General features: G+C 39.6%; 2 protein-coding genes across 5 annotated transcripts; both read right to left on the bottom strand.

The window, feature by feature from the left end:
* Positions 1-1977: 1977 nt before the first annotated feature.
* On the bottom strand, positions 1978-30594 carry CFLAR (CASP8 and FADD like apoptosis regulator). Of its 3 annotated transcripts, none has more exons than XM_081342299.1 (12): positions 30526-30594; positions 22473-22936; positions 21822-21921; positions 20679-20814; positions 16318-16391; positions 14747-14792; positions 14118-14158; positions 12633-12708; positions 10341-10818; positions 9536-9613; positions 5218-5286; positions 1978-5106 (listed from the first exon to the last, which is right to left on the bottom strand). In XM_081342299.1, exons 2-12 carry the CDS (start codon positions 22766-22768, stop codon positions 5028-5030), a joined length of 1473 nt encoding a protein of 490 aa, XP_081198425.1. In that variant the 5' UTR covers positions 22769-22936; positions 30526-30594; the 3' UTR covers positions 1978-5027. The 3 variants fall into 3 exon arrangements, with proteins under 3 accessions (XP_081198425.1, XP_081198426.1, XP_081198427.1); XM_081342300.1 differs by having other exon boundaries at positions 14118-14155; XM_081342301.1 differs by lacking the exons at positions 1978-5106; positions 5218-5286 and having other exon boundaries at positions 8749-9613.
* Positions 30595-35069: 4475 nt separating this feature from the next.
* Positions 35070-44782, bottom strand: NDUFB3 (NADH:ubiquinone oxidoreductase subunit B3). Of its 2 annotated transcripts, none has more exons than XM_081327610.1 (3): positions 42429-42466; positions 37593-37718; positions 35070-35325 (listed from the first exon to the last, which is right to left on the bottom strand). In XM_081327610.1, the coding sequence occupies exons 1-3, from the start codon at positions 42449-42451 to the stop codon at positions 35169-35171; spliced, it is 306 nt and encodes a 101-aa protein (XP_081183736.1). In that variant the 5' UTR covers positions 42452-42466; the 3' UTR covers positions 35070-35168. The 2 variants fall into 2 exon arrangements, with proteins under 2 accessions (XP_081183736.1, XP_081183737.1); XM_081327611.1 differs by lacking the exon at positions 42429-42466 and adding an exon at positions 44650-44782 and having other exon boundaries at positions 35072-35325.
* Positions 44783-61654: the final 16872 nt, after the last annotated feature.

Here is a 61654-nt window from a genome sequence, read left to right as displayed (position 1 = left end):
TCTTTTAGACTCATTCTAAGTGTAAGTTTATCTAACACTTACTTCTGCAAAAAGTCAGCACTTACATAGCAAAACTTTATAATTTGCTTCAGTTTAAATATTGGATTGACTGGTGGTTAAGTATAAAAGTAAAATAAACAATAGATTTGAGAAGTCAATATTATGACTTGAAACAGAACATTCTTTTATTGTTTAATTTCCTTTCTAGTCTTTCTCCATGTATATTTTTCATACTTGTAATTTATTTAATAGATGATTTATAACTGCTCACCTGCAAATAAAGGTTCTTGAATTCAAATTCAAATTATATTTATGAAACATTTGTACCATCTTTTGTATGAATCCATTACACTATTCCCAGATTTACTATTAGAAGATTTTTTTCCCATGATACAATTCAGTTTTGTCTGACCAACTTTTCTTGGTACCGCATTTGGAAAGAGACTATGGACTGCACTGTGAATATGTCGATACAGGCACGCTTTTGCTGTTCCCCCTTTCTCCCCCAGGACCATTTAAAAATGTAACGCCAGCTAAAATGTTGGGCAGCAGGATATGGACTTTCAGAGATAAAATTACATAACTGAGACACTAAAGTTGTTCCCTTTTAATATACTATTTCAAAGGTAATAAAAGAAGTCTTTTATGAAAATGCTTGGATCAGAACGTGGTGCGGTAGAGGAATGGCTATCAGAATTCAAGGTAAGAATTTTAAGTTGAATATGTTTTAATAACTTCTATGTTTGGCTGCTAGATCTGAAGAAATTTTGTGTGATGTCACTGTCAGTGACTCTCCCCCCCACTTCTTCCTTTGCGATAGCTTGCTGAGGATTTATAGATATGTTTTCTTTCCTAGCTTGCAGTGGTGGTCCAGAGTACATATAACACTAAGCCAAAATATGGATTGCTTTGTTTTTGGTTTTTGTTTAGTGTGACGTATGAATCTCATCGATGTAATTTGGGTCACTATAGCTTGCTCAATGAACCATGATAAGAAAATTCAAACCAATCTTGATATGAAACATGTTCTTCTTGCTTCTTTTTTTCCTTAGGCATTACCTGAAATGCAGATTTCCAATTATGCAGCAACGCTTCATCGGAAGAAAATATTAGTGCCAGCTCTTTATAAAGTTGTTCAAGATCCAAATAATAATAATAATTATTATTATTTAGATTTATATACTGCCCTTTCCCGAAGGACTCAGGGCGGTTTACAGGATATTTAAAAGAAAATCAATACAAAAGTTAAAACAATTAAAAAGATTAAATGAAACCCTGAGAGAAAATAAAAACCCCAGTTAAAATTAAAAATTCTCAGCCTGGGCCAGAGAGCTCGAAGAGCCAGGTCTTCAGGTCCCGGCGGAATGAACGGAGATCGGGGGCAGTCCTAAGCTCCGCGGGCAGCTGGTTCCAAAGGGCAGGCGCGCCCACTGAGAAGGCCCTACCCCTGGGTTTTACCCGCTGGCAATCTTTAACCGGCAGCACCCTGAGAAGACCCTCCCTGTGGGAGCGCACTGGACGAAGGGAGCTTGATGCTGGCAGCAGGTGTTCCCTCAGATATCCCGGACCCTCACCATTTAGGGCTTTATAGGTCATCACCAGCACCTTGTATCTCACCCGAAGGGCAACCGGAAGCCAATGCAGCTCGCGGAGTAGAGGTGTTACATGGGAGTATCGGGAGACCCCCATCACGACTCGTGCGGCCGCATTCTGCACCAGCTGAAGCCTCCGAGTGGTCCTCAAGGGCAGCCCCATGTAGAGACCGTTGCAGTAGTCTAAACGGGAGGTCACGAGCGCATGAGTGACTGTGCGTAGGGCATCTCGGTCCAGGTAGGGTCGCAACTGGTGCACCAGGCGAACCTGGGCAAAAGCCCCCCTGGTCACGGCTCCTATATGATCTTCAAAATTGAGCCGTGAATCCAGGAGGACGCCCAAGTTGCGAGCCCTATCAACGGGGGGTAATAATGAGGTATGAAACAAATCAAATCACTGTTTAAAAAGGCAACAATATGTACATTAATACAGTTCATATAGGAACTCCTTGTTTCTTTAACAAATTAGTGTGAATAACAGTTTGCTTCCATCCATTCTCTGTTGTTCTATTTCATTTGTCTTCACTAGGAGAATGTCTTCCCGTTAAACACTACATATTTGAAATATTTAGTTGCACTCAAATTTGCTGCTTGAATAAGATGGAGTAAAATATTAAACTTTGCATTGTAGAAAGTTTGTTGCAGATGGGACTATTGTGCTGGAGCTGATTATTAAATATTCTGGATCTTTGAGAGCAGAGCTGAGCAACAAATGCTGGCATGCTGATCAGCCGTTTGACAGCTAGCCGCATGACAGTTGCATGGAGCCATCAGAGTTAGTTGTTGTTAAACATTTACCAGTTTACTGCTGTCTGGAACAAAGACTTTATGTCAATGCTGCTAACACCAGATGTTTTTGCATTGACAACAGATAGAAATGTAGCCATTTTTTCCCTTTCGCTATTAGAGTTAGATGGTGCTGGGAGGGGGTGTGTGAATGAGAGTCCAGCTAGACATAACTAAACTTAGCATGAGAATCAAAGTTATTGAGCCAGAGCTGATAAAGAATTGGCGGGCTTCAAGCTAATTGGGGAATGTGATTTATGACTGTTAATTGCAGGAGGGAATTGTGCTTTGATACTATGTGCCTAGGGGAGGGGAATTCAGTTTTTGGCTTCCATTATGTAAATGCTGATATCATGCTACTTGAATAAAAGATCCTTTAAGGTAAGCAGTGCCTCGAAGTTCTTTTGAAGAGTTTCATCTGTCGGAACCACGACACTTTACTTGTATGTTCAGGATAAATAAGAATGATTATCTTTGGTTTCTTTGTTGGTTATTTGAAAGAGAGCCTATGGGGTAAAGAGTTTAGGGTGGTGAAGTAGGATCAGAAAGTTCCAGATTTCTAGTCCATGCTAAGCCACGGAAACTCACTGCATGTTTAGCTAGTTGTCTTTGTAAGTGTTAAATAGAATATGAAGCAAGAGTTTAAATATTCTTTCCAAGGGATGTTTGGAAATAAGAAAGAAAAATGATGTGATTGGATGGAAATTTGTCATTAGATTATGGAGCCTGCAAGAATATTATTTCAGAATAGCAGTGGAAAATATGCTCATGGTCTTTGGCCTGTTTTTAAGGGCAAAATGCAACTTCCCCTTCCTAAGCATATTTTTCCGATGCTTGGAAAAATGAAGTGTAATTCTCTTGATCAAGGATTCTCAAAGTCAAGCATGACCTCTTGGGTGTTGTATACAACCTGGGAAGAGGGAGGGTATCATTCCTATCCTGCCTGGATACATGTGGTCCTGACTGAGCTTCTGGCCCCGGACCAGTGCTTAAAATATTATCAGCAACATATTGTCTGGGTTTCAATGTCTAGTTTACTAATACATATTAAATTCCTTTCTCTCTACCTCGTTTTTCTAGCCAATTATAAAAAGTATCCCATGTTCTAAAATAAACTGAATCTTCTTTCTTTTTCATTTTCAATGTCAATCTATCCATTTCTGCACATTCTAAGATTTTTTTTAAATTAACACTTCCTCCGATGGTAGATTTCCATTTTTCCAATATTGAGCAAATACAATTCTTGCTGCAGTTAATATGTGTAAAATTAAATGTATATACTCTTTCTCATAATTACCTACAATTATACCTAACAAAAATAATTCTGGCTTAAAATCTATGTTTTTTCATTATTTTCTCCAACCATGTATGTATTCTTAATCAAAATCTTTTAGCTTTAGAGCATGTCCACCAAAGATGGTAATAGGTGCCTATTTTTGTTTACATTTCCAACAATTATTTGATACATCTTTAAACATTTTTTGCTAATCTCACATCTATAAAACATTTTATATAAATTTTCTTGGTACGCTACCACTTTTGTTATTTTCAAATTTCTTTCCCACAGGCTTTGCCATTTTTCTAGTTCTATGACTATGGCATTTTCCCTTTGTAATACCACAGAAGATAGAGAATTAACCCAGGAAAAACCTCTTTAATCAGAATCGCTTGAATGTTCAGTTTTCTGCACATCCCAGTATAAAAAGGATGATGATAAACTGAAGCTTGTCCAGATAAGAGCAGTCAATAGGGTGAAAGAATTGAAAATCAAGTCCTTAGAATAGTGGTTCCCAACCTTTTCTATACCCCGTATCCCTGGAACGCTTCTGATATATTCTTGCACCCCTTATAAAAATACCTGGTTTGAAGATGATGAAAGCGAATATATACTCAATTTGAGCAACAAACTTATTTAAACAAATTTTGAATGACGTGAACTGAAAAAATAAGAAAAAGTTACATAAATTCAAATACATGCAGTCAATTTGAATTTAATGACTTTTTTTGCTCCTGTTTCTTTATGATTTTGTCAAAACGTGGTACTTTGTTGCTGATGGTGATCTGCAGGTCTGCTTGTGAGTTCTGGCGATTTCTCGATTTGGTTTTGATTGACAAAAGAGAACTGAATCCTGCCTCACATAAATATGTTGTCCAAAATGGGATAAGGACACCCAGTGCCTTTTCACAAAGTCTTGAAAACCTATCTATTGCTGAACACCAATACTCCTCCAAAGTGTTGCTTTCAAATTTCATTTTAAGATATGACTTGTCCACAAATCAAGATCTTCCTTCAGGTTATCATCATCTTGACATTTTCTCCAAATTGTAGGACTATGGATCATTCTTCAGAAATCTTCGAGTCTCCAGCAGCAAAATATCCAACAAACGATTCTGACAGCATTTCCAAATGAGCCACGATTTCTTTATGCACAATTGGAGTCATAGATCCATGATCATCGACCATTTTTTCAAGTGATGGAAAATTTGAAAAATTACTTCTTTCCACCTGTTGATGGCAAAGAAGCAGCTTTTCTTTGAAATCATTCAACTTTTCGTAACATGTCAATCTAAATTCTAAATGGCACTGATTCAAGTGTGTGTGGGGCAGGATAATGGAACATCTTCTGGAACACAGTAAATCATCTGAGATTAGTCCTTCAGGAGGATTTGATACTGATGTGCTTCCAAAGCTCTATCCCACCTTCTCAAAAACAGGGCCTGGAGAGTTCTTAAGTGGGATAAATTCATCATTTTCTATATAAACATTCATCAAACATGAAGTTTGTAATTTATAATTGAAGGTAGATCATGGCAAAGGTTGGCCAACAATGTCCCTTACCCATTTCCTTTGGGGATTTCCAGACTTCCCTTTGTAACTTGTTTGGATTTTGCCTGGGCGGAGTCAAGGCTGGAAAAGGAAGGACGCAAACAGTGAGATCCAGGAAAATGGAGCCTCTTCTCTGGCTTACTAAGACACCAACTCACTTGCTACCTCAATTCTGGCTCCCGAAAAATTCACTGGAATTGCAAAGTTTAAAATGCACCAAAACTTCCGAATTCATTCATTAGAAGTAGCCACGATACTAAAACATGCAGGGAATGCTCAGAACCGATGGATCTTCTGCGATCAAGTGCTCGGAGAACTCCTGTCTGGGCACAATAGAGCAACTTTCTCTTTAAAAAGCTCACAAAATTCTGGTGCTCACTTTACATTTTGAATTTCTGGCTTGGAGCCCTCCAGGCTTGACACAGCTTTGATCCTCTCCTCACAGCGACTTGGCGGGAAATGAGCTCCTCAGTGGCCAGGAATGCACCCCTGTGAATGTTTTATCCCCGACTTGGTAACTAGGTTTAAAATAGTTATAGTGAGGCTAGACGTCGTTCCCTGCCCTTCCCTCTTTCACAGCAGGTACGTTTTTAAAGAGGGTGTAAATATAAAGGAGGAAGCTGCCTGATGTCTTTTTTTTTTCATCTTCCGGATAGTTGCATCAGATACATTAAATGGATAAAGGAGTCCACTTGTGGTCTTAAGAGGTGAGGGGCGTGGAAAAGAGATAGTTGGGTGACCCAAGGGGGGGGAGGGAGAGACCCTCATGTGGCCGAGAGCTGCTACTGCTGGGCGGGGGGAGGGCAGCAACGTCGATCCTCTCATTTTGCTTGCAAACTGGAAAAGATGGGGGGACAGGGCAGAAATCAACACGTCATAGTGTGGGGGCCCTACTCCCACTCCTGATTTCTGAGTGCTTTTTTTTTTTTTGAAAAATTCCCCAGAGAGCCGTTTTCCCTCCCCAATATACAACTGATTAAACATAAAAGTCACATGTAAAATCCATGTGACTTTTCCAAATTAAAATATTTTATACAATTTAGCCCGAGATTAGATCCTGATGCAATTTTTATGGTACTGAATTAGGAACAAATATGACCGAGGTGATAATTAGGTGCTAACCCATTAAGTGCCAAAACTAAACTTTCTTTCTGCTCTCGAATCTCTATCCCTTTTAAAAACCTTACCTTGACTCCAGGCTGAAGAGTTGAGGAATGAAGGGAGCAAAAAATTAATATCTTTCTGCAGCTTTTCCCCCTGAACTAAAGGGGGGAAAAAGTCATCTCTAAGTTGTGCAACAAAATGAAGGAACCTGAGTCTTTGCAAGCTTTAGCTCTCCTGAGCACCCTGTAGAGTCCAGCTAGAACTTAAAGGCTAGATTGTAGATTGTCCTCTACAGGCAGTCAGCCAGACAGCTAAAGCCTGCCAAGAGTGTTCTCCATTTTGCTGAACAACTTTTAGACATGCCTTTTTTTTTTAAGAGGGACGCGGTGGCTCAGTGGGTTAGGACGCTGAGCTTGTCGATCAGAAGGTTGACAGTTTGGCAGGTCAAATCCCAAGTGCCACATAGCAGAGTGAGCACCTGTTACTCGTCCCAGCTTCTGCCAACCTAGCAGTTCGAAAGCATGTAAAAATGCAAGTAGAAAAATAGGGACCACTACGGTGGGAAGGTAACAAGAGTTCCGTGTACCTTTGGTGTCATGCCGGCCACATGACCACAGAGACATCCTCAGATAAACGCTGGCTCTTCGGCTTTGAAACAGAGATGAGCACCGGCCCCTAGAGTCGGAAATGACTAGCACGCATGTGCGGGGGAACCTTTACCTTTTTTTTTTAAAGAGATGACTTTTTTTGAAGTTGTTGGCGAAACGAAGGGAAAAAAAGTCACCTGAACCAGACAAAAGATTTTGGGCCTGAGCACATGAAATCCTGGAGGATAAAAAGGGTCCCGAAGTCTGCCCACTCTTTGCAGTCATTAGATGCAGACTTGGATTGCTCTAGCTGGTACCTGGCAGCCTAGTTGAGGAGGATGTGGATAAGTGTGAATGAGTGTGTGTGTGTGGCGGGGAAAGCAGGTAGTCCTCAACTTATAACAGTTCATTTAGTGACCCTTTGACATTACAGTGGCACTGAAAAAAGTGACTTACAGCCATTTTTTACACTTATGACTGTTGTAAGATCCGCATGGTCACGTGATCAAAATGCGACTGCTTGCCAACTGGCTCATATTTATGACAGTTGCAGCGTTCCAGTGTCCCTTGATCATCTTTTGCGACTTTCTGACAAGGTGAATGGGGAAGCCAGATTCACTTAACAACTGTGTTGCTAACTTAACTGCAGTAATTCATTTACCAACTGTGGCAATAAATGTCAACAGAAAATTTAGGCTCAACTGCGGTCATAAATTGAGGACTACTTGTAGCTCCCCGAAGGAGACAGACAAGATCCCTGACCTTTGTCCAAGCTGCTTATGTGCCTGTTTCTTCTTTAGCTATAAGCTGCTTCAGCCTGGTCCTACAGTAACGTTTCCAGCAACAAATAAATCACTCCTTCTCACTAGATCCTCTCTCCATCCACCAAATTATTCCCTAGTACTTTAAAACAGATTCTGAGGTATTTAGAGTGAAACTGAAGATTGGCAAACTTATCTGAAGCAATATTAGAAATCAGTTTTGTTAGAAAAGCATGGTACAAGGTCTAAAACTAATTACTGAAATAATATCAAACAATTAACAAAATAATTTAGATTTAAAAAGAGAAGATTTCCCCAAGAATATCTATAAATATATAAGATTCTGGTAGTCTGTCCAGCTTAAACAGAGAGTGGAATAAACAGACTGGGGAAGCCAGACTCCCCTTAAGATTCTTGAACGGTCTATCTGACTGTTCTCAAAAGAATGCAGTTAGTCTGGTGAGATTCTTGTAAATAGGTAAGCAACAATAAAGTCCTTTGATCAGTTCACTTTGTCATTCTGGTTCTTTGCACCTGACAAAGACTAAAATGTTCCTGACTAGCTTCCACAGAAAGAAAAAGTATTAACCAGCACCAAAATATGCAAAATAACTTAAACAATTTTTAAAGTACAAATGTACAATACACATATCTCAAGACATAGAGACGAAATACATACCTACTTGTATTTTAGGCAAAATTACTAGTATAGTATTACTAATTATTATAAAGCCCTAAAATACTCTCCAGGTTAATATTTAGTTTAGTGACAATCCAAATTCAATTTCTAACAAGACTATGTTCAGTTCCACTTATATACCTTCCTTCCCATTCTTTTTTTCTCCCTGTCAAATCTCTAGGCGTTTGCTTAAAACAAGCTCCACGTTAGTTACATCCCTATGTTAACCAAGTTCTACTGGTTGTCTTGAAACAACAAGCTGGAAACAAGCTTCTGTTCCCCTATATTTCTGCGTTCATGGGATTTCTTGGTGCAGTGGATCTCAGTATTTTATATATATATATATATATATATATATATATATATATATATATATATATATATATATATATATATATATATATATATATATATATATATATATATATATATATATATAATCATTGATGAGCTAACCACTAAAATAATTCCACTGTCCCGCTAGCCCCCCTTGTTCTCAGACACTCTTAGCCACTAGGTGTGCTTTTATACAGATGGTGGGACTAAGAAATGCACACGTAGATGGCTGAGATTAGGGAAGACCTTCAAAACCTATAACAAGATAATAAAGCCAAGTACTGTATATATACAGGAGCAGAGCTCAGAAGCTCACCCAATTCCTAGCTTCCTTTTTCAATGCAATTTCTGCAAGAAGATTCTTCCAACCAAGCATTGATAATTCTTTACTTGTGGCTCAAAACATTTACACTGTACTTTATTCATAGTATTACTTATTATTTTTGATTATACTTGCATGCTGAGACAATTATGTTGTCTTCCAATAATCCAGCTTGGATTTTGTTTGAACCTATATTCATAAACAAGGCAGAAAGTAATATACTTTTCTGAGGGAAGCTCTGAGAAAGATCATGACAAGTTATTTAAATAAGGCACGTATTCAGTGATATCTATGGTGTACAATAAGATCTTAAGTAATACTTTGTAAGAATAGCTACTTATTCTTACTAGTTCTTCTCCAAGATCAGCAATTCTCTGAATTACTTAAGTTTAAAAGTACAAAATGTTCCTGAATACTATCCCGATGCTGTGCTTGACTCTCCAAGAGAAGCTGATAAATCTTAGAAAGGCTTCACAAAGGCCTTCACTTGTCAGTCAGGAAAAGTTTTTTCCTCAGGGTGTGCTTCAATAAGAGTAAGTACCGTTCTGCAGGATTAATCCTATTCCATTCATAAACTCTGTTGTTCAGCTCCAGAAAAATATCCAGCAGGGGCAGCTTTCTGCATAGAAAAAGGGGAAACAAGGGAGAAAAAAAACTTAAACATAAGATTATATAACTTTTATAAATAAGTAAAAGCTGCAAGTGAACAGCTCCATATTTTGCAAAAGTGCCTAGTTCTATTCTTTAGCTAAAGGTTATTCAACTACCCTAAGGCACACTTGGACTGTGCAGTATTTGGGGTGTTTGAGCATGCACAGATGCAAACAGGGACTTTACTTCCAAGTAAATATCTTTAAGAGGCTTTGTGTTATGTTTTACATGGCTTCTCTCAAGTAAGCACCACTCCTTGTATTACCTGGAGGATGCAACAGGGTAATATTTATTTTTTGAGGAATTCTTCAAGACGTTTTCCTTGTTCCCAGACATGGGACAAGAAAGATGTGTTTGTATCAATGTTTCCATCACTTGTCTGGAACAGAGGCCTTATGTGTTTATGGCAAGCAGTGCCTCCAAATCCTCCAGTTCCCTTCTATAAAGTAACATATATGGAGGACATTGTTCAGTTACAGGGAAACCACTATATTTCTATAGTGTACTTTTGACACGTATCAAAATTGTCCCACTTCTGTCACTTTCTCTTTCTGCAGCGACCAATATCAATGCTGTACCTTATTGCTGTAAACAAGCATTGGCAGAATGCTGTTTTCATACTCTTTATCTATTTCCCATCCTCCCATAGAATAGCATGAACTCCTGTGTGGCTAGTATCTAATATAAACACCTACCTTTTCTGAGGATCCATCAGAAGGTCAGCCAAAGTGGAGAGATAATAGGATGATGAGCATGTGGATCTCTCCAATGCAGAGGCATCCAATGTGCAGTAGCTCCAGAGAATGTCTGCTACTTGTGGAATTGTGCATAGATCTCCATCTGCTTCTGTCAGGCTGGCATTTCCTTGCCAATTTGGGGGCTCAATATAGTTCTGGATAAAAAAGAGCTTTGGTTTCCCTAAGAGATCAGGGCACCTCTCACCGGTAAAGAAATCCTTCAGCCTTTCCAGTTGAAATCCTGGAACACTATGGTCTGTGCAGAATATATGTTGGTGGTCCCCTCGACTGACAAGCACACAAACAAAACAGTCTGCATCTTTGTGAGCTCTTAGCCTTGCTACTTCATACAAATCATGCATCACTGCATCCATATTCAGAAACAATCGACAGTGAACTTCAAAATGTAGTGATTTAAAGGTTTTCGTCAACAAACCTACAGAGAAAGAAGCAGGAGCAAGAATACCAGGCTGGTCAGTAGGTTAGAGTCCAGGCTGAAGAAGGGCAACTGTTTTAAAATCCAGTTGTTGGCATTTATTGGGCTCCTGCCTGTCTTAATTACAAGCTGGAAGACATTTTTAGCTGTAGTCACTTGCTAAATTTATGTCATCATCTTCCCCATATATATATTCTTGATATTGTTCTATCCTGAGGGCTCACCATCTCTTACATTGCCCTTGATTACACCTCAACCTGTTCATATTACATTTTCTTACTTTATATTCTGCTTTTTCCTTAGAGTACCTCTACAAAAATTTTGAGAGGGAAGATTGCAATTTCAATGCATGAGAGACAGCTTGGTCTAGTTGTTAAGGCCTATGGCTAGAAACTAGGAGACTGTGAGTTCTAGTTTTCTATTAGGTAAGAAAACCGGCTGGGTGACTTTAGGCCAGTCATTCTCTCTCAGCACAACCCACCTCAAGGGTTGCACTACGAGGTGGAAAGGAGAGTGTTAGGTATGTTCGCTTTTCAAAAATAAAATAAAATAAGTGCAGGATATATATATATATATATATATATATATATATATATATATATATATATATATATATATATATATATATATATATATATATATACACACACACACACACACACACACACACACACACACACACACACACACACACACATATATATATATATATATATATATATATATATATATATATATATATATATATATATATTTATATATATATTTAATCCCATTTATATCCTGCCTTTCTCCAAAGACTCAGGGCGGCTTACAATCTAAAGCACAAATCAATGTACTTAGCAATAGCCTTCATTCTATGTATATGCCTGCTTATTAGGGCTTTCGCCCCCCCCCCCAAGCGGCATTATTGTGGTATGGTAATTTATATTGTGTGAATAACTCTAAAGTTCAGATTTTTTAAAAAAATTATCTTCCCATCCCCATATAGATATTTTTTCTCCTTCTCCTCTCATGCCAAAATTTTCTCTAACTTAACCTCTCAGGAAAAGCCCATATTACTCAGTGTAAGATTGTGTTAATACCCATAATTGAGGGCTGTAGCAATCTAACATCTGGCAATTTTTTTTATTTTTTATTTTAATTCCATTTATATCCCGCCCTTCTCCGAAGACTCAGGGCGGCTTACAAGCTTAGCAGTAGCCTTCATTCTATGTATATGCCTGCTTATTAGGGTTTTCACACACACCCCAGCGGCATTATTACAAAGTCAGCTTAATTGCCCCCAACAATCTGGGTCCTCATTTTACCTACCTCGGAAGGATGGAAGGCTGAGTCAACCTTGAGCCTGGTGGGATGCGAACCTGCATTAATTGCAGGCAGCTTAAGGAGGCATTAGCCCACTGGTCCACCAAGGCTCTATAAAGTTTAGGAAGACTGGTGAGATCATTCTTATAATCAATGTCCCTAATTTATACCTTTTATCATTAATTTGACTTTCACAGAGATTAACTGGTCTACATATTCAGGAGAAAGGGCAAGACTACAGAATTCTTCCATATCGATTTGATACCAATGAGACTGACAGCTGTCTGTCAGCAGCAGAGGATCAAGACCTAAAAGGAAAACCAAATGTTCCCACGTTCCCCCAAAAAGTATATTTCGTGCATACTACTACTTATTTTTAGACAGCATGCTTTTGTGAGAAATTATGCATACCAAAATAATATGAGAGTAAATGCCTGCCCAAATGAACGTAGTGTACTAAATTAATGTCTGGCAGGAAGGAGCAACTTGATTTCCATTGCACTTACCTGCATCATTGCCAATGCAGTCAATAATCAGGCAGATTCCTAAAGGTTTGCTTTGCATTCTGTACTTGTTACAACCCTGCAAAAACAGTATCATGAATGAAGCCTCTTACTCTAAAATCATGAGCACAGTACACTTCCCATCTTTGCATCGTCTATTTAGTTTTGCCTCGGTGCGGCAGAAAAAGGTAAATAATAATGGCTTCTCAGAGTCCTTTCTAAAACATGGGCCTTGGGAGAGCTGTGCAGTGCTTCAGATTCAAAGGTGAAAAAGACACAAAGGGTCTTTTTCTGTAGGGGTGTCTGCCAAACTTTAAACCAAATAAAGATTTTTCCAGAATTACACTGCAGCTGTAGTGAGCAGACAGAAACAATACAGTGGCAGTCAAGAAGTTGCAGGGAGGTACTTGCACATTATTCACACTAACCAAAAAGCAATTTTCTGCCTTTGCATTTGAAGCACTGCACAATACCCTTGAACTAGGGTATTCTACGCAGGCTGTTTCCTTTGTGTAACTCTACCTGGGCTCAATTCTATACTAATAAATATACTAGGGCTTTCTAGAAATGTTACATGTACAAATAGACACATATTTTTGCATGTGTGTAAATACATAACTAGGGACGCGGTGGCTCAGTGGGTTAGGATGCTGAGCTTGTTGATCAGAAGGTCGGCAGTTTGGTGGGTTGAATCCCGAGTGCCGCGTAACAGAGTGAGCGCCTGTTACTCGTCCCAGCTTCTGCCAACCTAGCAGTTCGAAAGCATGTAAAAATGCAAGTAGAAAAATAGGGACCACTACGGTGGGAAGGTAACAGCGTTCCGTGCGCCTTTGGCGTCTAGTCATGCCAGCCACATGACCACGGAGATGTCCTCGGACAAGCGCTGGCTCTTCGGCTTTGAAACGGAGATGAGCACTGGCCCCTAGAGTTGGAAACGACTAGCACGCATGTGCGGGGGAACCTTTACCTTTACCTTTTTAAATACATAACTATAATTTGAGTCAGAAATTTTCTCACTGGGAGTAATTTGGGAAGTGCCACAGGCCACACCCAAGTATGGTATGAAGCGTATGCAAACTTGGAATGAAGGGTTATAGATTGGACCCCAGCCGCCAAATACTCATAGACTGATATAAAAATAAATTGTCATGCAAAGCAAAAAGCCAATTGCAGTAGGGAGGATAGAGAAACTTAAGGAGGCTGGATTTCTTATAATTGGCTTTCACCTTCTTCTGTGTTCACTGCTGCTTACAGAATTCTACTTTGCATGCCAGTTTGTTTTTGCTTTCATTTTCCATAGTGGGGAACACGTTGTAATGCATTCCATTGTTTAAAAAGGCAAAGGAAATACAACTTAATTGTAATAAACCAAACAAGGCAGATATTGAAAGTCCAATCAGTTATTGCCTAATGCTATATCACTCTTTTAATTCCTAAAAAGCTTCTATATTAAACAGAAAGATATGTTATCGTAATTTTGCACAATACCTGTACTTCTACTTCTGGAACGGATATGTGAATCTGTTCTGCTGTAGATATAATAAAAAAGTGTGTTAGTTGCATTCTGCCTACAATCTTCAGAGTATGAAAACTAGTGAAAACTCACGCAAGTTTATATAAAGTAACACTCCTCTCCAACCTGTGAGTCTGCCTAAGTGCTAACTACAATGCCTTTCACGCTGGGATCTATTGGCCCTGCTAAATAGGAACAGGAATCGAAGTTCACATATTTAAAGGACAGTAGGTTAGCAGCAAAGCTTTAGAGTGACAACATTTTTAACTAGCCAAATTATCTTGCCAACTCTATCTTTGCCAGATGGAAATAAAACACCCAGGACTGAAAGGGAGTTCATGACCTATGGCTCTTAAATGAGATTTTTAAACCACATTGAGCATACACTGGAAAAAGGTACTGTGATGAATGAGTGTGTAATGGGGGATAATAAGAATTTATCCAAAAAAAGATGGGCAGTGAGTAGAGTGTTGGTTTTGAAAAAAAAGAACACCAGTTCAAATAGTTGTGTTTTTTTACAAATACTCAAAAATCACAAAATGCAAGATGTATTATTCCCAAGTAATCAGAGACAGAATGGCTATAAAGATACAACGGGGCTTACCCTGGACAGCACCGGCTCCGTTCATTACTCTTCCCATGTTCACATTCTGTAAAAATTAAATATCAAATCACATTTTGTTTCTCTTGGCAAACTTTTATATTTGCCTGTTTGTGATAGCAGAAAAATCAAATTCTAGACAGGTAATTAGGAGAAAAGATACAAAACATAAACTGCTTAATAATCATTTTGGCTTTCAAATATGACTATACAAATCCATTCAGAGTAAATCAATCAATGGCTAATAGCTCTAAGAACTAGTGGAGCAGTCTTTTTCCCAGTTATCATATGGCATTATCTTAATATCTGTTTTTACAGCCTTCATAAGCTGCTTGAAACATTTGACTAATCAGATTAAAAATAGAAGGCTAGACTGAATAGACCTTTCTCTAATCTGGCTGGTCATTTTTTTGTTTCTTATCCTGCACATGTTTCTCCAAGGAAGATATATACCGGTAGACGTATCTGCTTGCTCTTTTGTAATGGGAATATCGTATGGCCTGCACTTGAAGCACTCTCAGATTTAATCTCACCAAGTACCACTGCAGCTTTCAGATGATTGATTATCAATCACATCAATTTAAATACAGTAGTTGCCCATCTTACAATGGCATTTTTTTTTTACTATGGTAACTAAAAGCATGCCACAAATACAGTCTGAAAAAAGAAGAAATGCTACTACGGGGCATTTTGACATCTGTCCTGGCCACTCTTCTAAAGAATTTTTGTTTTCAGCATGGCAAGAAGCAGGCTTTTGGAGAGGCAGCTGAGAATGGAAGGATGTACGTGCATCCCAAAGGACTGCCTGATTTTACACAGACCAAGAATCCTTTCAAGTCCACTGGGTGTATGTGGAATTCTGAGAGACAAACATGGGTGATCTCCCAAAATGGTCACTATTGGGAAGGTGGATATATATATCCCTTATTAAAATAGCTGTCCTAACAGGTAAAGGAATTCTCAAACTGGCCATTTAACAAAAGACGCCATAACTCACCCTCTGGATTCTCTTGATCAGATGGGGAAAATTCAAAACAAAACGTGGTATCAAAAAACTTTCTGAGAAACAAAGATAATGCCGGGAATCTGACTTTGGCTTAACTGCCTGTTCCCTCTTTTAAAATTCCTGTTTGTTTGAAACATCTCCAATGGACTACACAAAAAGATACAAAGGGGGAACAGAGTTCTCTGCTGCTCTCATCAACACAGGTTCTTTGGTGCTGAAAACAAGAAAGCACAGCTGCACAACGGATGATTGCCAGAGTTTTAGGCAAACTCACTGAGGCCACAGATGATATTAGAAAATGATCAATCCCATGCAATAGACTCCTCCTTTTCAACGCTTAATGGTTGCAATTTGTCTATAATCTCGACTCAAAAGTCAGAGTTTGACTAGAATACTCATAAGCTAGATCTTGCCAACTCCACTTAGAAAGGACCAAACACTGCCATCACATCAGTTCCCAGTATTTAGACAAGTTTTTTACAGCTTCTTGGCACTGCATACTTCAGAAAACCCTTTCTCCCCAAATTGAGGAAACTATCTAATTACAATTCACTTACAATTCACTTACCTCTGGAGGGTCAGCTAGAGATAACTTAGGTAAGGATGTCTGAAGGGTGTTTGTATTCATAGGTGGAAAGCGCACTAGAGCCAAAAATGGAACAGAGGTCTCAGAAATTACACCAACAGTGATATTATTCCGCAAAACAACTATCCTGCTCAATTCTCTTCCATCTCTATATGCTAAATATAGTTTTACTTAAAAGTCCGTAGGTGATTCCAGAGCCTTCCCTAAGAAGGAAATCCTACCTTTTGATCAGGGAATGCTTATGTTTCTAGCATTGATAAGAAAAAGTTCCTTATGGGCACTGTTAAATCTGTCTATGTGGGTGCTAAGAGTCATCATCTCACTGGCATAAATCAATGCATTTAATAGCCTGTAAGAAGATGAAAGTAGAAGAAATACAGGTAGACCTTGATTTACAACCACAATTAGAATCAGAATCTTGACTGTTGAGCATTCTGTGAGACATCCACATGACCGCTTCATTCAGTAACTGCAATCTCTCGGCTCTCCCGCTTGTGGTATTAAAGCAACCGTGTGAACTGTTAAGCGGACAGAGCAAAAGTGCTGCCTGGAGAAGAAGGCCAGAACAGCTCCCCTCCATGTGTGGAAAAATCCTGCCTTTTATTAGTTTCACAAATAACGCAAGGAGGTGAACGTATCCAACACGCCCTCCTCCTCTTCCTATTTTCCCCACAACTACACCCCTGTGAGGTGAGTTGGGCTGAGAAGGAATGACTGGCCCAAGGTCACCCAGCTGGCTTTTATGTCTGAGGCAGGACTTGAACTCAGTTCTTGCTTGCTAGCCTGGTGCCTTAACCAAACTGACTCTCGAGGTCAAACTGTCGCCCTACTTCCTACTCCCTACCTGCGGCCGGTGTCAACTTCCCTCCGTCCAGTGCGCTCCCACAGAGAGGGCCTCCTCAGGGTGCCTCCGATCAAAGAATGTTGATTGGTGGCCCCCAGGGGGAGAGCGTTCTCTGTGGGCGCGCCAGACCTGTGGAACCGCTTGCCGGTTGAGCTCCGGATGGCCCCCGACCTTCGCTCCTTCTGGCGCGATCTCAAAACCTTCCTTTTTGAACAATCCGGCCTGGCCTGATGGGATGGGGTTGGGTTTTATAAATCGGTTTTAACTCTTAATGTGTATTATTATTTACAGGCATTGCTGTTTAATTACTTTTTAATTTTTGTATCCTGTTTTTATTATGTATTGCCCTGTTCACCGCCCTCAGTCCTTCGGGAGAAGGGTGGTATACAAATTAAATTATTATTATTATTATTATTATTATTATTTCTTAACTCCATGAAGAAAAGTATGAAGCCATGAAAGTAGCTTCTAGGTCACCATGCTTTAAACACTTTGGTCAATTCACTTAGCCTGAGCTCTGCAATTGTGGCTATTCCCTCCACCAGTAAAAATTTCAGTGAGGACTTCAGTTTCAGACTGATAAATAATGGAATAACACAAGAAAAAATAATGTTTTTTATATATACTCAGAGAGGCTTCCTAGAGCCATTATAGAATCAAAATAGATTTGAAATTCAAAATGCCCAAATAAGGATGTCTGGCCTTTTGAAGGATTCAGCCTTCTACAGGCAGCTCAACCTGAATTGAGAGCAGTTTCAATGTTGGTGGAAGGTTGAAAATTACTTTAAGTCAAATCCAGAAAAGGAAATGATGGGGAAGAGAGGCAATTAATCGACTTGAGCCTTAAAAAAAAGTGAAATGACACATGCTTTAAAGTAGGGAAAGAGCTTGGGTGATCAGGACCAAATCTTTCTGAAGTTACTTTCAACTCTCATTTATTTATCTTCTTGTTTATTCAACACCGTACAGGGAGTGCAGAATTATTAGGCAAGTTGTATTTTTGAGGATTAATTTTATTATTGAACAACAACCATGTTCTCAATGAACCCAAAAAACTCATTAATATCAAAGCTGAATATTTTTGGAAGTAGTTTTTAGTTTGTTTTTAGTTATAGCTATTTTAGGGGGATATCTGTGTGTGCAGGTGACTATTACTGTGCATAATTATTAGGCAACTTAACAAAAAACAAATATATACCCTTCAATTATTTATTTTTACCAGTGAAACCAATATAACATCTCAACATTCACAAATATACATTTCTGACATTCAAAAACATAACAAAAACAAATCAGTGACCAATATAGCCACCTTTCTTTGCAAGGACACTCAAAAGCCTGCCATCCATGGATTCTGTCAGTGTTTTGATCTGTTCACCATCAACATTGCGTGCAGCAGCAACCACAGCCTCCCAGACACTGTTCAGAGAGGTGTACTGTTTTCCCTCCTTGTAAATCTCACATTTGATGATGGACCACAGGTTCTCAATGGGGTTCAGATCAGGTGAACAAGGAGGCCATGTCATTAGATTTCCTTCTTTTATACCCTTTCTTGCCAGCCACGCTGTGGAGTACTTGGACGCGTGTGATGGAGCATTGTCCTGCATGAAAATCATGTTTTTCTTGAAGGATGCAGACTTCTTCCTGTACCACTGCTTGAAGAAGGTGTCTTCCAGAAACTGGCAGTAGGACTGGGAGTTGAGCTTGACTCCATCCTCAACCCGAAAAGGCCCCACAAGCTCATCTTTGATGATACCAGCCCAAACCAGTACTCCACCTCCACCTTGCTGGCGTCTGAGTCGGACTGGAGCTCTCTGCCCTTTACCAATCCAGCCACGGGCCCATCCATCTGGCCCATCAAGACTCACTCTCATTTCATCAGTCCATAAAACCTTAGAAAAATCAGTCTTGAGATATTTCTTGGCCCAGTCTTGACGTTTCAGCTTGTGTGTCTTGTTCAGTGGTGGTCGTCTTTCAGCCTTTCTTACCTTGGCCATGTCTCTGAGTATTGCACACCTTGTGCTTTTGGGCACTCCAGTGATGTTGCAGCTCTGAAATATGGCCAAACTGGTGGCAAGTGGCATCTTGGCAGCTGCACGCTTGACTTTTCTCAGTTCATGGGCAGTTATTTTGCGCCTTGGTTTCTCCACACGCTTCTTGCGACCCTGTTGACTATTTTGAATGAAACGCTTGATTGTTCGATGATCACGCTTCAGAAGCTTTGCAATTTTAAGAGTGCTGCATCCCTCTGCAAGATATCTCACTATTTTTGACTTTTCTGAGCCTGTCAAGTCCTTCTTTTGACCCATTTTGCCAAAGGAAAGGAAGTTGCCTAATAATTATGCACACCTGATACAGGGTGTTGATGTCATTAGACCACACCCCTTCTCATTACAGAGATGCACATCACCTAATATGCTTAATTGGTAGTAGGCTTTCGAGCCTATACAGCTTGGAGTAAGACAACATGCATAAAGAGGATGATGTGGTCAAAATACTCATTTGCCTAATAATTCTGCACTCCCTGTATATACATTTTTCATTTCTGCTATGAGAATGGTCATCACATCCATAATAAAAAAGGAAAGCTTGCATACCTTATCATAAAAATATATTTTTGTTCCCAGCCACTTCAATTGTTTTGCAAATTATTTTTAAAATGTTAACTTTACGTTTTCATGTAAAGATGCCAAGCATTTTCCTTTCTATTTTTTTCAAATTCACAAGGTAGCAAAATTCATGTATGAAAAAAAATAGCACCATCCTTTTTTTTCCTTTTAATTTACTTGGCAATTGTAAATTTACTCTTTACAAAAGAGTAAGAAGGAGGAAGAATAGATACACAACATCCTTTGAGAATTGTGATTACCTTCTACATCAAAGCTATCCACTATTTCACTGCTGTGCATGTGGTAAGCTGGTAACCCCATACAGAAACAGATTGCTGCCCATATACGTGAGGAGAAGCAGAGAGGATAAATAAACTCAAGATCTTCTAACATATACTCATTACCTGCTATATTGCAAAGGCCCATGCTTGGAAGGATAGGTAGTACGTGTCCTATATGTTTGTAGACACCCAGGATTTAGAATTAGGGGAAATCATGGCATAGAATATTAGAATGCAAAGCTCTAACCTCTACTTGATGTCTGGAGGATACTAGAAATAAACCTTTTATACATTATTGTACTGCTAACATTACCATTTCTAACTAAGACTTAAATGGGTTGATGGCAAGATGAAATTATGGATTTCGTATTGTTTCAAAATCATGAAACCCAAATTTCTGGACTCAGCAACTGTGTTCAGATACTTACTACTACCAGCATTCCTGTGTATGTTTACGTATTAATAAACCTCACTGAATTCAGTACAATTTTGGCCCAGGTAGCCCGAGGTTCCTCCAGGTAGGCAGGGAATGCAGAACTCTGTCAGTGAAGACAGCAAACTGTGAGAATTAGCCTCTAAAGCTGAATGGCAAGACATAGGAAATCTTACCTTCTAGTTTGTACTTTTGAATCTTTTTTGCCAAGTCTCTCCTATGAATAGTCAGGAAGCACTTTTCTATTAAATCCAAATGCATGGGAGATACCAGATCTAGCTTCTCCAGGTCAGTAATAATTGCCAGAAAACTCTAGAAAAACCAGACAGAACGATTGTAAAGGACAAGCCAACGCATCCTGAGAAACGAGAGTTATATGTTAAACTTTCAGGGAATATAACATTATCTGTCTCCCCTGTTTAGGAAAATATATTACTTCACAATTAGCATTTACCCTATACTAATCTTGCAAGCTAGAGTTTTGGAATTTCCAGTTTTACTAATGAGGAAGGGATTACACAACATAGTAGCCTGAACTATGTAAGTTCCTTTTAGTGAGCAACCTAGAACCAGGATCTTTCACTCCAATCCATGCCATTGCCTCTCTATATTTTTAGAGTACCAGACCAGACTCGTGGTTAGGATGACAGTAGTTTGTGTCCAAATCACCCGGAGGGCCCAGAATTGAATTCTATTCTTATTACAAATCATTCTAAGAAACACATAATCTGCAAAAGAGACTGTTGAGCAGTTGTCAGTATCAAGTAAAATTAAATACAAAACATTCTAAATTAAATTCTAATCTGACAGCTAAGAATTCTGCTTCATGTAAGTCAATGTGACAATAAAGAGCTTCCTCAACTGAAAGTTATTACTAGCACTGGTAATTCGCAAATGAACTTGTTTGGAGTTTCAGTATTTTATTATCACTGACCACCTAGGTAGAAATCAATACTTTCAGTATCCTAATGCAGGAATAACTATACTATTAATAAGATCTTATGGAAAGAGAAAAGGCTATTATGCTGTACCCAACCCTGAGAAGCTATTTATTCATCCTTTCATTTATAATTGGAAGTGGCCTGGTTACATCAGAAGCTAGCTTTCTATCCCATTAAGTTTATTGCTTTCTATCCCACCTGTTGATTTAGTGCTATCTTTCCAAGTTTGATTTATAAAGCGTACATCATAGCTGCATCCTACAGGGAGGCAAAGCCAACAGACATAAACCAGGACATCCTTGTTCCTTCCTCTGTGTTCAATCACTGTAACACAGAAAGAACTGAGATGAACTACTATCATGTTCATGTTAAGTGTACCTTCTCCTTGTGCGATGTACCAAGGTGATTTTTCAGAAGGAAAGAGAGAGATCTCAAGTCTTCTTTCTCCAGATCTTCATTGATTTCAGTCATCAACAACCTGCACACAAACCCAATTTGCAATTAATTTAAAATTAAATTAATTTTTTAAAGGCTTTGCTCTCCTACCTAGGGCCCCGTGCTACATATACTTACACTATACTCCTTTTTTAAACTATATTTTAACCATATGTGTATTTTTCAACCACCAAGTATTAATAGTTAGGAGCAAGACCAAATAAAAACTCAGTACAGTTGAAAATAAGAGGAATTCTATCTAAACAAAAAATGCAAGAAGAGTAAAAATGGAGAAATACAGATGGCTTAATAAAATCAGGAAAAGGTACTCAGGAACAAATTGATCTTTGAAAGCTATTATAGTTATTTTGGACTATAACTCTTATCAATTCTACACAGAATGGCCAACGATGAGGTATGCACTTCACTTTGCCCTTTGCTATCCATGGAGATTATTAGTGTGGGTAATATTGAATTAATTGGACCAATATTATAACAGCGTACAGCAGCTTCCCATAATGGTACCCTATCAGTTTTCTGTTATGCATCCTCTGTACACCATAAAATATATCCATTGCCTTCAATTTAGCTCACCTGTACTTTGACAACATCTGAGGGTGCTTAGCCAAACTGGCTTCCACGGCTGCTCTTCCAGTCCCCAGGAACTTCCTTAACAAATCAAATCTTTTCAACCTGTATAATAGTTCAGACAAGCTGATGGTGGTCAGCATCTCCTTCTCATTCAAAGCTGTTAAGAGTTGTAGGACACCAGGTGTAGATACGTCAGACATGAGATCACTGCACAAGAAGACCATGATTTCCTTTTCATCTGTATCCAGTTCCTGTTCAAGCTGGTATAGGAGGGATGCTGGGACACTGAAAAATGTCATCACAGGCCACTGCCCCTTTACAGTTCTCTGTGTGTATTTTAAACAAGAAAAGCCACGTCATGAGGCTTGCTTCTAAATGCAGAATCTGCCTTCATTGTTGATCTTCAATATCCGGGCTTCGCTTTATGACTTTTAGATATCAAAAGACCATTGACAAGAAGAGAAGATCTAGACAAACCCAAATCATTTTAATCACACACAATGATTAAAGTTCACTGCCATCTCATCTGCTCCTACATTTGTTCAGGCTGGGAACAGTACGAACTTTTTCAAATTAAGTGATGCTTAGGATGAATCAAAAGGGAATGTCCAGTTTTCAAGAAAGCTCCCACTATCACATAATTTAGAATGCCCAGAGGAACTGAAAGTAAAATTAAGCAAAAGGCACAGACTGAAAATGGGAAGTTACAATATGCCACTGATAACCATAAAATGTCTCTTTCACTAAAATTACGCTTTCTGAAAGGAGAGATTTAGCTCTTTAGGAAAATACACGTTTTGCATACAAACAGGCTATCTGAGCAATCTTTGGGCATTTCCACAGAGAACAGGAAGTGTCACCTGATGTTCTGGGGAACCGACATTGTGAACATTACTGAAAAGGATGGGCTGACTTAGTTCTTATAAAGCAGCTTCCTCTGTTCCTAACTTCATTGCAACCTTCATATATATGAGTCAATTGCCAAGTGTCTGAATTTTGATCAGGTGACCATGAGGATACTACACTGGTTGTCAGTGTGAAAAATGGTCATAACTCACTTTTTTCAGTGCTTTTGTAGTTTCAAATGGTCATTAAATGAACTGTTGTAAGTCAAGGACTACCTGTACTGTAACTGCCCCTGTTTATAACTGATTCCCTCTCTACTGTTATATAGAGGGAGGGTTATTGTATAAGAATTAACTTTTTAAATTGTAATGGCACAGATACTTGTTCATACAGTAGTGTTTGACTCCAGCAGCCACACAGATACTTCTTACACAGAAACACTACACAAGAACACAAATACACACATTCCCACCTTCCTTCTAGCAGAAACAGGGACAGAGAATCTATCAGACTGCAGATAGTGTTCTGAGGAGCTCAGAAGGCAAGAGAGGGCAATCAGGAAGACATAAGGAAGGAAGGAAGGAAGGAAGGAAGGAAGGAAGGAAGGAAGGAAGGAAGGAAGGAGAGTCAAGATTAGTCCTTATATGAGTTAAAAAATCACCAAACAGCCACTCGCCAAGAGCTTCTCAACAGAATGCCCACTAGTAATTTCTACCTGCTGATCATTTATTTACAACATCGTCTTCTATGCCTTTTCTTATCAAATGTAAGGTCAACTACTTGGGAGTAAAGGAAGATGGTCTCTAACCTTGGTATTTTCAAAATATAAATTTCTAGCCGTTTCAATTATTCAATCTACTCCACATTCAATACATTGTTTTACTTCAGCCCACTCTTGTAACTAACTAAAATCCACCACTTAGCTCAAAATTTCCACTGCTAAGCAAGTCAGTTGTTTGCCCAATTTTATGAGCTTTCTTGCCAACAATCTGTGAGGTTAAGTTAGTAACTTGCTTGTTAAGTGAATCTGGCTTTCGCATTATCTTTGCTTGTCAGAAAGTCACAACAGTCATCACACCATGCCAGGCACGGCAACCATCATAAATACATGCCAGTTGCCAAGCATCTGCATTCTGGTCACATTAAATAGGAAATGTATTAAAAGTCATTGTGTCAGCAAACGTAGTCTTGTCCTTAAGGCAGATGTTGATCAAGGTAGCCATAATCCTGTTAGCGTAACTACATGTACTCCCCGGTAATTGTCTTTTGCAATTTTCTTCTGTAAACTGTCTTCGGATAAGAATGTGTAGAATATTAACCACATAAGTAACAATGTATAACTAGGAATTAGACAACAAGAAGCTCTCATTCAGGAGTATAGTAAGATCCTGCTAAAACTCCTCTCTACCCATTCATGCCTATACCTCTGATCTCTTAAGACGTCGATTAAAGTCAAGAAATCCACCACTCCTCACAGTGCTTAAGCTGCTGGCCGAACATCAGAGCACTATACAAAAGTGGATGGAAGCATGGAGTAGCTATACCTCCCAAGATATTTCTGAGCATATTAATCCTAATAGTATACCTCCAGGATTTAATCTACCCCGACAGATATGGGTGACATACAATAGAATTAGAACAATTCATGGGGTGTGTGCTGATTCTCTGTATAAATGGGGAAAGACACCTTCAGCACAATGTGATTGCGGGGCTCCCCGACAGACTATCCAACATATAGTGAGGGAATGCACTAATAGAAGATACCCAGGAGATTTTAAGGACTTCCTCTGCGTAACAACGGCAGCTACTGACTGGATCTCCAAACTCGTTAAACTCTGAAATGTTATTTCTGTTTTCCGCTTTTAATTCTCTGTGTGACCAGCCATATGCTAAATAAATAAATAAATAAATAAATAAATAAATAAATAAAATAACAAATAAATAAGAGGTGTATAAATATGTATGTTCATGAGCCCTTTGGGGTGCAGAACTTTTGCTTTGTTTAAGCCTTCTGAACCTGCGCAATAAACCTTTCCTTTCCTGAAGAGCTTGCGTGAGTCTCTTCTTTCTACAACAACATGACCATGAGGATGCTGCTATGGTCGTTAAGTGTAAAAACAGTCATATGCCACTGTAACTTCCAATGTCACTAAGCAAATGGTTGTAACTTGAAGACTACCTGTAGTTTCTTTTCATTCTCATACAGGCTGACAGACAATGGTTTGGGTCAGGTCACTGAAGGATTAGTTAGAGCAGAAGCACATCAGATCAGGATTTTACAAATTTACAATAGCAATTTAAATCACTAAGACATAACTAGACAATTGTTTTAGACAAATTCTTAATGATTTCTGAATAAAAAGGACATATACTTCATTAAATATCACCTCTGTAAGATTCCACAGTACTTCATCAATCAAGCAATCATTTATTTTTATTCCACGTTTATCATTTTTACAAATACCGTAACTGAAGGCAGCAAGCATATATAATACTCTTTCCTCCTCCCATTTTCTCCATAACAACCACCCTGTCAGGTGGGTTGGCTGAGAGAGAGAGTAACTGGCCCAAAGTCACCCAGCTGGCTTTCATGCCTGAGGCAGGACGAAAAATCCCATGAGTAACATTTCTAAATGTCATAATCAATAATAAACTGACTTATGTACATAGTACTATTTGAGCTTGGAAAAGAGGAAGAAGCCTCATTTTTATAGGAAAAGATTCATAATCAAGATTTGAAAGAAATCAACAAAGATACCAAGATTGCAATTCTATGCTTCCAAGCATGGAAACAAATCCATCAACTTTAGAGTAAAAGTGCATAGGATTACACTGCCAGAATTTAAACATCACAATTTCTGCAATCTGATACTGAAAATAGTAAAATATATTCACCAATCACCAAAAGCATATTATTCCAATAAATATTAAGACTGATTTAAACATACCCAGAGACTAAGGTTGCTTTTTTATAATCCACAATCACTGTTTTATCTTTGTTCAGATTTAGTTTTCAAGACTGGAATGAATCCCTGTGAAATCAAGAATATACATAAAAAGGAGAGAATATAAAACTAGGCTTCTCCCCCTTGCAGCCACACAGGAAATTCCAGTTTGAACAAAGGAGGGACTGAAAGAATGAAGGATGAATCACAGCCTCGACATTCCAGGAATTGCAAGCATACCACATAGGGCAGTTATATCCTTTCATAATTTTCGCAAGCCAAGGATTAGCTACAAAATCTGCATTCTTCTAAATAACAATAAATTTCTGATTACTCTAGAAAGATGCAGAAAGTATGCATGCTGTGTGGAAACATTTCCAGGCCCATTTGGACTACAACTGGACACACAATTAAATTTCACTTAGTTCACTGAGTTGTATGCACACTGACAAAAGCTGCTGTCAGGAGGACCCCAAAACCCTCCTCCCTTTCCTTGGCCATATATTCTGCTTTTGGGGCCTGCCATTCTGGTGGGGGGGGGAGCTTGCATGTACTTGGGATAACTTTCGCTTTCTATATTCCCCTCCTCCCTCCATCCCCTTGAGGTAGGAATGTGTCTCCCTTTATCAGGGAGAAGGTTGCAGAGAAACGAAACTGGAGAAGACCTTGAGATGCCCCCCAACTGTGCCCGTTACCCGCTCATCAGACCACTTGTCGATTGGCTGGATTTCAAATGGACTTTTTATGTCTTTGGTGAGAGGAGGAATATTGCTTGCTTAACTATAGCGTTTTGGCGGGCTTTTCCCCAGATCTCGCCTTGACTTCCCTACTGTCACTGACCCCTAATAAAAGTATCCTTTTGAGACAATGCCTGTTTCAAGTGTTCTGCTTTCTTGGATGGTTAGTTGAAGTGGGACCTTACACCTGCCTTCTATCTGCCAGATTTGCATACTATCCATTGATAATATGATTTGATTTTGACTCTGCGTGTTTTGTAAATTCAGCCAGTTGTGCTTACACAGTAGATCATAATTTAGAAATAACTACTGGACATATTCACATGATATACTCCATTAAAAGAATCTTAAATAGCTTGTGCATACTATCATATCCTACATCCAATAATGTTCTGTATTTGGAGGCTCACTTATTTGGCTTACAACCACTATGGGTGAGTTAACACAATCCAGTTGTAAGTCAAAACCAAGCAAACTACATTACAGCCACAGTTAAATGAACAAAGTCTTTGGATTAGGCCTGTTCCTTATTTTTAAACTGGATGAAACCAGGAATCATGTGTAAAGCAGCCAACTGGAAGGAAGATAAGAGTGCACGGGGTTGAGAAAGAAACATATAAAGCAAGGACTGAAAATTGTGGTCTCCATATTGTGCAGTTAATTGTGCGCATGTTTTATCCTTTCATAGGGATTTAGTGAAAATAAAAAATAAGTTTACTATTTCAGCAGCTACAAGTTGAACCAGCAATATGACATAAAGTACAATCGGTGACTAATTTCAAATCACCTACATGCCATATCCTATTTTGACCCAAATAGCTCAACATTATGCAGTCACTGAGCATAATTATACTGTATCTCTCTCAGTATTTTCAGTTTCCTTTCTAAAAAAAATGACTAAACTTTTATAAACTGGGGAATTTCCGGAGTTTCAGCTGACAGCGTGCAGTGTGCAGGAAGGTCTCAGTTCTGTGTATTGCAACAGAAAGAGAGCATAAGGCTATTTCTTAGTTCGGGATCCAGAAAACACATGGGGTCTCCATTTTTACAATATTTATAATATTTTACAATTCTTCTTAATACATTGAATTTAAATTCAACTTAAAATATATACTTTTAGAACCTAGCTGTGGTTGTTTCCCTTTTAAAGTAAGGTGCTTCTGGAAGAAGAAAAGATTGACTTTCCATTTCTTGCAAGGTACATCCGTAAATAAAAAGTGATGTATTTCCTGCATTAACTCTGTAAATTAGATATTCTCAAAGTGGGGGGTGGGGGGTCAAAGAGTTGCCAGGAGGCTACTTTCTGTGAGCAGGTTTACCAGTTTAACACAAAATCACAGAGGCCTTTTTATTTTTGTATGCCACCTTTCCTTTCAGAGGGAACAATCAAGGTTGGAGAGCTCAAAAATTTAAGGAAAAACTGATCTTCACTTTGCAGACAAAATTACAAATGGGAAGGGAAGGATAGAGATTATTGGGGAGAGATCATCAAAAGCAGCCAATTTCAAGAGAAATTGATTTAAGGCAAAGAAATACCCTTTTACTTCCCCTCTGACTAGTGAAAGAAAGTGGCTGTTTTCAAAATGAAATTCAGATTTCAGAAGGATACAAAAATAAGCAGGTTCATCCTTCCATTAAAATGTGATTTTAAACTTTTTCTTCAATTTCCAATGGTAAGGTTTTATTTTGTAAAGCCCTGATAATGTGAGGTGTTCAGTCAATAAGTCTTGTCCGACTCTTTGTGACCCTTTGTTACAGGCCTCTTCTCCCCCAGTTACCCAGATTGCCCAAATTCATCTTCATTGCATTGATGACACTATCTAATCAGAGGGGGTGGGTATTGTAACAGAAATTAATGCTATCATTTTAAAAGATTACGGTATTTGCAGAGTTTGAGAAATCTTGCTTTCCTTGAATTTATCACTGAACATCATACTTTTTAAGAGGTTTTCTCAAGGAAATTCACTAATTCTAGTAAAGAAATAATGGAACATAACAATGGCTAAAAGAGAGGGTTTCAGATGACATGTGTCAGGAAAGTCCACTAGAGCTCCAAATTATTAGGCTAACAAGAACACCTTGTTATTAAAGTGAAAGATATTATTTTTAATCAAGGATGCCATTAGAAGCAGAAAAACGGAAGAGAAACTGAGTTTGAGCAACCTTCCTTTCCTTGAATTTATCACTGAACATCACTTTTTAAGAGGCTTTCTTAAGGAAATTCACAAATTCTAGTAAATAAAAAGAACTACTTCCTTTTTAAGAGTCACAGACATAATGGAACATAACAATGGCTAAAATAGGTGGTTTCAGATGACGTGTTCAGTCTGATGGTTGCTTAAGGAAAATCCAGACTAGAGCTCCAAGTTATTAGGATTTTCCGTAAAATACCAGCAAAAACACCTTGTTATTAAAGTGAGAGCTATCTTTTTAATCATACTGGATAATTTAATCCAAGGATGCCATCAGAAGCAGAGGATACAATCCTACTCCAATTTACTTTTTAGAATAATCAAGTATCTCATGCAGTTGTATTTAAAATCTTTTCTGCCAAAAAATAAAAATTGAAATGAAGACGCCAGGAATTCATATGACGGAAAACTCAGCAGGATCTAACTTAATATTCTGATTAGAGCACCAGAAATCCCCCAAAACTATTGGGGGAAAAACCCCCTCACAAACATTTCCTATATTATTGCCAAGAAAACTTACGGGAGTTGTCGGTGAAGTCACCAGCAAAGCTCTGCTCCACCAATTTTTGTTTTCCTTTTATAATCTTAAATAGGCGCTTGTAATAAATGAATATAGTCTATTAAATTTATCAGCAATTTCTGAGTAAACATACGAATAAAATGGGACTGTTACGCAGATCCATAAAAAAATGGAAAATGCTCCCCTCGGCCGTCGGGAAGGAGAAACGGAGTCTCATCTTGAGGTCAAACAAAACAAGTCATCGGGCCCTGCATTATTCTCTCTGCCCTCTCAAGACTAAGTCAGAATACACGCCTAGCATTCCCGCAACAAAAGCGCCCCGCGCGTTCGTCTAAACGCCTCTCCGCCACTACGGATTAACGCGGCCATAACTTTTGTTTAAGCGCGTGGAGAAAGAAGGCTGTCTTTTTTCCCGCCGCTTCTCGCAAGCAAAGGCAATCTTAGGAACTTTACTCCATTAGTAAGCTCCCTGCCTTCAGCGGGGCCCGCTCGGCCAAGCGCGGACGGCTAGCCTGAACGCGACTCTCAAGCGTGGCTCGCTCGGGATGGCCTTCTGATTGAATTCAGCGGCGCTTACTTCGCAGAAACCGGCACTGAATTGGGAAGGTCAAGCGCCCCTTTCCTTTGCAGACCCGGATGATTCGTAACACGGGTCTCCTGAAGCAGAGTCGGAACTAGCCCGGGTTTCTGTTGCACAGGCGCCTCGGGAGAACATGGCCGCCTCTTCGGCTTCTCTTCTCCGAAAACTATATAGCCAACGCCTCGGTCCACGGACGCCCCGTTCCCCAACTCGGCTTCTCAGCCGGCTCTACTCACAGCTCGAGCGCCCTCTTCGCCCCGCTCTGCGTCTCCTCAATACGGCAGGCGCCCTTTGGGAAACCAAGCGGCCTTTGAGTAACCAAACGTCACTTACTGAACGTGACGTTAAGCTTGGGAGCCGCCCAGCTCCCAAATAACTCGGCGTGCATTCGAGGGACGAGAGAAAGACCAGCAAAACATTACTCTCTTTTTTTTGGAACGGGAGGAGATATACTGAAATTATATTTGTAATTACAATTCGTGTTGAAGTTGCTAAAAAGATTATACACTTCCATTGTTATCTTTTGTGATAATTCTGATGCCATAGCTTTAATACATGTTAAAATGAAGCAAAAGATTGTAAACTGAAAAAGGTTTGGTTTTTGATTATAATATACAAGGTCTTTCAGAAAAAACCTAGCATAAGTACAGGTCTTTGACTTACAATAGTTCAAAGTTACAACACTGAAAAAAGTGATTTATGACCGTTTTTCACACAACTGTTCAGCGTCCTCTTGGTCACATGATCAAATTTTGAATGCTTGGCAACTGGTTCATATTTATGACAGTTGCAGTGTCCAGGAGGCTTGTGATCACTTTCTGACATGCAAAGTCAATGGGGAAGCCAGATTCACTTAACAACCCTGTTACTAAACAATTGTGGCAAGCAGTTTGGAAAATGGGGCAAAACCTCTTAACAAATGTTTCAATGTTTTGGGCTCAATTGTGGTCAAAAGTTGACTGCCTGTAGGAATTCTGATTAAAAAAGGAAAACCAGAAGTAGCCTTCAGCAGTTATATTTTGCTCTACTTTAGCAGTTTTAAAGGTGAAAGTCTTGTTATTACTTCAATATTGTTCAAAAACAGGTTTGGGTTTATGTTCACCCAAATTCTCACCACTATGCTACTGTTCACACAAATTGGAAATTCTTACAGAAGCAAGTTATAAGAATTAGCAAGGGAATCCTACTGTGGAAGTACTGTGGTAAATTTTAATACTTCATATCTTTGTAAAGAAAAAAAAATCATTGTTGAGAAAATTTAAGAAAATCAACTCCTGTTCTTATGTTGTGCATTTATAAATATATAAGATGTTTTGACGAATGTGTGTTGTTCTTTTTTAAAAATGCCATTGGCTTCAAGTTGGCAGTTCTTTAGTATGGCTAATTTATTTTTCTTCAAGGCTTTAACAAAGGCCAAGGTAATATACACTATGCTTATGAATCAACTACCACTACCTGAAATAGCCAACAACTAGACAAAGCATTGAATACAGAATTACAAAATATATCTTTATCATAGAAAACATTATTCTGTGATTTGCACTAAATAATAATTTCAGTTACCCATGTGCAGCTAAAAGGTAAAGGTAAAGGTTCCTCCGCACTTGGAAGGAATTTGAAAAGAACTGAACAAAGATGATCCCTATGTTTTTTAGAAAGAGATATTAGAACAAGGAATTTGAAAGGAATGAAACACATCCGCTTTGATGCTACCAGAGGTTCTGATTCTTTGTCAAACATCTAGCTTCTCTTGAATTCTTGGACCCCTGGACTTATTAGATAGCTTATCTTATAATCATGTCCAGCTCTCACTTCTAAGATTGCCCTTTCTGATTCACTAGTTTTAACTTTATATCAGCTTACCTTGTAGCTATGGTTATCTATTTCCTTGCCTCTCTATTGAATTTGACTTTTTTTAAATTCCATTTATATCCCGCCCTTCTCCGAAGACTCAGGGCAGCTTACAAGCTTAGCAGTAGCCTTCATTCTATGTATATGCCTGCTTATTAGGGCTTTCATACACCCCCCAAGTGGCATTATTACCCCTGGTATTATGGATAGTCCCGCATCCAACTTTATACTTTTCTTTGTCATTCTTCAAATGACTCAAAATGCTTTACAGAGTAATAGGAACAAAACTATCAAATAATTACAAAAGCACCAAAGGCCCTTGGGAACATTTGTTCAAATGGTTTTGCAAAAGGCAAGCAAGTTGCAGAGTGCAACTACAGTATTTATGCTTTTCTTTTTAAAATATTTTTGTATTTAATTTCATACTAAAATTTCCCCCCATAACTACACATTTTCTTTACTCTTCCCACGTTTCCTATTTGTCCTGTCTCCTCATCCTTGATCCTTCTATATTAGTAAAATATTCAAGCATTGGAAATTGATCACGATCAAATATTAATCACAGTATGGCTCAAGTAAAAAAACAAGTGATGCTTTTCAGTGGAAAATATTCTGGGCAGCAGCTTGACTTTCTAGGTTGCAATTACCCCGTTGTAATCCTAGTTAGCCATACTGTATAAATGAATGATAATAGGATGGGACAACTTGGACCTAAAGGGTTTTACTGCATGATGCCCGTGTCTTAGCAACCAAGGTAAAAGTTGATAAACTTTTCACATATGTTGAGTAAAATAAGCCTAGGGTTGAAAGGAAAGCTATATGTCGGTTTGGCAAAAACGCTGGGAAATCTCTTTCATGTTTAAAAGTAGAGCAAGGAACTCCTGCGAGAAATGTGGACTTCTGTCAGCATTTTCCCCATCCCCCATCATGATCCCATTTTCTAATTAATACTCTTAAATCAGCAGACATGGCTTGAAGGCAAAGTCCTCAAGTAAGATCAATGCTGGTTTGAATCTTCTTTTTTAAGCCAAAAGGAAAGGATAGTTTAGCATACTATCCAAAAATACATTCAGAGACAATTTCTCCAATGAAAAACTGGAATTACCAGTTCACGTTTGTCCTGTTACTGTTGAGAAACCCAGTCAAATGTTGGAATAATCTAATGTTTGTGTGCTATGTTGCAAACTCTGCCTCTTGTTGCTGCATATGTGATGCAAATATAATGGAGACATTGTGGTATCACAACATATTTCATTATATTTGTGTCACTGTAGGGCTATTGGAATACCTGTGTTAGTAACAATCATGCTAAAGAATCTCACCTTTTTGCCCCCTCCTCATCCTAAGACGACAAGATGAAAAGTACGTGTTTTCCCTGTCTGATATAATATTGATGATTTCCCAAATTCTGAAATGAGCATTTGGTTTTGATTTCTTTACAGCAATTTATGCATCACCTTAATAGTGAGATTGGTAGTATATAAATTCAATAAATAAATAATTTCCTAAATCCCTTACTCAAATTATAAAAATGCTCGTGTACTACTCAGTTAAGTCAGAAGAGAAGAAAATCAATTCCTGCTCATTTGGGCAAATGCTGTGTCTCTTCCCATTTTCCCATAAGAAGCAAAGCCATCTTTTATTATACCAACCCAACAAATACTTTTTTCTCCCACTCAATTTCTCTCCTCAATCAAATATCTGAGCTGCATTATTTTATTTTCCAAAAATAAGCTGAATCTCACAACTTGTTCAAGTGCTCCATCTAACATATCTGACAATATGCACATTACATTTCTTCTTAATTGCAATTTCTCTGTAGTTGCAAGACTGAACACTTGTCCTTTACTATGGCAGATTTGAATTTGCATCTTTTAATTCTATTTTTCTGCTCTTTCCATAACTACCATTCAATCCATTGCTTCCCCTGTACTTTGAACTGTTCTATCTCTGCCATTGGGAATATTACAATTTCCCATAGTTAACTCCGTGTAACTACTGAATATCAAGGCAGTGTTTGATTACCTTGAATGCCATAACTGTTGACTATTATTTAAACGTTATTAGTATATTATTTTGGACTTACCAAAAACCTAAGCCTATTTGATAACCTATAGCATTGATGGTTTTGGCAGAATTGGTTCTGAAGGTGGCCATGGTTCTTAACAGGCAATTATCTCACATCATTGGTTGGTAAATGTGTCAATGTCCAACTAAATTGTTGAGCAGTTGGCTCTGTTGCTCCAAATCGGGCTGTTGGTTTCCATGAGACAGAGTGATGATGGATGTCAACTGGAATACATGTAGGTTTGGAAAGATATTATAATACAGCAATGTCCATTTGAAATTTGATGCAGAGCAGGGATTCATCCTATGCAGTCAAGATGCTGGAGGGAGCGAGCTAAAAATATAACCCTGAGAGGCTCACTGTGAGAATTTTCATTCCTTTCAAACCAATCAATTGGATCCATTCTGACTGTACTCCACCTACCTGGCGCATATCTATAGAGGTTGCTTAGCTACAGGTAGATTTTATTATGCTGGATTTGTGATTAAATCATAATTCTGGTTTAGATCAAAAGGCCCTCTCTCAATCTAACTTACTTCATAGCGGTATTTATGGGATAAAACTGAGAGAAGATGGATTTAGCCACATCCACATATTTCACTCTAAATATGTGAATAAAAAAAGATATGATACAAATGCAAATTTTAATAATAGTTACCATGTCCATTTGGAAAAAGGGATGAGAGGCATAATGCTTGGAAATCATGTTAGGCCTATAGGTGTTCTCCTAGATGTCCTAACAGAACAGAAAGATATTTAGACAAAAATAAACAAATGGCAGCCCTTCCATTTTGTTTAGTAATAATGGGCTGATTTGATATATATCTACATTTTTTTCTCATAACTGTAGTGGAAAGAGAGACTACACATACATTCTTCTTCGAGAAGCTTTAATGTGCTCCACTCCATGAGAAGTCAGACTGTACAACGGACTCAAAGTTAAAAGACACAAACAAGTCTTCAGTGATGTCCCTTATTTTTTTCTGGAGGGAAAAATGTATATTCAACCGCAAGTGCCACGACAAAGGCGGCAAATCCCCATTTGAATCCTTTGGTCATTGCATCCAGGAAAGTGGCTGGTTTTGCAAAACCACCTGAGAATCTCCATGCTTCATTGCTAGAGAAAAAAACAGACATAAGATTAAAAATTACACAATTTTGCAACTTTACCTTTTAGCCCACAGTTTTAACTTACAATACTGAATTTTCAATACAGAATTAAGTATCCCTAAAAATTAAATCAGTTATTGGAATTTGATATACCCTTCTTGTATCTGGATTGACCATCACTTAGTCAAAAGGCCTCTCCAGATGTTTATTGTTTCCTAGGAAAACATGGGATAGATTATATGCTGATATATGAGAGAGGAAGAATTGCCCCAAATAGACTTCCATTTTAGAATAAAGTATATTCAAAGAAAAACTATATTCCTATTTTTCCTCTAAGAACAATTACCTGTTATTTAATTTATATTCTATCTTTATTATTTTCAATAAATAACTCAAGGCACAAGCATACTTAATACTCCCTCCTCCTATTTTCCTCCCAATAAGAACCCTGTGAGGTGAGTTGGGCTGAAAGAGAGTGACTGGCCCAGACATCTAGCCAATATTTCATGTCTAAGGCAGGACTAGAATTCATCCTCTCCCAGTTTCTAGCCTGATGTCTTCATCCCTTAACCACATGTTCTCTAACACCTGATGCTATTATTTATAGCTTGGGGCCTCTAATCAGTTTCCTCAAAGCTGTATTCACAAGCCTTCATATAATTTCCCATTACATCATGCTGTAATCACCAATCCACTTAATAGAGCTGTTTAATGAGGCAGCTGGGGGGAGGGGAGGAACATGTTTTGAAGCTGCAATGATTACCTTGCAATTTACTCCTTTACTAGAATTTACTCCAAATGTTTTCAGTTGGAAATTAATTTTCACAGAACAGAGTTGCATAAGAAATGGGATTTATGAAACCACCACTTATATAATTAGACAATAACTAAAATTCTTATATTCCAACTACTATTACCTTCTTTCAAATGAGTACGGTACTTCATCAATTATGAAAATTATACAGACAGTACATGACTTATAGCCATTTGTTTAGTCATTGTTCCAAGTTACAACGGCCCTGAAAAAAATGACTTACAACCATTGCAGCAACCCTATGGTCATGTGATCAAAATTTGGGTGCTGGTGTCTGGCATCTATTTATGATGGTTGCACTATCAGGGTAATGTGATCCTCATAAACAACCTTCCCAGCCAGCTTCTGACAAGCAAAGACAATGTAGGAAGCCAGATTCACTGAACAACTGCACAAGTCACTTAATACCTGCAGTGATTTGTTTAACCGCAATGGTAAATAAGGTCATAAATATTGGGCATGACTCACTTAACAACCCCCTTGGTTAGCGATGGAAATTCTGGTCCCAACTCTGTTTGTAAGTTGAGGACTATCTGTACTGTCCTGAAAGATCATGTGGATAGGTAAAAGTATCTACATTCAAAAACAAATGCTTTTCAAGAGCACCTGGTGTCATCTGCACCTGAGTTGCATTTCATACAGATAACAATGAAAAAAAAACCAATCTGAAAGCTAAAGTTCCAACTGACAAAATCTAATATTAGTATTAACAAGTACAAAAGATTGCAAAATAATGTGCAGTGTATATGTCAGAAAACCATTTAAAGGAAAAATATCTTCTTAGCAAAAACAAAATTTATGTTTAATTCAAATTGGATATTATTCAAAGTATGCACTACATTTACAGGGGTGTCAAACTGCCGGCCTGCGGGCCGGATGCATCATGTGGAAACCACGCCCACCACATTGCTGGCAAGGGCAAAACCATCCCGATATGTTGCGTGACATCATGTGACATCGCAAGTTTGACATGTCTGCACTGCAATTTTAAAGAAACACTTTTTAAATTTAAGGATGCAAATTTTCTGAAGAACTGAATCGGCTTCATATATGGCAGGCTTGTTAAACCTGCGACGTCATGTGACTTTTTCTCCATTGCCGGCAATGTGGGTGCGGTTTTGGTGTGACGCATCCAGCCTTCGGGCCGGCAGTTTGACATGCCTGATATAGGGAAATCTAGTTCTCTTGTGCAAAAATAGCCTCAAAAATCTTAATTATCAATCAGCTTTTACATTTCTATTTTAAAATTTCAGAGTCAATTGACTTTGTATTTCCTAATAAAGGACAAAAATGATTGAAAAACAAAATGCTTAATGACCTATCTAGAATGGGAACTTTATTTTTTGTTTTGTCTCATAAAATGTGTTTATGAAACAAAACAAAAATAAAGTTCCCATTCTAGAGACGTGTTTTGTGGTTGACTTGAACAAATGAAGGATTACATATATGCCAACTCTTACCGAAGCCATGGATCCTTGAGACCAAGTTTAGCTAACCTTTCCTGGACATTTTGCAAGGGGGTGCCTTCGATTTTCCATTGCCTGTAATCAGGAAGCTCACCGTTACCATTACCATGGCCCATAATCCTGAGAAAAGATTTGTAAAAATAAAACTTACAAAATATATCATGCTTGTTCATCTGGAATATTGCAAAATCAATATTGTGGAGTCCTTGATGCTCTTTCAGCTGTTTTCTTTTTCTAATTTTCTAAGTGTCTTATCTTAACAGTGTTCTTACATAGCTTCTTTTGTGAGAGCTTGGGTTGTTACTTTGGTAATGGAGTACTTGTTTAGTGTGGGTTGCTTCTAATTTGCTATTTATTTGCTTTGTTGATGAGGATACCCAGGAAGGGTAGTGTCTTGTTTCCTTCTTCCCCGTGAATATAATTCCTTTGAAGATGATTATTTTATGTGACTTCTCTAGTTGTTCCTTTTCATTATGATAAAGATGTCATCTACATATTAGATCCATATTTTTGGTTGAATGTGTAGGAATGCTATAATTTCTAGATGATGCTTTGCAGCCTCTGCTATGATTATGATGATCTGATGGATGTTCTTCTGGTTTGTTAGTATATCTGTCCATCAAACTGAAAGTAGGTAGTGTGGCAGGGGTTGATGAGGTCCATGATTCTGGGCATTTTGTTCTTAAGTGTATTTGGCATATTTACACACATTCAAAGGATGTGTGTAAATGTTGTAAGCCGCCCAGAGATGGGGGGGGGGGTAAATACATTTAATAGATGATAAACAAAAATGGCAATAAAAAAGCAAGGAATAAACAAAAAGACCACAATATATCCTCTCCACCAGCCAACACCCAGATAAGCAGGGATTAACACCAGACAAACTATCAAGCAGAAAATAACACTCTTATCAAGGAACTCCAAGGACAAAACTATACCTCTACCAACACTGGCAGAGCAAGCTACTATATATAAACAAGGAGCAACCCCCACAGTTACTAGTACTGATAATAAAATGTATGCAAGCAAACAACCAAGCTCAGAGAGCACCAAGGACTCCACAGTTCAAACCTGAACTACATATATTCTCTTCTATTGAAAGTCAAAATTTTCTATCATGTCCATGCCTAACTTCCTATGGCCCAGAAAAACTGCTGTGCCACATTAAAAGAATCATAATTATCTGTTGTAGTTATAACAATATCTAACAGCATTTCAGAAATATTGACAATTGATATTTTATTTTACCCTAAGGAGTAAAAGTAGTGTTCTATACGCAATAATTTAATTCACTTAAAAGTCTCCAAGAAGTGGCAGGCAAGGTAATGTTTCTGTTTCTATCTTTTTTTGAGGCATAAGTGTTTTTATTTACATCATCTGATTAATTTGTCTGAGGTCCAACTGTCTTTTTCACTGGAAAAAAATGCATCAATTAAATAAGTAGTTTGTTGTTTGGGGGAATTACTTTCCTCCAAAGCAATCAATCAAAACCTTGTTACAGTTACTGATCAGAATTTTATTCCTCCGAAGATTTTAAGGAGAAGGAAAGATTTTGCATTTTTAGTACAGGAACTTAAGAAATGTGATATTAAGTTTAGATGGGAGATTCCAGTTGGACTGGTGGTGACGCATGAAGGTAAAAGACATCGTCTGGTTACTGTGGCCCAGGCACGTGATTTTTATAGCAATGTGTTAAAAGCAACCCCCCTATCATTTTTGGAAGCTGTAAAGGGATACGGCGAGGGAAAGCTTCAAGATGTTGCAGACAGACAGATAGAGGACAATGGTGTTGGAGGGGATCAAGATACAGTTTCATTGGATGTTGCAGGAGGCCAGAGGAAGACGCGTGCCGCCCTAAGAAGAGCGAGACGAGAGCAAGAGCAAGACCAGCAGATAGTTATGGAATCTCCAAAGTGTACTTACAGTGAAGATGTGGGAGGGGCGCGGTCCAAAGAAGTTTTGGGGGTCATGACAGACGTGCTCCAAAAGTTTTGGGGCGTTAAGATTGCTGATTAAATTTTTAAATTAGAATCTTAATGGATTAAATTTATCATAGAGGAGAAAGAAAGTTTTTTTTTAATATTTAACACAATTTAAGATGGATGTTATTTGCTTGTTAGAAAAGTATATTAGGGTTATGGACTAAAAGTATGTGTTGAACTAAGAATGGGTATGCAAGCTCCTAATTAACAACAAGTTGTCTTACAGACTGCTTAAACCTTTTTTTTTTTTTACTCTTTTTATTTGAACTCAAGGATGACTTGGAACTGCGAGACATTTGGTGTGATACATGCAAGAATTATTTTTGATTATGGTTTAGTTTGGTTGGAGATTATTAAGGTTAATAGATAGGCGCTTTTGGCCCGTAACTGAGAATTTGTTTAGAAATTAGAGAAAGGTTGGAGAATGTAAATAGTAGGTGAAAGTTTTTTTTCTTTTTTTTCTTCTTTCTTTTTTTTGAAATTAATATGAATAAGGACTGGGATTAAGAAAATCTATTCTGAGTAAAGCTCTTTTTCTGTTTTTCTCTTTTTCTTTTTTACTTTATTTGTAATATTAATATTGTTTGTATATTTTACATGAGCTAGAGGGAGATAGAATTAATAGTTTATTGCTGATAACATAGGGGTGCTTATGTTTGTTTTTTGATTTTATACCCTGTATTAAGCTCTGGGAAGTCGGGGGGGGGGGAGGAGGGAATGGGGGGAAGGGATAGGGAGGGTTGGGTGGGGGTGGGGGAGGGGGGGATTAAAGTCAAAATGTATTGTAAAACTTTTTAAATAAAAAAAAAAGAATTTTATTCAATTTTATGATAAGAATCACCAGACTTAAGGAGAAGTGAAATAAAAATCATTAAACAAATTCTACATTAAGATAAAACTAGCAAAATAAAAAAATTGGCGCAACTACCGTAAGATTAAATATAAGAGGAATCTAAAATGGCTGATGAAACATTCAGATTGTAAAGGTGATTTTAAATCATTCATTGTTATATTATAAGCAACAAAGTTCAACTTTTTAGCTGAACAGAATCTTCTCCATGTGCCACTATGTAAGGGATTTTATTGTCTCAGATTTATAGATGAAAAACCAGCATGTGAAATTAGCATATATTTTTAAAAGAGCAATTTAATATGCTTGCAATGTTTTATCTTCAAAATGTGGCATATGTCAAAACTGAGTAGTTCAACCAGGATTCATCTCAGGAACTCTAGAAAGATAAAAAAATTGCTTTTCATTATTTCCCCTCTTCGCTCTCTTCATAACTCCAAGATTCTGAAGGAACCGATAGATAGATATGATCTTAGAACTGCTAACTTTCAAAGATCCCGGAGCACCAAGGAACTACCAAAGGACTGGAAAAGGGCTGTTGTAGTTCCCATCCTCAAAAAAGAGAAAAAAAATGGATCTAGAAAACTACAGACCTATCACCCTGACATGAATTTCTGGAAAGATTCTGGAAAAGATAATCAATGAATCTGTGAACACCTAGAGGCAAATAAAGTCAAAACCAAAAGCCAAATGGGTTTGTCAAAAAAAGATCATGCCAGACAAATCTTATTGAATTCGTTGACAATATGACAAAATCAGTGAACCAGAGAAATACTGTGAATATAATTTACTTGGACTTCAGTAAAGGTATTTGATAAAGTAGACCACAACCTACTACTTTATAAAAAAATAATTAGACAGCATCACTGCCAGATGGATTTGTAACTGGCTGACCAATCACATTCAACATGTAGTCCTTAATGGAACTGCATCTACATGAAGGGAAGTATGCAGCTGGGAAGTATGCTCTTAGGCCCAATGCTCTTCAATATCTACATCAATGATTCAGACAAGGGAATAGAGGGGAACTCATCAAATTTGCAGATGACACCAAGCTGACAGGAATAGCCAGCACTCCAGAAAACAGGCTTAAGATACAGAAGGATTTTGACAGACTTGAGCACTGGGCTCTATCTAACAAAATGAAATTCAATGGTAAGGTAAGTACAGTTCTACATTTAGGGCAAGAAAAACCAAATGAACAGGTATAGAATAGGTGGTACCTGGCACAATAGTAGTAACTGTGAGAGGGATCTTGGAGTCTAGCAGACAATTACTTAAATATGAGCCAGCAGTCTGGTGCAGCTGACAAAAAAGGCAATACAGTCCTAGGCTGCATTAACAGAGGGATAGAATCAAGATCACTCAAAGTGTTAATACTGCCTTATAATGCCTTGGTAAGACTACATTTGAAATACTGCATCCAATTTTGGTCACCATGACATAAAAAAGATGTTGAGACTTTAGAAGAAGTGCAGAGAAGAGCAACAAACATGATTAGAGGACTGGAGGCTAAAACATATGAAGAACAGCTGCAGGAATTGGGTATGTTTAGTTTAACGAAGGACTAGGCTGACATGACAGCAGTGTTCCAATATCTTAAGGGGCTGCCACAAAGAAGAGGGAGTCAAGCTATTCTCCAAAGCACCTGAAAGCAGGACAAGAAGCAATGGATGGAAACTAGTCAAGGAGAGAACAAATCTAAAACTAAAGAGAAATTTCCTGACAGAATAATTTAATCAGTGGAATGACTTGCCTCAAGAAGTTGTGGATGATTCAACACTGAAGGTTTTTAAGAAGAGATTGGATAACCGTTTGTCTGAAATGTTATAGTTTTTCCTGCTTGAGCAAGGGGTTGGACTAGAAGACCTGCAAGTCCCTTCCAACTATTATTCTGTTTGTCACAATCTTCTTTGACACGCGAGTTGTTTTTAAAGCGGCTACTGAGGAAGGAGATAGAAAACTAAACATTCCTCCCATGCCCTTTCACTGAATCACCTTTGGATCCAACTTTTCTCCATTTTTCCTCTTCTCTTATATGGTAACAAATGTCATGCCACCCATTCCTCCACCATGGATGTTGAGAGCACTTGCACAGTGTTTTTGTCTGGTCTCAGGCTCTTGGCTTGTCATCTTCAGCTATTGTTGCATCAAAATGGTTGAACCACTGTCATTAATATGCAAAGCTTATGAAGTATCACAGCAGTGTAATTTCTTCTCACCAATTTTGTGATTAAAAAAAAGCATTCCTGTAGCTTTGAATTCATTAATGGATGTTCCTGTAAGCATACTTGTTTCCAATGCAAATTAAAGTGTATATTTTCATTGCCATTTAACAGATATTAAGTAAACAAATCCTGCATTAAAAACAGCATTTAAAAAAACTGTGGGAAGTCAACCCCCCAGACAAGGAAATATTAAAAGGGCAGAAAAACATATTTCCCTAAACGATTTTAAAAAGGCAGAAAAGCATGCCGTTTTTTCTTAATAGCCCCAGGTCTCCCTCCCCCAAAGCAGAAACCAGCTCTGTAGAAATGCAGATGGAGGCCCCCAGCTAGAAGATTAAGAAAACAAAGACATCTAAAATCTACATACCCCATCCAAACTCTAAGACAGGACATAATAGGATTAACCCACAGATGCCAAAGGGCACACCCAGACTCAGGTCACAATACATTAAATTTGCAGACGACACCAAGCTGGCAGGAATAGCCAATACTCCAGAAGATAGGCTTAAGATACAGGAGGAGCTGGACAGACTCGAACACTGGGCACTATCTAACAAAATGAAATTCAGTGGTGAAAAAAGTAAGGTTCTACATTTAGGCAGGAAAAATCAAATGCACAGGTATAGTATAGGTGGTACCTTGCTCAACAGTAGTAACTGTGAGAGAGATCTCGGAGTCCTAGTGGACAATCACTTCAATATGAGCCAGCAGTGTGATGCAGCTGCCAAAAAAGCCAACACAGTGCTAGGCTGCATTAACAGAGGGATAGAATCAAGATCACGTGAAGTACTAATCCCACTTTACAATGCCTTGGTAAGGCCACACCTAGAATACTGCATCCAGTTTTGGTCACCACAATGTAAAAAAGATGTCGAGACTCTAGAAAGAGTACAGAGAAGAGCAACAAAGATGATTGGGGGACTGGAGGCTAAAACATATAAGGAATGGTTGCTGTAATTGTAGTTTAATGAAGAGAAAGGTGAAGGGTGACATGATAGCAGTGTTCCAATATCTCAGGGCCTGCCACAAAAAAGAGGGAGTCAAGCTATTCTCCAAAGCACCTGAAAGCAGGACAAGAAGCAACGGATGGAAAATAGTCAAGGAGAGAAGCAACCTAGAACTAAGGAGAAACTTCCTGACAGTTAGAACAACTAACCAGTGGAACAACCTGCCTCCAAAGGTGGTGAATGCTCCAACACTGGAAGTTTTTAAGAAGAGACTGGCCAGCCATTTGTCTGAAATGGTATAGGGTTTCCTGCCTGAGCAGGCGGTTGGACTAGATGACCTCCAAGGTCCCTTCTAACATCATCATCATTATTATTATTATTATTATTATTATTACATGACTCAGGAAATAGCCTCAAACAGGAACAGGAAAGAGGGTATAAAAACCCACTCTGTACATGTGCTCAGCCCTTTTTTCTCTTTTCTGCCAGAGCCATCTTTCTGTCTGGCTCTCCTCTTCAATAAACTGCAACCTTCTTCCTAAAGCAGTCGCCATGTTTATTCCCAGCTTGGACTGATGAAGACTTTTCTTTCAACAAAACAATTCAGTAACCACTGCTACATTTGTCAATATAAATTTATCTTAGATGCATACTTATATACGATATCTAAATCTTTAAAAGGCAGGCTAAATGTCTATATGTACCGGTGTAACTTTATGCCCCAGTACACTTATTACAGAGCCCTATTACCTTGCCTTTCTTGCAAGGGTTAATCGTGGAGTCTTATCAATCTGTCTGATCATTCTGGAAAATCGGTTTATTAAAAGCGCAAAAGGCCTATAGTAATCTATTTGCCTTCAGCGAATAGTCAGTAGCTATTCAAGAAGAGAGGAAATTACTTCAGAGACCTCATGCATTATATCCACGACTCTCGCCTCTTAGATGACACTTTTTTTTTCTAACGGAAGCAGATATTTATGGAAAGAAAAGATGGAAATTTGGGATTGAAAACAGAAAGGGACCTGCATCCAAAATAGCCCGTACCTGGTATTCAGCGAGCCGCCTTCCCAATGTCAAGAAAGCAAGGCGGAAACGGAAACTGGTACGGTTCGACGCCGCTAATCTACCCGGAAAAGCGAAGCCACTTACGGAGGTTCCGTAGGAAAGTTCTTTCCGCCTTTTACCGACTCCGCCCCCTTCGCGCGGACTCCGACCGGCGAAGCGATTCCCAGCCGGCCATCAAGAGCTCTTTCCGTCCTTCCCCCTCCCCCACGTGTTTTCCCACGGGCGCGCGCAGTCGGCGGGGGAGGGAGGGGGGGAGGGAAGGAAGCCAATGAAGGCTGTCATTGTTAGGGGCGGGCTGCTGTCCAATGGGCGGGCTCCTTCTTTCGTTGCCGTGCTTGCTGACGGGCCGGAGGCGGCTAGAGGGGGAGGGATCGGCGGTAGCGCCGGTACCAATGGTGGCGAGTGCTGCGGTGAAGAGAGGCTCCTGAATTAGCAGCGCCCGGCTTTCTGCCATCGTGACGTTGGTAGGTAGTCGCCTCCCGCCCTCGGTAGAAAGGACGGGGCAGCAGCTCCCAGGCGCCTGGAACTCCGCCGCTTCTTCGCCGGACTCGCTGCGAGCTGCAGTGACACCTGCCCTTTGCACCCTGGAAGCCCCCGATGGGCACTTGTCGCTTTTCCCTGGCCGGTTCGGGTTCCCCTCCTCGCCCTTCCTGCTTCCCCGATCCTCCTGAGCGGTCATTGCCCTTCCTTCCTTCCTTCCTTCCTTCCTTCCTTCCTTCCTTCCTTCCTCCCTCCCTCCCTCCCTCCCTCCCTCCCTCCCTCCTTCCTTCCTTCCTTCCTTCCTTCCTTCCTTCCTTCCTTCCTTCCTCGCCAGAGCCAGCAGATTGCCACTATCCTCTCCGTCTCCTTCACGCGCTCCTTGGATGTGACGAAGCTTTTCGCCCTCTTTCTCTTCCTCCTCCTCCTCCTCCTTCTCGGTCTTCTGCCAATGCCGGTTGCCTTCCTCTTTTCCGTATACACCGGTAGCAAAGTCCCGGTCCGGCTCCCGCCGGCGATCCTGCCGTTTTTTTCCTCGGGAGGTTTCGTTTCCGGATAAATTACGACCATCTCGTAACCGTTTTCTGTTTATAAAGTGACGTTATATTTTCCTGAGAGGAGGAGGCCTCTTTGCTTCTTTGCAATCACAGCTTTTGCCGAGGAGTAGCAATGCACTTTTTTTCTTACTTCTCAAGATAAAACGTAAGCCACCTTTTCCAGCTGCAGTTTGCTTTCATCTGGTCTGAACTCGTCCCCTGAATTATTTAGTAGTCCCCCCCCCCCTTTCTAACCTTAAATGAGTCCCTTTAACTAACATTTCTTTCTACACTGATTGCTTCCTGGGAGTTGTTGTCTTTTAACTGTTATAATAAGATGAAGAATATAGTAGAAGAGATATATATGAATAAATAGAATAGAATATGAATAAATCTGACAAAGATGTTATGCAACATCTTAGCTACATTGCTGATACAAATATTCCCTTAGTAAATTGACTCTTAGGTAAGCAAATGAATACCTACATGTAAAAACACCCTCCCCACAATATTTATTACTGCTGCTTCAATTTCACTACTTATATAGGTAAAGGAGAAAAAGTATATATCCACATTACTGTAGTTTCCATTAAATCTTTGGCTTGATTGGTGGACTTTAAAAATGTCAATTTCTTTTTTCATGAGGAGCAGAAACTTCCATTCTGTAAATCAGCAGGGGAAGTTAAGTGAATATCAGTGTTTAAGAAAGGGCATTAATTTATTAGTTATGCTTTTATTTCCTCAAGTTATTACATACAGCATTCAGAGTGTCTGTTAAGGAACATAGGATTTACAAGTCAAATTTGTAATGGCATTAAGCTGTCATCGTTATTGATGTATCTACAATATTTTGTGGATTTATTATCTATATCATTTTGGTGGAAGCTACAAACATTTGCTTCCTGGTTCAGTTGAAACTAGTAAACATTGTTTTACTTATTTATGTTATATTCGTTTGATTTATATAACTCCCTGTATCACATGTGATTTTGGGTGACTTACAGAGCTAAACACACACACACACACACACACACACACACACACACACACACAGAGAGAGAGAGAGAGAGAGAGAGAGAGAGAGAGAGGAGAGAGAGTCAAAATAATAACAAAAGACTGTTAAAATTATTTTAAAAAGAATAGTGTGGGGGAGAGTGCAGTCAGTCGCACTAACAGTCCTGACGTTTTGCGGATTCTACATCACCATTACCAGATCCTCATGCCAAATAGCAAATCATGTCTTCAGGTCCTTTCAGAAGGCCAGTAAAGTTGGGATCAGTCTGACTTAAGGTGACTAATCCATATCTTTATGCATCTTGTTGAAAATTAGATTAATAATTACAGCTATACGAGAAAAAAAATTTCTCCCATCATTTTTGTGTTAAAACGTACAGAAGAATCTCAATTATGGTATTTTAATAAATTCTTACAAATGGGAGGTTTATGATAATTAGAGATTACAGCAAGATTAAATTATACCATTTAGTTTTATTTTATTTTTTTCATATTTGATAAGATGAAAAGCCAATCAGTAGTATTTTCATGGACAAAAGGGGAGTTTCAGATAGTATATAACATTTCATTGAGCTTATTTATCTGTCATACATATGGTGTTAGACATACAATTTAATGTCACTGTTAACATGTACATACCATTTGCCCCCATTTCAGAAAAACTTTAGTTCTGCTTGGTAATAACTGATTTTAAGAGTTCTATTATTTAGTGTTTATTTTGATTTTAGTACTTCATCAATAGAAGATCAGTTGTTCTTGGGGAATGCAAGTTATTTTTATTTCTTGAAATTGGACTGATGGTAATTAAGATATTGTATTTCAGTTTGATTTGTCTCTGGACTCTAGTAAGATTGAGCAAAAGTATAGTTTTCTTAGCATGATAATCCTAAAGGCTACATTATTTTTTTATAAAGAAGATTTTACTATAAATCCCACTTGAATTTGTTTAAGTATAAAGGTTTTGAGTGGAAAGGAAGCTACAATTCACTGGCATTTTGACTTATTTTTTTAACGTGTAAAGTCATATCATAAGCTTTTTAGCTCCTTGCCTCTCTTTCCTGAGAACAATGCTTCAGACAAATTTATTTATTTTATTTATTTTAATTCCATTTATATCCCGCCCTTCTCCGAAGACTCAGGGCGGCTTACAAGCTTAGCAATAGCCTTCATTCTATGTATATGCCTGCTTATTAGGGCTTTCATACACACCCCAAGCGGCATTATTACAAAGTCAGCTTAATTGCCCCCAACAATCTGGGTCCTCATTTTACCTACCTCGGAAGGATGGAAGGCTGAGTCAACCTTGAGCCTGGTGGGATGCGAACCTGCACTAATTGCAGGCAGCTGGTGTTAACTTAAGGAGGCATTAGCCCACTGCTCCACCAAGGCTTGCACCCTCCAAAAACATTGTAAATAATGGACAATATTAAATAAAAAGTTATGATAGATATAGAAAGCTCGCTGTGTGAGTCAGTCACTCTCTCTTAGCCCAGTCCACCTCACAGGGTGGTGGTTCTGGGAAAAATAGGAGGCAGGAGTATTACTATAGGTATGTTTCCTGCCAAAAGTATATTTTAAAGGAGGGATTAAAATAATAACAACATCAACAACACTGGCAGAGTTTAAGTGCCTTGAAATGCTGTTTCTCTCATATTTTCCTTTGTTTTTGTATTCCAAATTATTTTTGCTGATAATGCTATCAAAATTATCAAAATTAAGCGTTATAAAGAAGTGTCTACTGTGATAGATGAGCAGCTTGCTGGGTAAGTGACTCTGCCTTATAAGCTAGTGCATAACCTCTGCTAGACCTGCCTTTTGCCTGTCCATATTTCGGTAGCGATTGGGGGTTGCATGTAAAAATTAGCATGGCGTATGCATTGAGAAGCTTGGATATAGGAGAAAATCCACAAAACATAGTTGTACATGTATATTTGCATGTATCCTTTTGGATTATGAACTTTAGTCTAAAAACAATGAACTCTGTGTGCCCAAAGAGGCTTTAAACTTACTTGTCCTCAGATGCTGCCCCTGCATATCACAAGACCATTTGTGAAATTCCTTCCAAGCCTGCAAATTAGATTGATTCTGTTCCATATGCATAGTTGAAGCAGAATGTTTCGCAACATGCTTTCTGCTCTTACGCCATGTGTTCACCATTTTAGTGTTCATATTTGTATATGTCAATAAACCTCAGATTAAGCTATATTTTTTACAAGAGATAGCTCAGATATTTGCATTTTGCATTGTCCTGTGCTTTGGTGCACACTGACTTCCAAAATAAATTATTAACTCTTACTTTGCACAAATAACAAAAATATGTTTTGCCTAACTTCCAAATAGTGGTACAGTTACGAATATCCAGTAATTATAGTTAGTTAATTCTAAAGTTGTAGTTTTATGCATACTCGTTATAGAAAATATTGTTATGATTTCCTGGGAGAAAAAAGTGGATATAATTGGACATCGTGATTACCTGGAGAAAACAGAAATACGCAATTGGTACTCTTCAGATATTTTAGTCTAAAGATTTCACAACCCTTTCCCATACCTTATATACATGTGTGCATTGTCAAAGCAGAACCGCAAAAGGATGGAGATTGTGTTGTAATTTAATGGTGCATGTTTTTTTCATTTAGGTATCATTGTGGTTAGAAATAAATGGATCTATATCAGACACTGGTAGCTATATACAGGTAGTCCTTGACAACTGAGCCCAAAATTTATGTTGCTAAGTGAGAAATTTGTGAGCTTTGCCCCATTTTACAACTTTTCTTGCCACATTTGTTAAGTGAAACACAGCCGTTGTTAAATGAATCTGGCTTCCCCATTGTCTTTGCCTGTCAGAAGGTTGCAAGAGGTGATAACATGCAACCGTCATAAATATGAGCCAGTTGTCAAGCATCCAAATCACATGACCATGGGGATGCTGCAATGGTCGTAAGTGTGAAAAATGGTCATAAGTCGCTTTTTCCAATGCCGTTGTAACTTCGAACAGTCACTAAATGAACTGTTATAGGTCAAGGTTTCTTGCTCAGCTTTGGCTTGGGGGGCACTTTTTTCAGTGCCGTTGTAACTTCGAACAGTCACTAAGTGAACTGTTGTAAGTCGAGGACTATCTGTACTTCATCACTTTTTTCCTTTTTTGGGGGGGTCATCAAGTTTTTGACGCCTTGCTAGGCGACTGGTGGTACTCGGATGTTGCCATATCCTAAAAGTGGTACAATGGGTGAAAAGGTTGAAAAGCCCTGTACTAAAGGCTTAACATACTGTATATTTTACTTTTTGGTTTTTTTAAAAAAAATCTCATTTGCATTATAAATTTGGTCACTTTTGCAAAATGTTGGTGATGCCATTTGGGACCCCAGAAAAAGTACTGGAGGGCCACAACTGACTTGCAGTGATGGTTTGGAGACAGTCTTCCTGCTCTGGCACAGTTGGAAGTGGAACCTGGAGTTCAAACTGAATTCCGTCCCCTGTGCTGACTCCTGGCCTGCCATATCTGGAGGTCCATCACAGCTTTCTATATTTTTTAATTGCCGGGGAATAATTATTTAATTTTGGCGATAGAAGTAGTAGTTATTGTTTTCTATGCAGATGCTACACAAATCCCTATTGTGGCAGAACCTACTTGAATTTATTTCTGGAGGTGGAATGTTCCTGCAATCAACTCCCAATGTTTCTCAGCTCGTAATATCTGCACCACTCATAATATGCAGGAATAGTTTATGTGAGGTTCAACTCCTCTCCCTAAATTAGGAAGCAGCTCATGAGAGAAAGAAGCAAGAATGACAAGCAGAGCAAAATTTCTGGGTTCCAGTCAGTTGAACAAGAAATTGAACAAGATGGACGTCTTAATAAATAAAGTAACATGTTCATTAGTTGTCTCTTATTCTCATTATTTGTTACTGCTGCTGGAAGTTAGATAAAGACTGCTCTTCCTATAGTAGATGTTACTTCAGCCCTAGTTAATTCCACTCATCATTTGGATATATTTCTTGATTTGGGCTTAGTGGCAAAAACTGCATCAGCCCCAGTTAGCTTTCTTATTCTTTTACTCTGATACAGTATTGTCAACAGTATTATCGAAGTTGTTGTGTTCTTTAAAATTACCACAGCTGGTAGGTGTAATTATCAGACACTGTATTGCCAAACATGTGTACCTTCCTCAAAAAAGATGCTTTGTTGCTTCGATTTTAATTGGGCTCTGGTTCTTTGACAGAGTAGTTGCTAGGAATTAAGATATAACAAGTCAAGAGATACCGCATTAAATGTACTGTTTAGGTTCTGTTTGAATAAATATTATGATAAAACTGAACCAGTTTTCTCTGCTCAGTCTAAGTGTAACTGCAGAATTAAGTTACATGACATACCGGTACTTTGTTTTTGCATCCTTTGCTAAGCCTTCCTGAGTTTACCATTTTTCCTCTTTACGGATAGTCCTCACTTTATGATTGGTTGCTTAATGACCAGTCAGAGTTATGATGGACCCCCACCAAGAGGTACTTATGACTCAATTCTGGAGCTCCGATAGCAACAGTAACAAAAAAAACTCCTCCCAGTCACATGACTGCATTTTGGGTGCTTAGCAACTGGTTCACTTTCATAGCCTGTTGCAGCATTCTGTGATCATGAGACTTCAATTTACAATGTTTTTATATCACCCATAGGAATGAATAGACTGACTTTAGTACCACCACATTTCCTTTAAAACTGTGGCGTTGGCTTTATGACTGCTTCCCCCCCCCAAAAAAAAAAATTGCCGTGAAATCGGGTCGGTCACCTGTGTGCCTTGATGATAGCAATTCCAGGCTCCATTACTGTTATAAGTCAGGAACAACCTGTACTCTTTTGCTATCCTCTACCATCCTGTTTATATTTTATAGGGAAACTCTACCTTTGTAATTTGCTTTTGTCTTTTATGGTAAATTATTTCAGTATCTTTGTTGCTAGATGTAGGGGTGTATTCAATCTCGATTGAATTTAACGTGATGCAATCTTATATCTTATATAAGTTGGTAATAGCAAATTTGGCAGGGAGGTATCGTAGTCAATCAAATTAATTTTTCAGATATGCTTTCAGCTAAACTAACCTTATGGCTGTACCTAGGCATCACTTTAACATAATTTTTACTAATTGCAAGAAAGTGCTTTTATAGAAGATTCTTGGAACTGTAATTTATTACTTGCCAAAATGTGACTCAACGGTATGATGTGGTTTTAAGAAAGGGCTGTATGTATTAGGTTATATCAGTAAAAACATATTTTCTAGGGCACAGGAAGTATTTATTGCATTGTAACAGTGCTCTGATTAATCCTACTTTTGAGTTTTCTGCCCAAATCTAGAAATCATACTTTTAGGAGGATTTACACAAACTGGAACAGGTTCAGAGAACTTGTTTAGACTAGAGGACTTAAAACTGACCTGTAAAGGGTATTGAGGGAACTGAATGGGCTTCACGTTACGATGGGGATGTGATAGCACTAATCAGATGCATGCACCAACAGCTCATACATTAAGACAGCTGTGTCAAACTCAATTTCATTGAGGGCCGCATCAGCATTGCGGTTGCCCTCGGGGCCGGGTGTGTATGGCCAGGGTGGGTGTGGCCTACTGGGTGGGCGTGGCTAGAGTGCGTATGGCCTACTGGGTGGGCGTGGCCAGCTCTACATCGTTCGCATCAAGGGTGCCTATGGGGGCCTGGGCAGGAGTGGGACAGATCTGAGGGTCTCTGGCAGGAGGAGGGTCTCTGGGCCAGGGCCAAGGCAGTGGGGGCCGTTCCCTCACTGTTTCCAGGATGGCTTCGCGGGCTGCATGAAACCACTTCGCGGGCCGGATCCGGCCCCCGGGCCTTGTGTTTGACATGTCTGCATTAAGACTTGGTCACCACAGTAGATACATTGAAACAGTGGCTGATTCTTAAACTGAACGAGAGTTGGATTCAGTGGCCTGAATTCCCTCTTTCTACTTTTCCTTTATGTATTTTTAGGTCTTATACTACATTTTTGTGTTTCTTTTCTAAAACTGACAGGAACTCCACTGCTAGTTTATAGCCCTTGTTGAAATTCAGTAAGAGCTCTGAAAATGATAAAAAAAGAGGGGGGAGGGGGGGGGAAGAGAGTTATAAAATGCCTACCTATCTTTCGTCATAGAAGAATCTGTTCCATACTACTTTTACAAGCGGTAGGCCTACATGTTTTAGCACCCTTCTTGATTAGAGTAAATATCTGACTGCAAATGTTTAATCAAGCCTAGTATTTAAACCTCAGGATGTTATCTATATCCTTGTAAGACTGAATTTGCGTGAAGCTGACATTCTTAGATTGGGAGACTACTTTTTAACATACATTTGCCTGGATTTATGTAATGGTTGTATGTACCTGTAGACAGTGAAGGGGAATGTCAGAGAGCTTCACATAATTTTTAACAACTTCAGTTGGCAGGCAACACATTTGTGCTGTTATTTAATTAAGAACAAAAAGTTACAAGGTTTGGAAATCTAAAGTTATTTGTCAGCTTGCCATAGTGATTGCGCAACAATGTTGAAAGTGATTGGTAAAGGGGGTTCACCATATCCAGCTGCAACATCTACCTGATAAATATTAGAGGGCAGCAAAGAGGTTGAACATTATGGCTCTTTACTGCCATTTGGTGGGATTATCTGGGTTTTTGCAGCTCATGTATGACAAAGTTTTCTTTAATTGTGACATGACTGATGTTGTAAGGATGAAATATATGCAATACCTACTGCTGCACCGTGACCTTTTTGAGTTCAGATCTTTATTCTTTTTCCATACAAAAATTCTAAGTTCCCTTTTCTCTAAAAAAGAATAAAGCAAGACAGTATGCACAGAAATCAGTTAGTTGACACAGGGGGCAGGTGTATTTATTCCTCCCCTGTTCCATTGGTGATTTCATTTTAGTGACACATCATTGCTCCTATCCATTTGCTGCTTCCCGTCTCCTTGGTTCTTGTCTACTCCGCTTAGTTGCAATGGTTGTGTTTGAACAAAAAAATCATTACTTGCAGGGTGCAATAGTACAGAGGTCTCCAACCTTTTGGGCACCAGGGAGAGAGGTTTTTCCACGGACCGAAGGGTGCGTGGTTTTGTGTGCTGCCTGTATCTCATGGGTGGGGCTTTGCTTGTTTGTGCAGACAGGCTGCTGGCGTGCCACGGCCCAGTACCGGGGGTTGGGGACCCCTGCAATAGTATACCCTATTCAATTTTTCTTCTGCATTTGTCCTTTTGAAGGAACTGTACCAAACCAATTGCTTTGGGATATGTTGAAGCTAGAGGTAAAGTCTACTGAGGTGACCGGATTTTCAAATGATAGTGTAATTGTTTTTATAAGTCCTTTTTTTAAAAAATAAAATAAAATTCAAAGTATGCGATTGAAAAAAAAAATCAAATTGAAATTCTTAGAAAATTGTAACATATTTTTTTTCTTTCTGGAGCAGTAATTAAAATATTTTGCATTCTGTGGAGAATAGCGTTAAATAACAATGAGCTCTGTATGAATATATCAGATAATTTAATATTAAATCTATAATTTTAATTACAAGAGAAATGCCTGTTTACTTACTGCTTGTGCTAGAGGGCTGATATGAGTACTGGAATACCCTACCAGCTTATTTATGTATGATATGTTTACATAAGTGCAAAGGTGGTATTGATTTTTTTATTTTTATTTTCATTTTGTACTTCGAGTCAGTCTTGACTCCTGAACAAGTCCCTGCAGTTTTCTTGGCAAGGTTTCAGAAGTGATTTGCCAATGCCTGCTTCCTAGGGTGGAGACAGAGTGACTGATCCAAGATCACCCAGCTGGCCTTGTGTCTAAGGCAGAACTAGAAGTCAGGGTCTGCTGGGTAGCAACCAGGAGCCTTAACATTAATGTTAAAAATTAAAAAAAATGTAATTTTTTTCAGATTAGCTAATAGAAGAAAAATTATTGTGAAGCAGGTCAGAAATTCTACTCTATAAAGGACTTTTTTGAAATAAGCAGCTTTGTTAAGTGTTGGCCATACTTCTTTTGTGAGGATCCTGTCTAATATCTAAAGGACCAAGATAGGAGCACCAAAAGCAGTTGATGATGATGATGACGACGACAACTGCAACAACAATAATAAAAACTAATCTCTGATTAGTTTCCATCCATTGCATCCTGCCTTCAGGTTCTTTGGAGAACAGCTTGACTCCCTCTTCTTTGTGGCAACGGTTTTGTTAAACAGTTTTCTTGTCACACTTTCAACTGGGATGGGAAGGGATCACCAACTCTTCCTAGTTGAATTATCACCTACATCTTTATTCATTAGAGAGAAAAATACCCTGGCATACCAGGTTTTGGGAGGCTCTGTGTATAAGCCAAGGCATTTGATCTTAGTGATGGGTATTTTTTCAGGGCTTCCAGGTCTGGGCTGCAGAAATCCAAGGAAGCATTAGATAGATGGCAGCCAAAAAGATACAGAAAATTCTAACTCATTTTTGCTACATAGTGGTTGTCCAAAGCCCTAATCTGTTCCATGCAATTGTTCCAAGTTCAGTCCCTGGCAGCTTTAATTAATGAAAAGTTGGATAGCGTAAGTGGCAAATAAGGCCCTGAGCAAATGTTACTAGTCAAGTAACAATACTTAATGTGATAGATAACAGAATGGCTTGATATAAGGGAATTTTATACATTTCATCAGTTTCCCCAAACTCATGTCCTTCATGTGATGATTTGCAACTGCCATCACTTGAAATAACAAGTTAGTAAGGCTATGACAAGCATTCTTACTTCCTTTATGTGCTGGGTAAGATAAAATTTTCTTTCAGGTAGCTTTGTTCTTATAGCAGCAGAAAGGAAGAGGTTTAAAATGCATTACGAACTAATTCTTTTATGATGACGTGTTTGCTGGTTACAATCAAATGCTACTCCAAAAATGAGACTCTTGTGTGACGGGGAAAGCAAATTGAATAGAAATGATCACCTGTCTGCTTTGGGAGCAGGTGTGGTTTATAATGTCTGCATATAATTATTTAGTTTTCTTGGACTTCACTGTTTACAGTTCCTCTTTTCCAAATTATATATTCAGATATATCTGAGAACTGGACTGTGATCTTATGCTATACAGCAGGGCTTTTCAACCAGTGGTACGGGTACCACCTGTGGTACATTGGCACCTGGCAGGTGGTATGCGACCATCCTAGAAAAATGATAGTGGGGGAGGGGAATGAACTGAACCGTTGGCAGCATCACACAAGCCTGAGTGAGAGACGGCTGGACCTGCAGGGCTGTCAGGGCTCAGTGGAAGCTCCAGGATCAGCGCCAGGCTCCAGCTGGAACTCGGCGCTGATCCTGGCACTTCTGCTGAGCCCAGAAGAAGCGCCAATCAGCTGGAATGTTGCAGCATCTCCAGGGTCTTGTGATTTACATTCAGATGCTTGGCAACTGATTCATATTTATGATGGTCACAGTGTCCCAGGGTCATGTGAAGTGACCAAAACTTGCTGCAACCACCCAGCAAATGGGGGGACAATAAAAACCAAACACCCCACCCCACCCCCACTGCCAATCCTCAACAGAAATGCTCACAACAATAAAAACCTCGGACAGGAGGAAGAGGGCCGCTGAGCGGGCAGGCAGGTGTCTTGCTGTGGCTTTGGGGGGGGAATTCTTTCAGTGCCACTGTAACTTCAAACAGTCATTAAGCGAACTGTTGTAAGTCAAGGACTACCTGTACTTTATCACTTTTTTACTTTTTTTTTTTTGGTCATCAAGTTTTTGACACCTTACTTGGCGACTGGTGGTACTCTGATGTTTCCATATCCAAAAAGTGGTACAATGGGTGAAAAGGTTGAAAAGCCCTGCTATACAGAACTATATTAAAGGTAAAGTTTCCCCCACACATGCGTGCTAGTCGTTTCCGACTCTAGGGGCCGGTGCTCATCTCCGTTTCAAAGCCGAAGAGCCAGTGCTTGTCCAAGGACGTCTCCGTGGTCATGTGGCCGGCATGACTAGACGCCAAAGGTGCACAGAACGCTGTTACCTTCCCACCGGAGTGGTCCCTGTTTTTCTACTTGCATTTTTATGTGCTTTCGAACTGCTAGGTTGGCAGAAGCTAGGACGAGTAACAGGCGCTTACTCTGTTACGCGGCACTCGGGATTCGACCCGCCAAACTGCCGACCCTCTGATCGACAAGCTCAGCGTCCTAACCCACTGAGCCACCGCATCCCTTAGAACTATATAGAACTATATTAGTTCACCTTTAAAATAGCACAAACCTCTATGTTGGAGGCTACACTATTACTTAGTTTTAGATCTCTCATAGGTATTTGCATTGTTGGTTTCAATTATGAAGAGTACTATAATAATAGTATATAAATATTACGTAGTATTGTAGTTAGTTACTTTGGCCACCTAATGAGAAGGAAGGACTCACTGGAGAAGAGCCTAATGCTGGGAAAGATTGAGGGCAATAGAAGAAGGGGACGACAGAGAATGAGGTGGCTGGATGGAGTCACTGAAGCAGTAGGCATGAGCCTAAATGGACTCCAGAAGATGGCAGAGGACAGGAAGGCCTGGAGGAACGTTGTCCATGGGGTCGCGATGGGTGGGACATGACTTCGCAACTAACAACAATTGTAGTTAGCTCTTCAGTAATTCAGTAGATTTTTAATATTAAAGACAGAAGTTCATCCTTTAACAAGAAAAGTTTGCTTTTTTGCCCTCTGCAGGAAGTACTGAAAATATTTTCCTAGCTGTGGATCTTCAGGAATGAATGCAGTCTCTGTCCAATGCTTATGGTGCTTAGCGGTGATGTAGTCCAGCAATAATTCAAAGCCAAATGTGGGAAGGACTTCTGTAAAAGATTCTCAGTTGATGTAAGGACAGACATTACAACAAAGTTAAAAGTGTTTATTTATTTATTTATTATTGGGACTTATATGCCGCCCTATCTCCCGAAGGACTCAGGGCGGCTAACAGCAATAATGTACAATAAATACAGAAGTTAAAATCCCTACTTTCTTTTGTCTAGCACAGCGGCTCCCAACCTTTTCTATACCCCGCACCCCTAGAACGCTTCTGATATATTCTTGCACCCCTTACAAAAGTTTGAAATAATGGCAACAAATTATGCATATACACTATAATTTTCAAAACCCAAGTTTTCGCATCCCCTGGAATCTCTTCTCGCACCTCCATGGGATGCGAGCACCCCCGCTTGGGAACCCCTGGTCTTGCATTTGATAGTCTTTTGTTATTGCTTTTATGTTTTGATCAGTTTTTGCTATTAGTTTAGGCTCCTTTAAAAATTGAGCAGGTAATAAGAATTCCTTTATGGTGGAAAGGGTCCATAATTTGATTGCAGAATAACAATGGCAAACATGCATTCATCAAATTGACTTCTGAAGATATTATGACTTTGAAGTTATTTTAAAAAAAGGAAGACATTTTTAAAGAGATTGATACTTTTGATTAAGTTTATTTTATGCCAGTATTTTAAAATAAATCTACTAATTTTAAAACTTTTTAAAAAACTGCTGTAGAGCAGAGCTCCCCATCCTTTCCAGCTTAGTGGCCCAGAAGGAAAGGGAGGAGCAGGGAAATGTGCACGTGCACATGATGGTGGCGTACATTGTGTGCATGTGCAAGCACACCACATGCACATGTGGCAGTGCACTGGCGCACTTGTGCGTGCACAAACAGGCCTCTGGTGCCCATGTAAATGGGGTGCTGGTCCCCACACGCATGCGCACATGGGCCACTAGTGCCCACGTGATGTTTGTGGCGATGCTAGCGCCCCTGTGCATGCGCAGACAGGACTGCTAGTGCCTGCGTGGTGGCGCTACTGTGAGTGGGGTGGCCTTATTAGCTATTTATTTATTTATTTATTTTATTTTTGGGACTTATATGCCGCCCTATCTCCCGAAGGACTCAGGGCGGCTAACAACAATAAAAATACAATAATACAAAAGTTAAAAAAGAATTAAACTAGCAGCCCCAATAATAAGTTAAAAAACATTTTAAAATCCCTGTCAGTCCAGGTCAGCCTGGTGGTCAACAGGCCACAGCCTGGTACTGGGCCGCGGATCATAGGTTGGGGACCTCTGCTGTAGAGTTTCACTTGGAATAAATAAGAGCCTTTCACTGTTCCTCTTGCTTGTGGCAGGAGTCTGACTTTTTTATTTGTAAAGTGAATCCTAAGGGAGTTGAAGTCTATGAGTCATAAAAGAGCCGAGGTTGCCTACCCCTGACCTAGGTGAATTCTTTATTATAAATTGGTTAAGAGAGTGTTCAAACGTTTCTATGAAGAAAAAATGGAATGTAGATTGTGCTTCTCTTTTGAGCATGCTTGCAGTCAGTGCTGTCTTTTTGGAAATATCTGAAGCCTGCTGCTGTGAATTCAAATGCCACTGTGAAAAGTTAGATGTGTCCATAAATTCTTTAAAGAACTGCATGGGTTCTGTATAAAGAACTGAAGAGTAAAAGGACATATATGTAGGACTTTTTTTTGAGAACCAGAATTTGCCGTGGCCAGTGTAAATAGATTTTTAGGGCCTGTAACTAATACAAATTGAAGAATGTAAAATCTGTGGCCTGAAATACAGTGGAAAACTTTTATGGCTTTTCGTGCAAGCCCTTTACAGCAGGGATGTCAAACTCAATTTCATTGAGGGCTGCAACAGCATTGTGGTTGCCCTCAGGGAACCGGGTGGGTGTTGTCAGTATGGGCACGACCTACTGGGTGGCCATGGCTGGAGTGGCTGTGGTCTACTGGGTGGGCATGGCCAGCTCTACATTATTTGCATCAAGGGTGCCTGTGGGGGCCTGGGCAGGAATGGGACAGATCTGAGGGTCTCTGGCAGAAGGGGGTGGGACCAGGGCAAATGCCAAGGCATGGTCCACGGGAGGAGCCTTATTGTTCCTCTCAGACCATGCGGGGGGGGGGCAGATGGTGGCCCGGGCTGCCCGGAGCCCTGGACAGCAGAGGTCAAATGCCCAGCCCGGCCCTTGAGCACCCACAGCACCAAGCCCAGCCCCACTTCCCCAAGGGCGTGCCCAACTGCACTTACCTCCTCCTCAAGGCTGTTGCTGCTGTGCTTGCTCTCCTTAGGCAGGTTGCTCATGATGGGTACGAGGGCAAAGTCAGAGGGAGGCCCACTCCCTCTCCATGTGATTTGACCTGGCTTTGTATCCAAAGCTTCCTTAGCAACAGGATGGGAGACCTGTAGGATAGGCCAGGAGGAGGGGGCAAGGGGATGGTGAAAGGACAGCAGAGCAGGACTAAGGCAGGACTTCCCTCAGACTCTTTCCTTCCTTCCTTCCTTCCTTCCTTCCTTCCTTCCTTCCTTCCTTCCTTCCTTCCTTCCTACCTACCTACCTACCTACCTACCTGAGTGGTGGGAAAATATTTCAGACGAGGGAGGGAGAAAAACAGGCAAGAAACACAGCTGGGGAGGTGTCACCCTTTATGAGGAATGAAGAAATGCACCATCGCCTGGAAATGGCCAGCACACGGCCCTCGTCTACTTCACATATCTGACTTGGTGGGCTCTGGGGGAGGGGATGCCATGAGCAGCGTGAGAGTCAATGTTATACCTGTGCTATGCCGCCCAGCCCCCAGCCTGCCTGGTTTCAGCAGGCAGCAAGGTGCTCTCCTCAGTGCGCCAAGAGGCTGAGCCAGGCAGTGCAAATCCAAAAAGAAGTGCGATGCCACCCAGCCCCCAGCCTGCCTGATTTCGGCAGGCAGCAGGGCAATCTCCTCAATGTGCCAAGAGGCTGAGCCGGGCGGTGCAAATCCCAAAAGAAGCACGCCGTTGCCCAGCCTGCCCGATTTTGGCAGGCATCAGGGCGCTTTCCTCATACAGCCAAGAGGCTGAGCTGGGCGGCGTGAATCCAAAAAGAAGCACGATGCTGCCCAGCCCCCCAGCCTGCCCGGTTTTGGCAGGCAGCAGGGCGCTTTCCTCACTGCGCCAAGAGGCTGAGCCGGGTGGTGCAAAGCTCTCCAACTTTGCACCTTGTTGCCTGCTGAAACTGGGCAGGCTGGGGGCTAGGCAGCATTGCACTTCTCATCAGATTCACGCCACCCGGCTCAGCTCTTGGCGCTGTGAGGAGAGCGCCCCGCTGCCTGCTGAAACCAGGCAGGCTGGGAGCTCGGCAGTGTCATGCTTGTTTTTGGATTCGCGCTGCCCGGCTCAGCCTCTCAGTGCTGTGAGGAGAGCGCCCCGCTGCCTGCCGAAAGCAGTCAGGCTGGGGGATGGGCAGTGTCACACTTCCTTTTGGATTCATATTGTCTGGCTCGGCCTCTCAGGGCTGTGATGAGAGTGCCCCGCTGCCTGCAGAAACCCCTCCCCCAGAGCCCATCAAGCCAGATATGTGAACTAGGCGAGTGGCATTTGCTGGCCACTTCCAAGCGATGGTGCGTTTATTCATTCCTCACAAAGGGTGACACCTGCCCAGCACGCGCCCAGGGAGCCGGGCTGACGTGGCAGAGGCTGGTCCCTCACTGTTTCCAGACAGCCTTGTAGAGCTAAGACTGAATGCGTTTCAGCATAGATGGCCACCACAAAATTGTACATTGGCTACTGGCCAGCCAGGGTCAAGGCAGCGGGGGCTGTTCCCTTACTGTTTCCAGGATGGCTTCGTGGGCTGGATCCAGCCTGCGGGCCTTGCGTTTGACATGTCTGCTTTACAGGGAGAGGCTACAAAAGGATAGTGAGGATTCAATAGGAAGAATACCATGGCCTCTCTTTTTCCCCATCCGCAGCTATATGAAGCTTTAGGAGACCAACAAAGTACAGTATATGCTTTTAAGATATGAAACTTTACATATCAATATACGTATCTGAAAAAGAAACTGATGGGAAAATTGGAGAAAAATTATTTTTAGGTCCTGTTTTAAAGTATCATCTCAACAGGCTTGATGTAACTGAGTAAACGAACTTGGGTGGGTAAAAATCCTTCTATCTGCAAATA

The sequence above is a fragment of the Vipera berus genome, assembly GCF_964194415.1.
Source record: "Vipera berus genome assembly, chromosome: 1".
Classification (NCBI taxonomy): domain Eukaryota; kingdom Metazoa; phylum Chordata; class Lepidosauria; order Squamata; family Viperidae; genus Vipera; species Vipera berus.
Note: the sequence above shows the minus strand (reverse complement) of the source record. Positions and strands in the feature narration are given on the sequence as shown.

Bases quoted from the DNA above. Each gene is read 5' to 3' on its own strand.
- CFLAR (XM_081342299.1), bottom strand. From the start codon at position 22,768: ATGACATTTTTCAGTGTCCCAGCATCCCTCCTATACCAGCTTGAACAG. The intron at 21,922-22,472 runs GTGAGCTAAATT...GTTTGTGTGCAG, and splicing joins CAGATGTTGTCAAAGTACAG to GTTGTTGATGACTGAAATCA. The intron at 16,392-20,678 runs GTAAGATTTCCT...TTTTGGCTCTAG, and splicing joins TCAAAAGTACAAACTAGAAG to TGCGCTTTCCACCTATGAAT.
- NDUFB3 (XM_081327610.1), bottom strand. From the start codon at position 42,451: ATGGAGAAAAGTTGGATCCAAAG. The intron at 37,719-42,428 runs GTGATTCAGTGA...ATCTTTTCTCAG, and splicing joins GAGAAAAGTTGGATCCAAAG to GATTATGGGCCATGGTAATG. The intron at 35,326-37,592 runs GTAAGAGTTGGC...TTTTTTCTCTAG, and splicing joins CTCAAGGATCCATGGCTTCG to CAATGAAGCATGGAGATTCT.